General features: G+C 42.7%; 1 pseudogene; it reads left to right on the forward strand.

The window, feature by feature from the left end:
• Nucleotides 1-28164: 28164 nt before the first annotated feature.
• LOC100398083 (solute carrier family 2, facilitated glucose transporter member 3 pseudogene) lies at nucleotides 28165-44250 on the forward strand (annotated as a pseudogene).
• The last annotated feature ends 16698 nt before the right edge of the window (nucleotides 44251-60948 follow it).

Consider the following 60948-nt stretch of genomic DNA (forward strand, 5'->3'; position numbering starts at 1 on the left):
TCTTAATGAATATTTTCTATTTCAAGGATCTTTTTTTGTTGTTGTTCTCTGAATTTCCTTTCTCACGGTGTCCTTAATTCCTGTGAAAATACTAATTAGAATTTATTTGGTGTTTCTTTCTTTTTTCTCCCATTTTTCAGAATTCTTTATTTTTTAAAACTTTTCTGTGTGCCGATTAAACAATCACTCCCCACTCCCCTCTCCCTTCAGTCCTTGGCAATCAGCTTTCTAATTCTTTTTCTATGAGTTTCACTATTCCAAGTACTTCATATAAGTGAAACCATACAGAATTTGTCACTTTGTGACTGGCTTATTTCATTTCGCATGATATCCTCAGGGTTTCTCCATGTTGTAAGTTGTGTCAGAATCTCCCTCCTTTTTTAAAGCTGAATAATATTCTATTATGATATCTGTGTGTTTCGTGCACTTTTAAAAAGTATTCATCCATTGATGCACACATAGATTACTTCCATCTTTTGGCTGATTTGAATAATGCTGCTATCATTGGGTGCAAAAAGATCTCTTCAAGACCACGCTTTCAATTATTTTCGCTATATACCCAGAGGTGGAATTGCTGAACCATAATATTAATTCTATCTTTCACTTTTGAAGAACAGCTTTGCTGTTCTCTACATGACGTCGCCGTTTTATGTCCCCTACAACAGTGCACAGCACTTTTCATTCTACCACGTCTCCCCAATGCTTGCTAGTTTTTGCTTTTTAATAGCCGTCACAGTTGGTATTAGGTAGTATCTCATTGCAGTTTCCATTTGCATTTTACTAATGATCGGTGATGTTGAGCATCTTCGACTTGCCATTTGGAAATCCGAGCTTGTCATTTGTGTATCTTCTTTGGTGAAATCACTATACAAGTCCTTTGTCGTTTTCTATCAACAGGTTTTTTTGGTACTGGTGATTTTTAGTTATATGAGTAAGTTCTTTGTATTTCCAGGATTTCAGTGCACCCATTAGGCATACTACTCGGGTGATCGGTGCACTACTTGGTTTTTAGTTATATGAGTAAGCTCTTTCTGTCTCTAGGATTTCATAACACTACACACAATAGGTAGTCTTTTATTCCTCACCTCCCTCCCAAGCTCCCCTTCGAGCTCCCAAGGTCCATTACATCACTCTTACAACTTTACTTCCTGATAGCATAGCTCCCACTTGTAAGTGAGAACGTATGGTATTTGGTTTTCCATTCCTGAGCTATTTCATTTACAATGATGGCCTCCAGCTCCGTCCAGTTTGCTACGTGTTGCTTCTCTTTTGTTCTCTGCACAGTATGCATTCCCTCGGGGACCTTTGTTATTGTGTTTCCCACTTGGGTTCATGTTATCTCAAATGTCTGGCGATCCCTTAGTCTTTGTTCATAGCTAAGGTTCTGCTAACATGAATGAAGTGTTTGAACTGGATGATTTGCTCTAGGGAAATGACTCAGTAAACAAGTTATTATACCAGGATTCTTAAATGATACCATTTAGAGGTCATTTGTTGAGGGGGACACTGTCTGATTTACTTAGAGAAGAAACTTCTGATCTTCGAACTGGGAATTAGAGGAAATTATGCCAGAATTATGAACATTGTAGTGATTGGCAATTCCATGTATGGACTTCCGTCTCCTTGTTTTGGACTTTTCTCTGCTGAACCTAACATCTAAAAATATCTTCTGACCCTCTCTCTGTTCCGCAAGAAAATCATTTTTCTTCTTACTCATGTGTTTTCTGAGACCCTCTTGGCTGCAGCCTCCCTGCGGCATCTGTGAAAATGCCATTCACTGTCCATCTTCTAGAATTTGGCTGAACTCCCTCTGCTTCCTATGACACCCCTTTCATACGCATCTGAGAATCTGTGTGAATTTATTCTGTTGTAATCACTTTGTTACACCATCAAGAGGAGTGTTCAGTGCTGACTTCAACAGGAAATCATATCACCGGCAGTCAGGATCCCACCCCACTTATCGCTGTGGGACTTCACCCATGTCAGGACACCCCCACTCTCCTGTATCCCTGACTGTTCTCTCTCTGATTGGCTTTTCCTATATTCATCACATGCTAAGATCTTTATCAGCTAAAAATTAGAAAGAGATCTTTAAAAAAATAAAAACAGTGCTTAAACTGTACTCAACCCTTTCACGGTCGTCTCTTATCTCTCTATAGTCAAGAATCTTAATGAATTGTCTGCATTTATTTCTCCACCTCCTTATTTTTCAGTGATTGTTTAGAACTATGCTGACCATGTGACCTTTGTCATTAAAGTTAGTGCATACTTTTCCGTATCTGCTTGATCTCTCTGTATGTAGCATTTGACATCAGTGAGCAAGCCCTTGTTCTTCCCCTGCCTCCCAGGAAAGATGACATTTAAGGTTTTTTTCTGGCTCTCTATTAGTTTCTTCTCAGGATTTTCCATGAATTCCATTTCCTCTGTCTATCCCTTAAATGTTATTAGTTTTAAGATTCTGTACTAAGTTTTCTCTAGTCTCATTCTAAAAATTGTTTACAAATTATCTCTTCTAATTCTATACCCTATAGTTATCCGCTCAGTCTTAATGACCTGAAAGTGGTATCTTTAGTCCAAAGGTTTTTCTTTTATTCTAAATTTCTAAACCCAGTTACTGTGCGACCCCCTTGTAGACCCCTGCCCGGTACCCGACCCCAAATAACAGCTCGAGCGAGAGTTGGAAGCCGAGTTCAGGTTTATTGGGACCAGCGGGCAGGCCAGGAAAGGAAGGAGATCGGGGGCTGGCTGCGACTGTGCAGCTGGGGTAGGAGGGTTTTATAGGGGGGTGGACGGGGCGTGGACACAGGGCTGGCGGAGTGTCGTAGGAGCTTAGGATAGGCTGTCCGTCTCTGGGCAGACTGCTGAGGTGGCTCAGAGGGTTACGTGTCGGTTCAGGATAGGCCGAGGCTTGGCGGGCTTTCCTGCTGCGATGATTGGCTGCTTGTTGTTGCTGGGCAGAACAGAGCAGGCTTGGCGGGCTTTTCTCAGGGCAGCAGGAAGCCTGGGGGGAGGGTGGGGGCAAGAAACCTGGGGGAAATATGGCGGGACTTTCTACCGAACAGTTACTTTCTGGGGGTATGAACAAACATGGCCTATGAACACTCCAAAATCAGCATCTTCCCTCACCTCCCAACCATCATCCACTCACTTGTCTAAGCCAAATACTTTTGTATCTTCCTAGAGTTCTGGTTTCCCCACACACAATCATCAACTTTTGGGGGGATCTATTTTATTCTATGTGATATATCCCCGGTGATTCAATTTCACTACTCTAGTTAGGCAACAGACATAATTTGTCTCTGCACCTCGAGTCTTATTCTCTAGAAGGCTTCCCTGAACCTCCACAGAACTAGTGTATATTCTTTTTTTTCTTTTTCTTTTTCTGACAGAGTCTCGCTCTGTGGTCACCCAGGCTGGAGTGCTGTGCCTGATCTTGGCTCACTGCAATCTCTGCCTCTCAGGTTCAAGGTATTCTCCTGCCTCAGCCTCCGAAGTAGTTGGGATTACAGATGCCTGCCACCACACCTGGCTAATTTTTGTTTTAGTAGAGATGGGGTTTCGCCATGTTGGCCAGGCTGATCTCCAGTTCCCGGCTTCCAGTGATCAGCCAACGCAGGCCTCCCAAAATGCTGAGATTATAGAGATGAGCCACCACACCTGACTTCCTCATGATACATTCTTATTCAGTGCTACACTCATTCATAGCCCTCCTCCCAAGTATAAATAAATTACTTATTATTTGTCTCCCTCAAAAAATTTAAGCTCCCTGAGGGAAGAGAAGGTTCATAATATTTAATATTGTTGGATGAACAAACAGATGAATGCTTCTTAAATGTATTTTCCACACTGTCACTAACCTAATCTTCCTAAAACAAAAACAGTCATTTCACTCTACTGTAAAAAAACCTTCAATGGAAAAACTAAAAAATCTAAAAGTCTACAGTGGATTCCCACTGCCTTCAGCAACTGACTTTATGTCTAAACTTTTTAGCATGAGAGACAAGGTTTTCTAAGACCTAATCTACTTTTCTCTACAGCTTTGTTTCTTTTTTTTTTGAGACGGAGTTTCGCTCTTGTTACCCAGGCCGGAGTGCAATGGCGCCATCTCGGCTCACCGCAACCTCCGCCTCCTGGGTTCAGGCAATTCTCCTGCCTCAGCCTCCCGAGTAGCTGGGACTCCAGGCACGCGCCACCATGCCCAGCTAATTTTTGTATTTTTAGTAGAGACGGGGTTTCACCTCTTTGACCAGGATGGTCTCGATCTCTTGACCTCGTGATCCACCCGCCTCGGCCTCCCAAAGTGCTGGGATTATAGGTGTGAGCCACTGTGCCCGGCCAGCTTTGTTTCTTAAGCTGACTGCTCAGTATCTCTGCTCTCCCTCAACTTGACTGCAAATAAATTCAATACTTCAGAAATAACAAAGGAGGAAAAAACACTCTTTTAATATTTTATTATGCTCAAATTAAAAAATATATAAATAAAATGATTAAATAAAGCCCCAGGCCTTTTTTCAAATAAGCACCCTAAATTACCTACGATGCTCGTAGGTAATTTAAGAACCGAGGAATATTTCAGGTGATTTAGCATTAAGTATAGCATGCCCAGACAAGATCCCGTAACGGGAGTTACCTGGTGCCTGCTGCTTCGGATATCAGAATCTTAAAGGCAACCAGGTCCATCTGGTTTAGGGATCCATGTATATCAATATGTGGAGGACTAAATGAGGGCATAAAAGGATTTGTTGAATACAACTGAGCCAACTCTAAAATGAAAAATATGTGAAATGGAATGCTGATTAAACGGAAATGCTTCGCTCAGTAAATGATCAGTTTCTTACTTCTAACAGACCCGAGTCTGCACAATTCGAAGCTGGGGAGAGGCAGACAGTATTACACGAAATACTCTTGTGTATTATATCAGTTACACCTCAAGAGAAGAATTCGACTTTGCAAATTACAGAACTAGTAAGAAAACATGTTTTTCTTTCATACAGGTTTAGTCTGTCCTTAACAGGGGGTTGGGGGTAGATATTGGATTTAACTGTTATTTGTCAGACAAGTGAAAGAATAAAGAGAAGTGTGTGACACACTGGTGGGGAAGCCTTACCTGGGACCAATCTGAAGCGCCTGAGGTGTTCTGTGGCATCATAAGTCGCCAGGGTCTCTCGGGCTGGTATAGCCATTCTCATTCCCAAAGTGCTTCGGGGATTTGAATCAAATCCAGAGACTATTCTGCTGTTCATTCTGAACAGATTAATTCAGATTTGGCTAAAGATACTGCTGAGAAGAGAAGGGTGAATCCTGATGGAAGCTCAACTTTCATGACTAAAAATAGAATTACCTTAAAAGTACATGGGGAGCTATGGGCAGATTTACAAGGTAATACTCTTACAAACAAAGAGATCCAAACTTGAAGGAAAAAGGACTGATGAGAGCTATAACTGCCCATGACAGTTTCTTACATGTTTTTATTTTAAATTATGCAGAAAAATCACACAGAAATAGCTCTTTCAGCCAGTCCCGGTGGCTCATGCCTGTAATCTTGGCACTTTGGCTGGCTGAGGTGGGCGGATCACTTGAACTCAGGAGTTCGAGAGCAGCCTGGGCAACATGGTAAAACCTTGTCTCTACAAAAAATACAAAAATTAACCAGGTGTGGTGCACCTATGGTTCCAGCTACTTAGGAAGCTGAGGTAAGAGGATCTCTTAAGCCTGGGAGTTTGAGGCTGCTGTGAGCTGAGATACTGCCACTGCACCGCAGCCTGGGCAACAGACACCCTGTCTCAAAAGAAAAAGGAAGAAATATCTTTTTTTCTCACCCTAGATTATAATTTTCATCAGCCACCTCCAACCAATCAGTAAAATCTAATATTTCTGTGCAGTCTTCTGTGCAGTTAACATGATAAACAAAGGAGCAGAGCAGTAAAGAGAGATGAGAACTGTCCCACATTTTCCCATTTTGGGTACTCACGAGAACAGAGATGCCACCTCTCGAGGGTCTAGGACTAGCAAGGAGGAAGATATTTTGCCCGTTCGTGGAGCTACTGATGATGAAAAGAACTTGATTTGGAGAATGACTGCTGGATGGACAACCTGAGACTGGATTGATACCCTCCTATTTCACCCTAAAATGCCAGCATAAAAACAAGGAGAAGCAGAAATGGACACCTGAGTTATGACAGATGTGTTGAACAAACTGTAGTGTGATATTCATTCCGGCTCTAACTCACCAAGGTGCTGGTGATCACGGTTAAACAGTTTGGATGAGGGCACCGACTTTGGGCGGAGAGAATCGTCTCTTTTTTGCCTCAGCTGTTTTGTTTCTGTTAAGATAATATCTGGGGTGAGATCCTTAAATCTGGTTTCACAGCCGAGTGTCATGGCTCATGCCTGTGATGCCAACATTTTGGAAGGCTGAGGTGGGCAGCTTGCCTGAGTCCAGAGGTTTAAGACTTGCATGGGCAATGGGGGCAAAACCTAAGAAATACAAAAAAATTCTATCACAAAAAACTAGCCAGGCATGGTGGCATGTGCCTGTAGTCCCAGCTGCTTGGGAGGCTGAGGGGAGAACCAGCTGAGCCCAAGAAGTGGAGGCTGCAGTGAACCATGATCGCACCACTGCCCTCTAGCCAGGGCAACAGAGCAAGACCCTGTCTCAAAAAAGAAAAATCTTGCTTGAGGGTTCTATGCAGATGAATCTTTGCTTGTTAACCCTAGGAGTGACTATGTAATGCTCTGTGTTCCTCTCACTGGAATTGCCTCATTCCTTATCTCTGTTCTCTTCAGTAACTGTCTCCTCTAAGCAGTATTAGCATTCTTTGCTCTGACCCCTTTGTTCTCTTGCCGGTTGTGACAATGGGAAATGCTTAAATTTTCTCTGGCCGAAAGAGACTGTTTCTGTCTGGAGATCAAAATGAAACTGGACCTGACATTTGCATAGTGTAACGGGATGTCTTCCGAGCAGCAGGCCCCATAGTGGATGCTGTGATGTGCTACTTAGGTTCTTGTGCAGCTCTGAGGCACTCACTCCCCCAGCTCCCAGCAATGTTGTCGGCTTAAAGCTCACAGCCGAGTCCCTGCCTAGGAACTGCCCTCGGCTGAGGGAGCTTCCTGGCCCACGGTTATGTCTCTCTCTCCACCCTGGGTCAGCCTGCATTAAATGGTTGGTCAGTGTGGAAGAGCAAAGGCCTGGCCCCCTTGCCTCAATTTAGGAACTTTAAAGGGTCACACCACCTCCAGCCCGCCTGTGGGTGGGCTGAGATTTCAGTCGCAATTGCATGGCAGATCAGCTTTGCCTCTGCTTAATCCTGCTTTCCTCCCTTTCTTATAAATCTGCATGTCATTCATCTCAGTCTGTTCCACGGAACCCACTCTAATGATTAATTCCATTAAGGTTAATGAAAACTTCATTTCCAGTATCTTCTGGGTTACATTAGATTTACTCAAGTGTGGGACCAAATTAATAATTGAGGAGATGGATTGTGCCATTATGGAAGCACTAATTCATAATTATTTCAATTTTCTTGTAAATTATCAGTCATTTTACATTTAGCAATTTGTATTTCTTGGTGCACAGTTCTTTTAATAACAAGTTTATAGGAAAAATAGGAGTTAGATGAGCATACTACCTACTTTACATTTTATTCTGTTCTAATTATTTTATTTATTTTAGTTCTAAGGCAAAGCATTTTGGGATAATTTGAAAAAGCTTGTCCGTGACTCACTTTTTTTTTTTTAGTTCTTTAGCTTTAGGTTTAGTGTTAAATATGAAAACTTTATAGGAAATTTCAAGAGAACCTTCAAGTAGTAGACCTATGATTTTATCCGTCCCAAATCCCTTATGTTGGGCAAACTCCGTACCCCTACAACGTAAGTTCCCAGTGGAATGTCTGTCATAATGCTCCCTAACCCCAGGCATCAGCGGTGACCCAGGCTGGCCAATAAGAGTAGCCCATCTCCTTGGCACAGTGACAGACCCAGGGTATTTTTATAAACTAAACAGGGCTAGTGAGATGGTTTCCTAGAATTTACACACACTTTCCTGGGGAGGAAAAGGATAGAGCCATGAGCTTCCTGTAGCCACCATTTCCAGTGTGTGTCAAGAACGTATCCACAGAAGGAAGCCAGTGTCCAGTGAGAAGCGAAGCTGAGAGCTGAAATCATTTGGTGCCTGCTACAGTCAGGAGTCCAGCCTACTCTTTGGACCTCCCGTATGAGCCAATAGATTCTATTTTACTTGACTAGTGTAAGTTAGGTCACTCAGAAAAAGACTTAACACAAAGTTTTATATCATCACCTTTGCACCTGAATCATTGTGAGGACTCAATTTCCAGCATCTTTTATCTAAGAATAAAGGCAGAAACCACTATATTTCATACTCAGCCAGACTTTCTCCAATCTTTTCCCCAAACTCCTTTAGTTATTTTCCTTGTGTAGCCATAATCCCCGATACTTGTAGTCAGCCAGTGCTTAACTGTCTTCATAAAGCGCTACTTTACAATTTCTCTAATAGTTATCAGTTCGTGCTTTCTAACATGGACGAGTTTCGACTTCGGAGATTGAAGTCCCGCTGTGCCACGTTTTCCTTGACTTAGTGATTTGTCTGTGTGAAGACGAGCTTTTGGACTGTGAGACTGCAGCCAACGTACATGGTTTCCCTAATAGCAATTTTCTCAAACTGCTGACAAATTGCTCAGGAGAAAATAGCCTCTCTAGTGCTAAATTTGCAAACCTATACCTATTGAGATAGCAAATATCACTTGCTTCGTGAAAACCGTGACGGGAAATCAGTCATAGACAATCAATGTGGAAACCTGCCATCAAGTGCATAATAAATCAGCATCTTGAAGACTCTGTAGGACTGCCTTTTTATGCCCATTTAAACGTGTTCTAAGAATCACGGTGACAAAATTAGCTCATTGACAAGTGATTTTTGCAGCTCTAGAGTAAAATTTATTCTGCAAATGAGAAGCCCATGACTTGGGTTATGAAGCTAGCTTAAGTTGATGTTCAACCCATCTGTTAACTGCTGACGTTTTCACAGGTGTTCATGTGGCATGAATGTGGAAGCTCAAACAGAAGCCCGGCAGAACATACGCAGTGGGTTTCTACCATACTCACCGGGGAAGCCTCATGGTTTACATAAAGCATGATGTGTACCTTATTTGCATCAGCAATTCTCAGTTACAGAGCCACAGGACGTTAGAGAATAGGGAAGCACCTAATTGTCTAGTGTAGTTCCGTGAAATTGTAGCTCAGAGAAATAAAAATGACTCACCTAGGTTTTCACAGCTAGGGATGACACAGCCCGGAGCAGATCCCAGTTTCCTTGCACGTGGTCTGGAGCTGCATTCCTGCTTCTCTTTTGCAAACGTTTCCTTCATGATAACTCCTAGGTTTGCTCTAATCTGTAGCTGTGATTTGATGGAAACAGCACTAGCTTTGAGGGCTTAGATTTAAGACATTTTCGAGATTCCTGGTGTTGGTCAAAATACTGTAATCTTTCTGGGCTCCATTTTTTCACATCTTCTTTTCCTCTATCTCACGGGGCTGCTATTTGAACTAAATGAAATGACGCAAAGCAATTTACACACTTTAAATTATTTTGCAGTCACAAGTTATAATAATCAAATTGAAATAGTGATTAAAAGAACAAAAGCAGAGCATAGCAATCATTGGTAACTATTTAGTACATTTCTCAGTGCAGCACTGGGCTAAGTTCTCAGCAGGGATTTTTTTTTTTTTTTTCCCAGAAAAGAATTCTGGGAAGTGTTTTACACCAAAGGACAAAAAAGCAACAAAGGGATTTCTGGAGGGTTAGGAAAGTCAGGGTATTTCGCCTCTTATACAACACTGGGTGAGTTTAGATGCCTTTGACTGTAAGTGCCCGAAAGCCCCGACTCGAAGTGCCTGCAGCGGAGGTGGCGCAACCCCAGCACAGTTTGCCAGGGTCCAGCTCAGCTTCCCCACACTTCTCTGGATTCTCTCCTTCACGTTTTGGCTTCTTCCGCAGCTGGTAGCATTTCCAGCCATCACATCCAGACAGAATGAATGGAGAAGTTGAAAAGGTCTGATTTTTCAGTGTTACCTACTTAAAAGTGGAGACATTTTTCCAGAACCTTCATCCAACTCCTCCTCATATCTCCTTGGCCTGAAAAGGATACCACGGAACTGCTTTAAATGGCTTAAAATAATCAGAATATATTTGCCTGAGTTGGGGATGGAGCCACCATTTCCTTAAACGTAGGTGGTGTGGTAGAGGGATGCCTGCTTGAGCAAAATGAGTAAGGAGAGATTCGTGGAGTTCTTTTTTTTTTTTTTTTTGAGACAGAGTTTCGCTCTTGTTACCCAGGCTGGAGTGCAATGGCACAATCTCGGCTCACTGCAACCTCCGCCTCCTGGGTTCAGGCAATTCTCCTGCCTCAGCCTCCCGAGTAGCTGGGATTACAGGCACGCGCCACCATGCCCAGCTAATTTTTGTCTTTTTAGTAGAGACGGGGTTTCACCATGTTGACCAGGATGGTCTCGATCTCTTGACCTCGTGATCCACCCGCCTGGGCCTCCCAACGTGCTGGGATTACAGTCTTGAGCCACCGTGCCCGGCCCGACATTAGTAGAGTTCTGATGCACTGCTTCTCTCACTGCTCTGTCTTTGTCACCAGGCTTCTGTCTACAGCAGCAATTAATAATCAAGGCGACGACCCTGGTGGAGACTGAGGGAAAACCGTTTCTTAATACCAGTCCTGTGCCCAGCCAGTTTACCAATTCTAGAGCAATGGGGAGTACCCAGAAACTAAACCAATTTGAGTGTTGTCAGCATTCTGTTTCTTTGGACTATATTATCCTGCTGTGGTGTTATTAAATAGGCACGTTGGAAAACAGAAAAGCAAGTTATAAATTATTACGACAAATTTAATGGAGAAAGCAGCTTTTCAGGAATCTAGAAAGAAGCGTAGCAGCAGTTTGGAACACTGAAGAACAGTTATCTGAGATGGGAAAAAATGGCATCAGGCGGACACTAGAGGGACATGGAAAATGCAGCCGAACACATTAGAAGGTCAAGAAAGAAGGACATTCACATAGAAAACAACTTTAAAGAAACTGTAAATGTCAAAAGAAACAGATTTGAAAGCCGTATGTGACCTTTGGGGTGTCAATCTGTGGCTATTAGTAGAAGAATGGAGGAGAATATTTGAAGATACCTAATTTCTAATATACAAATGTAGAGGCATCTGCAGAAATCTGAAGTGTAATCACTACTCTAAAACATTTATGGCTGGGGGCGGTGGCTCACACCTGTGATCCCAGCACCTTGGGAGGCCAAGGAAGGTGAATCACAAGGTCAGGAGTTTGAGACCAGCCTGATCAACATGGTAAAAAACTGTCTCTACTAAAAATACAATAAAAGTAGCCAGGCATGGTGGCACACACCTGTCAGGAGGCTGAGGCAGGAGATTTGCTTGAACCTTGGAGGTGGAGGTTGCAGTGAGACGAGATTGCACCACTGCACTCCAGCCTGGCGCCAGAGCAAGACTTTGTCTCAAACAAACAAACAAAACCATGTATGTCCTTTGTATTTAAAAATAAATATTTAATTTTCAATATATTCAAAACTAATTCTGTTGGGCTACATTTCATTTGTATGAATTTTTTTCATATGTAATACCAAACAGAAGAAGTTTTCCAAAATTATTACACCCAAAAGTTTTATGTTTTCGAGACTAATTCTCAACAGAAATAAAACAGCTTATGCTCCTTAGCGGTAAAGTTTTTTTTTTTGGAGACAGAGTTTCGCTCTTGTTACCCAGGCTGGAGTGCAATGGCGCGATCTCGGCTCACCGCAACCTCCACCTCCTGGGTTCAGGCAATTCTCCTGCCTCAGCCTCCCGAGTAGCTGGGACTACAGGCACACACCACCATGCCCAGCTAATTTTTTGTATTTTTAGTAGAGACGGGGTTTCACCATGTTGACCAGGATGGTCTCGATCTCTTGACCTTGTGATCCACCCACCTCAGCCTCCAAAGTGCTGAGATTATAGGCTTGAGCCACCACGCCCAGCCAGTGGTAAAGTTTTTTAAATGCCCAGTGTATTCAATTATCTTTCTCATTTCTACCCAAGTAGAACTGCATCTAATAGGGTTCAATATTCTTATTTTCTTGACTAATGTCTCAACGGTGGCTGCTTTCCATCTCTCTTTTTAGTGCTCTAAACCGGATAAGCCATCCATGTGCCAACAAAGGCCTGAGTGCCTTCCTATGCCATTTTACAGTGGATTTTGTTTTACAGCTACAGTGCTAATGGTCGTTTTACCGTTTAGCTTTGAAATCTTACTTCTTCTCAACCTATTCTCACCCCCAGCTTGGATTATCATAAAAAACAATGGAAGTCATTTTTTCAACCATGTCAGGAGACCAGAAAGATGATTGCATAACTGTCAACCTTATTAAGTGCTCACAGATGCATTGAGACAGGACAAACGTACCTGAGTCTATTTTTGGCTGGTGAAATACTTACCACTTTTGGCAGTGTGAACAGGTCACGCGCCTGCAATCTCAGCTCAGTGCAAACACGGGCCGTGGCTTTCATTTGTTTCTATGGTTTCAAATCACTGCAAATTATACCCGTGATGCAGCTGACTGTAATGTGATGCCTCCTGCTAAAACTCCGGTTGCAACACCCTCCTAGTCCATCGTCCTTTAAGAAATGCTATCACAAAACTAGCAATTCTGAGTTTTTCACATCACAGTTAAAAAAAAAAAACCCTGTTTAAGTATTTGATGTGTTTTTTATTATGGTGGAGAGAAACAGAATGTACATTGGGTTGATGGAATCTCTAAATGTTATAGAGGAGAAAGATGAGTTTTGAGTTTTAAGGATAGAGCCCTGGGCCTCCTCTTGTATTATCTGGGTGATGCTTTTGACTCAATATGCTCTCTCCACTGATAGATAACGAGTGCTCAGTGAGCTACGTCAACCTCCTGGTAAGACGGTATTCTGCCACGTAAACATTTACTTTGGTCAGCTGAAAAAAATTAAATAGGATGCCTCATATGTTAAATAAATTAGGCTGTACCTACAAAATTTAAAGAGCCACAGCCAAGGTTACATGTATTTGTTACAATGAGGACAGCCAGAAAAAAGGCATTTCTACATTCTGGATCCGCCACTTCACGCCATGGTAAATTCATGAGACCTTTGCAGAGTAGAGACTCTGCAAAAAATACACACTTCACCTACAGGGCTTTGACTAGAAACTCTTTAGGACACTCTCAGGCCTATGTGGATTAAATGGTCTCCCCCAACACTCACGTCCACCCAGGGCCTCGTTCATGACCTTATTTGGAAATAAAGTCTTTGCAGATATAACTAGTTATGATGATGTCATACTGGGGTATGGAATGAGTAGAATAGGAGGGCTAAATTCAGTCACTTAATGTTTTTGTAAGAAAAAGACAGACAGAGACACACAAGGAAGAAGGCCGTATGATGACGGAGGCAGATTGGCGTGATGAAGCTACAAGCTATTCATGCCAATCATTGCCAGCAACCTGCAGAAGCAGGGAGAGAGGCACAGAACAGATCCTCCCTCAGACTCTGGAAGGAACCCGTCTTCCTGATGTCCTGACTTCAGACTTATGGCCTCCAGAACAGTGAAAGGATAAGTTCCCGTTGTATAAACCACCCAGCCTGTGGTATGTTTTTGCGATGGTTCTAGGAAACTGATATACTTGGTGAGGCCTGAGCAGTGTATATGCCATAAGGACTCCCCTGCCTGTATTTTTAAGGCCTATACTAGAAATTGGCCCCCTTCCTCTTAGCCTGTGTTCCTTTCTCCCAGCCTACAACCTATCTTTGGACATCAAGGTCTTCCACTCCAACACAGGAATGACCAATCCAAAGAAGAGTGTTTTCTTAGAGACTGGAGAACAGCCAGGCTAATAGCCCCTCCCATGCCATCCTTCCTGCTGGATTCCACCTTGTCCCTAGTAAAGAAATAGAGAATCCCGGCCAAGTCAGATGCTCTGCCTCTCCCAAGGCCTTCTGGTGATAGCAGCTATTTGGGGATTCAGAGAAAGGATCAATTCAAAAAACAGTCCACGTAAAAGAAAGAGTTTTAGGCTGGGCGCGGTGGCTCACACCTGTAATCCCAGCACTTTGGGAGGCCGAGGAGGGTGGATCACAAGGTCAGGAGATCAAGACCATCCTGGCCAACATGGTAAAACCCCATCTCCACTAAAAATACCAAAGTTAGCCAGGCATGGCAGCACATGCCTGTAGTCCCAGCTACTCAGGAAGCTGAGGCAGGAGAACTGCTTGAACCTGGGAGGTGGAGGCTGCAGTGAGCCAAGATAGTGCTACTGCACTTCAGCCTGGGTGACAGAGTGAGACTCCATCTCAAAAAGAAAAAGTTTTAAATTTGTTTTCCCCTCACTCCAAAATCTGATTCCTAACTATTGTCCATGAGCCTCTTGTTCTCAAGTGGTATAATAAGAAGAGCTGAGTGAGATCTGCCAAGGGATTGGAGTAAGCCCAGAGGGGGCTTCTCAGAACTGATGATACACATGCTTATTTGCAATGCAATTCAAAAAATGCTAATAATGACCTTCATTGTGCCAGGTCCTGTGCTAAGTAATGAGGAGTCAACAATCAATAAGATACGAACTCTGCCCTCACTCAGCGGTGAGACAAACAGGCCAATAAAACGCACTACAACAATTGGTATGTTGGGGTAAGAAAAGATCACTTAAACCTAAGAGAAGGCTTTCCAAAACATGTGATATTCTGGAACTGGATTTCTTTTTTTTTTTTTAATTTTTTATTGCATTTTAGGTTTTGGGGTACATGTGCAGAACATGCAAGACAGTTGCATAGGTACACACATGGCAGTGTGTTTTGCTTCCTTTCTCCCCTTCACCCACATTTGGCATTTCTCCCCAGGCTATCCCTCCCCAGCTCCCCCCGCACTGGTCCTCCCCTTTTCCCCCCAATAGACCCCAGTGTGTAGTACTCCCCTCCCTGTGTCCATGTGTTCTCATTTTTCATCACCCACCTATGAGTGAGAATATGCGGTATTTCATTTTCTGTTCTTGTGTCAGTTTGCTGAGGATGATGTTCTCCAGATTCATCCATGTCCCTACAAAGGACACGAACTCATCATTTCTGATTGCTGCATAATATTCCATGGTGTATATGTGCCACATTTTCCCAATCCAGTCTATCATCGATAGGCATTTGGGTTGGTTCCAGGTCTTTGCTATTGTAAACAGTGCTGCAGTGCACATTCGTGTGCATGTGTCCTTATAGTAGCCCTTAGCTCTACTGACATTTTGGACTGGATAACTCTTGGTTGTTGGGGGCTGAACTGTGCACTGTAGTATACTTAGCAGCATCCCTGGCAAAATGAGATTTGCATTTTAGAATAACTTTTGCTGCAGTATTGAGGATGTCCCAAAGTAGAGCAAGACTAAATACACGAAGATCAATTTTAAATGTTTGCTACAGACCAGGTGCAGTGGCTCACACCTGCAATCCCAACACTTGGGGAGGTCAAGGCCGGTGGATCACCTGAGGTCGGGAGTTCAAGACCAGCCTGACCAATGTGGAGAAACTCCGTCTCTACTAAAAATACAAAATTGGCCTGGCATGGTGGCTCATGCCTGTAATCCCAGCTACTCAAAAGGCCGAGCCAGGAGATTGATTGAACCTGGGAGGCGGACGTTGCAGTGGGCCGAGATCGTGCCATTACACTCCAGCCTGGGCAACGAGAGCGAAACTGTGTCTCATAAAAAAGAAAAATGTTTGCTACAATAATCTTTACAAATCCTGTGCTAATATATGGCAGCAGGGTAAGAAGTAAATGCAATGTTAAAGAAATGTTATTCAGGAGGACAGGGTCATGAGGGAGATGGGAGAATTGAGTTTCTGTAATTCTGGTTTGAGATCCTGAGCTAACAGTAGCACCACTCACAGTTATGAGAAACGCTGAGAAGTTAAGAAGAAAGGTGACAGACATAGGACAATATAAGTCAGAGATATTTCGAGTGTAGCTGTTAGGATTGCATTCAAGTGAACGCAAGACAATCTAATGTAGTGGTTAATTCTTACTTCCTCACTCCTATAAACCTGGGAGCATGCAATCCAGGCCGAATTCTGTATCTAAATAATGCCATCAGGTACCCAGTTCCTTTAGTTGTCCTGCTCTTCATCCCAATAGTATATTATCTCCATGGTCTCAAAACAACTACCGTACCTCTATAGTTCTAGGATGAAAAAGAATAAGGAGAAGAGGATACTCCCACATACGTTACATTTGCAAAACTTTGAGCGTGGCCACCCTTAACAATAAATGTGTAATGGTTACGTTTATGTGTCAACTTGACTAGGCTAAGGAGTCCCAAGACAGCTGGTAAAACATTATTTCTGGGTGTGTCTGTGAGGGTGTGTCTGGAAGAAATTAGAGTTTGAATTGGTAGGCTGAGTAAAGGAAATCTGCTGCACAGATGAAACATCTAATCTGTTGAGAGCCTGAATGTTATAAAAAAGGTGAAGGAAAGGCTGGTTGGTCTCCTGATCAGCACATCTGGATTAGCCCTAAATCACATCCTGTGCATTCTGAACTACGCTTCATTTCTGTTACTCAAATTCTGAATTAGTAAAATATTGTAGAAGACATAAACATTTTTAACTAAAAAATAGCAAAAACCAGAGAATAAGTCTAAGGGAATATGTAATCGAGTCAAAGGCACAGGTTATCCTTAGACTGGCTAATTGGTGCCTGAACACGTACTTGGCTAATTGGTGCCTGAACACGTACTTGACTAATTCAGTCTTAGTGGTAGCAGTTACTGAGCCTTCAGAATACAATCAAATAACTCAGAATAATAATGGTGAACGCTGTTGTTACAGATTCTACTACAAATCATCTTCAATGCACTTTTCAATTATGTTACCACGGAACCGCATATCCCTAGGGGTGGCAAAAACGAAGCTAAACCAAATGTTGAAGACATTATTGTAGTGAGTCAGGAGAAAGCTGAACCTGGCCTGTGATGTCATTTGTTCTGCTCAACTACAGTCATTTAAATCGTAAGGCTTATTTTATATTTATTATTATTAATCAAATACATGGGGAAAATCAAGATAAGTTATTTGGCTTTAGTCAATAAAAAAGCCATCAAATTTACAAAAAGTAAAGCTCTGCTTTCTAAACATTACCAAGAAAATATAAACCTGAAATAGCACATTGCATTACACTTCTCTAAATGCAAGTGCCGTAATTAATTGTCCATTTCAAAATGTTTCAAGCTACCTCGTGTTAGGAGAAGCAGCATTATTAAAAGAGTAAATTAAGTGTTGTTTAAAATCTCTCCTGAGTTTTGAAAACAAGGTTTCAAATTATTCCTAATTACCTAGAATTAGTTGGAGTCATCCTATTTAACTCAATTTAACAAAATTTCTTGGTATATCCTACACACAAAACACTGCAAAAAATATCTGAGAAGTCACGAAGATGAGTAAGACATCAATTCTGGCTTTATCCATTTATGCTTGACTGAGACATAATAATTGTACATGTTTATGGAGTACATGTAATTCAATGTGTAATCACCAAAAAAAACTTATTCAGTATACCCAAAGCCTCAAACTTTTATCATTCCTTTGTATCGAGAACATTCCAAATCTTTTCTAGATATTTTGAAATTACATAGTAAATTACTGATAACCATTGTCACCCTACTTATTCCTTTATGAAAATGTACTTTTTATACCCGTTGCCTAAGCTCTTCAGGAAATCAGTGTTAAGTGAAATAATACTTGCTGAATGCCTTCTGTGTATCTTTCACGCACTAGAGTAAAACTTCATAACGTTGTTTTTTGATCTGTTTGACAGAGGAAGGAAATGAAACCCAGAGAGATGAAAGTGCTACCCAAAGGCATAGCGGTGGTGGTGGCAGGACTGAGATTGAAACTAGCCTAGCTTTTCCTAAGTCCAGTCATTGGTTACTATACCACATTTAGCTGTAAGGAAAAATAAAACACAGAAGTAGAATCTGCACTGGAGACTGGAAAGAAGAGAAAAATACTAGCTCCAGGAAGCTAAACGCTAACCAGAACTTCCATTTGGCAAAGCCCTACAGAAAACAAGCCAAAAGGGAGGAGAGCATGGAACAGAACACACACCAACCTCAAGAATTCGGGGTGAGCGTTTAAGAGTGAGGCTTACAGGAGCAGGGAGAAAACATTCTCTGTGGAACTTTATTTGCAGAGAGTGTGGTTTGTGGACTAGACTCCAAGGTTTGGATAATTTTAGTAGGTGAAAAAGGGAGGATAGAAAATTGGAGATGGGCCCCAGGAATCTACATTTTTAACAAACTCTTCCCAGTACTTCTAGTTGATGCTAAAATTTGAGAACTGCTTAGTCAGATGTTTGGCAAGTATATCACTGTAATAAATAACTAAATCAAATGTAATGGAAAACATTATTGAAAGGGAAAGAGCTCATTAATTTTAGCCATAAGATCAAATATTAAAAATTTCAGAGGTGCCCGTGCCCCTACCCAAATCTCATCCTGAATTGTTGTCCCCATAATCCCGGCATGTCATTGAGGGACCCAGTGGGAGGTAAGTGAAGCGTGGAGGCGTTACCCCCATGCTGTTGTTCCCATGAGACTGAGTGAGTTCTCACAGAATCTGGTGGTGTTGCAAGGAGCTTTTCCCCCTTTGCTGGGCACTTGTCTTTGCTGCCACCGTGTGAAGAAAACATGTTTGCGTCCCTTTCCACTATGATTGTAAGTTTTCTGAGGCCTCTCCAGCCATGCTGAATGAGTCAATTAAACCTCTTTTCTTTATAAATTACCCAGTCTCAGATATGTCTTCATTAGCAGCATGACAACAGACTAAATACACTCTTATCTACAAATAATGTGCATTTTATGTACAACTGGGATTTTGATGTAAGTACCTTCAACAGGCACTGATGTCAGCAAGATGGCAGAATAAGAGTTTTCATTTATCCCTTCATAAAAACATCCATTTGAAAAATTATTCAAGGCCGGTGTGGTGGCTCAGGCCTGTAATCCCAGCACTTCGGGAGGCCAAGGCAGGAGGATTACTTGAGGTCAGGAGTTCAAGACCAGCCTGGCCAACATGGTGAAACCCCATTTCCACTAAAACTACAAAAATTAGCTAGGCATGGTGGCACACACCTGTAATCCTAGCTACTCTGTTGGCTGAGGCAGGAGAATCACTTGAATCTGAGAGGCGGAGGTTGCAGGAAGCTGAGATTGTCCCACTGCACTCCAACCTAGGTGACAGAGCAAGACTTTGTCAAAGAGAAAGAGAGAGAGAAAAAGAAAGAAACCATTCAAAATATATATACCTACTGTGTACTCACAAAAATTAAAAATTAAAAAAAGAAAAACCATCCATGTACAAAAATATCTCCATAAGAGGTAAGAATTTCAGGAGAGATTTTATAGCACTTGAGTGGAGCAGAGAAATAAGAAAAGATGTATTGAGTAGAATGGAAAAGATGATTTCACATTAGCCATGTCACCCTCCCACAAGCCCACACGGCACAACTTGGAGAAAGTCACCCTTCACATAGGGGAAGGAGAGTCAAGTCACTGTTTGATTTTGCCACAGATCCCATTACTTGGCCCACCCCAATGCTATGATCTCAAATACAAGCTTAAGATTACACCACAAGGAACTAAGCCCAAAGGTAGCAGAGAAAGGAAATAAAGATCAGAGCACAAATAAATGAAATAGAAGTTAGAAAAACAATGCAAAAGAACAGTGAAACTAGTTTGTTTTTGGAAAAGATAACATTGACCAATCTATGAAAAATTATATGCCAAAAACTTGGTTAACCTAAAAGAAATGCATATATTCTTACAAACGTACAACTGCCAAGGCTGAATCATGAAGAAATAGAAAATCTACAGAGACGAATATTAAGTAAGGAGGTTAAATAAGTAATACAAAACCTCCCAGCAAAGAAAAGTTCAAGACCCAATGGCTTTACTGGTAAATTCTAAATGAATCAGTGCCAACATTTCTCAAATTGCTCCAAAAACTGGAGAAGGGGAACATTTCCAAACTATTTTATAAGCCCAGCATTATCTTGATACCAAGGGCAAATGAGGGTACTATAAGAAAAAAAAATTACAGGCCAATATCCTGGATAAACTGGTGCAAAAATCCTCAAGAAAATGCTAACAAACTGAATTTAATAGCACATATAGCATGATCAAGAGGGATTCATCCCTGGGATAATCTCATAAGCATTTCTCACATTTGTCAATAAATGTGATAAAACCATATTAATGAAATGAAGGGAGAAATTATATGATCATCTCAATAGGGGCAGAAAAAATGATATTGGATTTAAAAATAAAATCTAACATCATTTCATGATAAAACACTTAAAAATTAGATATAGAAGAAACGTACCTCAACATAATAAAGGCCATATATGACAAGCCCACAGATAGTATCATGAGTAATGATGAAAAGCTAAAAGCTTTTCTCTAAGATCAGATACAAGATAAGGATGCCCACTTTCACCACATCTATCCAATGTAGCGCTGGAGTTCCTAGACAGAGCAATAAGGCAAGAGATGGAAATAAAAGGCATTTTAAAAAGAAAATATAAAGTAGAACTGTCTCTGTTTGCGGATGACATGTGTCAAAGCACAATAAGCAGGAAGCTGTTCGCCTGGAATTGTTTCTGTACCTGGGACCATTAAGCAAGCAAACCTAAATTTAACTTAGAGGCATTTCTTGTAACTGATTAATTTTGAATCAATTTCAGTCAATCATAAATGGCAAGTAGCTGATTGGTTATATAACTTGGAGCCTCCAGTTAAACCATATCCAAATAAGGTAAATACCTAGCTGTGGCCAATCAAGTTGTTTCTTTGTTCTCATGTTCAGCCAGTTAAAGTTCACTGCTCACACTGCTAGACCAAGGCCCACAACCTCCTGTCAATTCTGGTGCTTCCCATTTCATGAATTGTTCTTTGCTAAATAAATATTGTTAAACTTTATTATGTTTCAAGTTTGTCTTTTTATATCTTTTTTTTTTTTTTTTTTTTTTTGAGACAGAGTCTCACTCTGTTGCCAGGCTGGTACAATCTCAGCTCACTGCAACCTCTGTCTCCCAGGTTCAAGCAATTCTCCCGCTATAGCCTCCTCAGTAGCTGGGAATACAGACACACATCACCATGCCTAGCTAATTTTTGGATTTTTAGTACAGATGAGGGAGGTTTCACCAGGTTGGCTATGCTGGTCTCTAACTCCAGACCTCAAGTGATCCACTTGCCTCAGCCTCAAAAATGTAGCAGAATTACAAGTATGAGCTACCACACCTGGCCTCAAGTTTTTCTTTTAACACATACTTTTACATATAGAAGACCCTAAAGACTGCATGAAACCATTAGAACTAATAAGTGAATTCAGTAAAGTTAGGTGAAATTTCTGTACACTGAAAACCAAAACACCAATAAAAGAAACTGAAGAGGACATAAACAAATGGAAAGCTATCCTGTGGTTATGAATTAAAAGGATTAATATTGTTAAAATGACCGTATGACCCAGAGTAATGTACAGATTCAATGCAATCCCTATCAAAATTTCAATGGCATTTTTCATGAAATGGAAAATTAGATTGGGCACTTATCTCTCATCACATGTAAATCAACTCACAATGGATTGAAGACTGCAAGGTAACACCTGAAATTGTACAATTACCAGACAAAATCAGGGGAAAATCTTCTTGTCATTGATCTAGGCCATGAATTTTTGGATATGACCCCAAAATCACAGACAGCAAAAGCAAAAATAAACAAATGGGATTGCACAAAACCGAAAACCTCTATACATTAAAGGAAACAGTAAACAGACTGAAGAGACACCTGTGGAACAGGAGAAAATATTTGCAAACTATTCATATAAGCAGGGATTAATATCCAAAATAATATAAGGAACTAAAACATAGCAAGAAAACAAATAACCTAGTTTTTTAAATGAATTGAAGAACATAACAGATATTTCTCAAAAGAAGACAAATGGCCAACAGGCATATTTTTTTAAATGCTCAATATTGCTAGTCAAGGCAATGCAAATTAAAACCACAATGAAATATCACGTCATACTTGTTAGAATGGCTATCAAAATGACAAGCAATAAGTATTGACAAAGGCATGGAGAAAAAGGGACGCTCGCCGCTGTCGATGGTAATGTAAGTTGGCACAGTCATTATGTAAAACAAAATGAAATTTACCCCAAAATGAAAAACGGGACTGGGTGTGGTGGCTTAAATTTGTAATCCTAGCACTTTGGAAGGCTGAGGCAGGAAGATCATTTGAGGCCAAGAGTTTGACACCAGCCTGGGCAACATGGCAAGACCCCATCTTTTTGTTTGTTTGTTTTGTTTTGTTTTGAGACGGAGTTTCGCTCTTGTTACCCAGGCTGGAGTGCAATGGCACGATCTCGGCTCACTGCAACCTCCGCCTCCTGGGTTCAGGCAATTCTCCTGCCTCAGCCTCCTGAGTAGCTGGGATTACAGGCACGCGCCACCATGCCCAGCTAATTTTTTGTATCTTTAGTAGAGACGGGGTTTCACCATGTTGACCAGGATGGTCTCGATCTCATGACCTTGTGATCTACCCACCTCGGCCTCCCAAAGAAGACCCCATCTTTAAAAAAATTTTTTTAGGCCAGGTACGGTGGCTCACACCTATACTACCAGCACTTTGGGAGACTAAGGCAGGGGCATCATCTGAGGTCAGGAGTTCAAGATCAGCCTGGCCAACATGATGAAACCCTGTCTTTACTAAAAATACAAAGATTAGCTGGGCGTGATGGCCCATGCCCATAACCCCAGCTACTTGGGAGGCTGAGGCAGGAGAATCACTTGAAGCTGGGAGGCAGAGGTTGTAGCGAGCTGAGATTGTGCCACTGCACTCCAGCTGGGTGACAGAGTGAGACTGTCTCTCAAAATAATAATAGTAATAATAATAATAATAATAATAATTTCTTTTAAAACATTAAAATAAAACTACCATATGATATGGCAATTCTACCTCTCGGTACACATTCGCAGGAAATGAAATCAGTATGTTGAAGAGATGTCTATACTACCATATTCATCATAGCGTTATTCACAGTAGCCAAAATGTGGAATCAATCTAAGTGTGTATCAATTGATGAATGAAGAAAAAACACGTGATGCGTGTCTGTGTGTGTGTATTTTATATGTGTGTGTATATACACCATGTACATATATTAGATATAAAATATTATAATATAATAATAAAATATTATTCATTCCTAAAAAATAAGGAAATTCTGTCATTCACAACAACATAGATGAGCCTGGAGGACACCGTGCTAAGTGAAATACACCAAGCACAGAAAGGCAAACATGGCCTGATCTCACTCATATGTGGAATCTGGAAACACTGAATTCGTAGAAGCAGAGAGTACAATGGTAATTGGCAGGAACTGGGAAGATGTTGGTAAAAAGGCACAAAGTTTCAATTATGCAAGATGAATAAGTCCTGGGGATAAATGACTATGTGGCATACTTTTAAATTTGCTAGGATCTTAAAGGTTCTCACTTGAAAACAATGTAACTCTGAGCTGGCAGATACCTTAATCATTCCACAATGTAGGTGTGTATCAAAACATCAACTTGGGAACCTTTAATATAGACATTTCTTTTTCATTTGTGCCTCAGTAAAGATTTTTTTTAAAGTACTCAGCTGTTTATTAACAAACATTTATTGAACGCCTTATCCTAAAAAGACTGTATTAAGACTGACAAAAATGAATTAGAAGTTTTGTCTGTTATTAAATATGTCTCCACCTAATAAAAGAAAAAGATGTGTACGTAGCATTTGCCTCGCAGGGTAATAAGTGCTGTAGATGTGGTTTACAGAAGGTACCCTATGGAGCAATGGAACTGGTGAACAGCTCTGCTTGGTTAGTAAAGGGGAAGGGACAGGATTTGGAGGACAGACACAGGTAATGCCTTTAATGATGAGAAGGCATTCACCGAGCAAATAAATGCAGGAATAAACTTCAAACCGACAGAGGGACGAATAATACACGATAATGTTTAGAAATCAAAAACCAACTGTTTTAGTCCTTTAGGGCTGCTACAACAAAATACTATAAACTGGGTAGCTTATAAACAAACAAACAAAATATATATATATATATTTCTCACAGTTCTGGAGGCTAGAAAATCCAAGATCCAGGCCGCAGCAAATCCAGTGTTTATATATATGTTTATATATGGTTATATTCAAACCATAGCACCAGTTTAAACCAAGAGAAGGCAGGAAAAGAAAAACAAGTCTCAAACAAATGAAATAAATAGAAAATGCAAAGTAAAACAGTAAATTTAAAATCAGACATATCAGCAATTACATTAAATATAAATGTACTAAATACTCTAGGTAAGAGTCAAATATTCAGAGCCTCTATTTAACTTGGGCTATGCATTGTTTATAAGAGACATCCAAAATATAAGAACAAAAGAGTGGGGAAAAGATCTGCTTTCAATAGTAACAGAAATAGTGTAATAACTTTGTTAAAAGTAAAATAAACACATTATCAAAGATAAAGAGGATTCCTTTATAGCAAAAAAAGTTTTAACATACTGAAGATTAAATATAAATATGTTTACCAATAATACAGCTTTAAAAGAATAAATATAGCATAATTTCATTTATGTAGAGTTTTAACACAGGCAATATTATATTGCATTTTTAGAGATGCATACTTAGGTTGTAAAACTTTATTTTTAAAAGTAAAAGACGTATTATTGTCACACACACTATAATAATGGTTACTTTTAGGGGCAGGAGGCGGTGGTATAGTCAGTAAGCAATAGCCTGGAGTCCTCAGCAGGTCTGACAACACTCTAATCCTTTGGATGCTTTTCCACAGAGGCTTCCTTTTTGCTATTCATTACACTGTACACTTAGGCTTTGTGCACTTTTCTGGCATTTTTATATTTCACGATTTTTACGTTTTAAAAAGTTAACGACAAAGAACTCTTCAGCAGATATCTGCAGATTGGCATAACAGCTTCAGAAGGAACGCTTGTGATGGAGAGGTAGATCTGGGAGCTGTCTTCTGCGGGTAGCAGCAGGAGCCATGGGAGTAGGTGAGACTGTGCGTGGAAAACACGGAGGGGAAGTGAGCCCTCCTGAAAGGTTCAGAAACACAAGCAGAAGCAGAAGGGGTGCAATAGCTAAGAAGGAGCAACTCAGAGGTTGGAGAAAAGCAAATTGAGTGTTAATGTTTTAGAAACCAGAGGAGGAGAACGTTTCCAGAGGAGGGAATAATCAATATTGACAAATTCACCCGGAAGGTGAAGTAAGATAAGAAATGACAAGTAATTATGGACATGGCAATTAAAATGTCAATTAACTTAGAACGAGTAGTTTTAGTTTCTATCCAAACCATAATATAGAAATCAATTTGTTTTCAGGTATTATTGACAGATTTTCACTGTAATAAAGAGTTATGAGTTTTATCACGTGAGTCATTTTACCTTGGATATGAATAACTGATTATAGTGATTCATGGTTTGAAACACCCAGCCCTCAACTACTTGAGATCCTGGTAAACACAGTGTTAGTATCCAGCTGTTTAACCACATAATGTGACAGACATTGCCCGTTTCCTCTCAGTATTCACTGTCCCCAAAGTACTCCAATAGTTTAGTTACTTTGCCACCCAACCAACAGACAACATTTCCTGCAGTCGGGAGAAGCTAAATGACTAAATTCTGCCCACTGATACGTGGAGTGGAGATTGCTAACTACACGACTATATATGTTATTGCTAATATATGATTCTGTTGATAGATCAGCCTCGTAAACATTTTGCTCTGCTCCTACTCCTTCCTTTTCTTTTTACTGACTGAAAGCAGCAACTGGCAACAGCAGCTGCAACCCTCATCATGCTGCCAGCGCCACTGACCAGTGTGGGTCTTTGGATTGCTTCATGGATCAGAGTCCTAGCTAGGTGGCACTGTATTCTGAGCTCTTTTTATTTATTTATTTATTTTATTTATTTATTTTTTGAGACGGAGTTTTGCTCTCATTACCCAGGCTGGAGTGCAATGGCGCGATCTCAGCTCACCACAACCTTCGCCTCCTGGGTTCAGGCAATTCTCCTGCCTCAGCCTCCTGAGAAGCTGGGATTACAGGCACACGCCACCATGCCCAGCTAATTTTTTATATCTTTAGTAGAGACGGGGTTTCACCATGTTGGCCAGGATGGTCTCAATCCCTTGACCTCGTGATCCACCCGCCTCGGCCTCCCAAAGTGCCTGAGCTCTTTTTATTAACCATATTAACCAGCTTCCTAAATATTACATCTAAGTAACCATGTTGTGTGGCATTTCCAGGAAACCCCCTTAAAAGGGAGAGGACACCTTTTTTTAATCTTCACTCCCTTTCCTCCTTCCTGGAACATGGTTTTTTATGAGCGGAGCTCCAGGAATCCACGTAGAACGCCCAGGGAAGTGACCCTGGGAACTGAAGCCATGTTTGGTGGAACAAGACAGAAGGAACTTCAGCCTTTCACTCCATGGAACCAGCATACCTGCCTTAACCAACTCACCTCTGGAACCATTTTCCCTTCTTAACCTACTACTCTCCATGTTTTCTTACCTTTGGCCTAACCTAATCATTACCGGCATGTACCGTGATATGAAATGAATGGGAAGATGGACAGAATGACATAGCATTGCTTCCCATGGGCAAGACACACAACAAAACTGATGTTATTAGATCCATTTAAGAGGAAAAGGAGACATGAGAACAAACATTTGTGAAGATTTTATATTTATCGTTTAAACAGAGACTGTAACCTTCACAGAAATCCTACCAGGTAGGCAACACGATCCCTATTTTAGAGAAATTGAGACCTAGCAAGGAAGAGCGAGTTGTGTGGCGTGACTCAGTGTGTAAATAACAGAATGTGAACTCACGTTCTCATTAACAAAATCCATGCTCCATCCTATGCTGCACCTTTTTCCATAGTGAAAAAAGAGGAACAGAAGGCAAATTAACAAGAACAAAAACTGCTTTCACATAGATACAAAGAACTCTGATTCAATCAAAATAAAAGATTTCCTGATTCACTCTAGATTTATAGGGCCTTGTTTTTCTTTTAAGACCTGAAGTTACCACACTTTCAAGAAATAAATTATTGGCCCGGCGCGGTGGCTCACACCTGTAATCCCAGCACTTTGAAAGGCCGAGGCGGGTGGATCATGAGGTCAAGAGATCGAGACCATCCTGGTCAACATGGTGAAACCCCATCTCTACTAAAAATACAAAAAATTAGCTGGGCGTGGTGGCGCGTGCCTGTAATCCCAGCTACTTGGGAGGCTGAGGCAGGAGAATTGCCTGAACCCAGGAGGTGGAGGTTGCAGTGAGCCGAGATCGCGCCATTGCACTCCAGCCTGGGTAACAAGAGCGAAACTCCATCTCAAAAAAAAAAAAAAAAAAGAAAAGAAAAAAGAAATAAATTATTTTGTAAGTTTCTAAAATAGAACTGAATTGTATAGTTCCCAGAAGAATTTCTTAGAGCAGTTTGCTCCCCTGAATCAAAGTGAACAACAGACACTGTTATGGGTAACATACTGCTTCTTATTTTCATCCTGGAACAAAAGTGTTGAAGGTTGGAACTAAAACACAACCATCTGAGCCACCAAAGTAGACCCTGCTGCCACAGTTTCTGTTATTTTAGATTCTACTTGGAATTTCTTGTATTTCAATATTCTTAGAAGATCCTAACTACTTTTATTACTTACAAAGGAAAACACTAGGGAGTGTTCTCTGTAAGTTTCATACCTTGTCTGAATATTAAAACAGGGCAATAAATTTATTTGGCAATAAATTGCTTCCTAATCTTTGCAATAAAGTCATGTAAATTAGCACATGAGTGTTTACTTGTGTGATAAAAAGTCATGGCTAGAGATGCTGGAATGGTGAGATGTCAGAGCGTTCCTGAGGACCTGGAGGAGATTTGCTGATAAGAATGACATTTTGAAGGGTTTCGTTTTTGGCTGAAAAAGGTGTCTCTGGAATCACAGTCCTAGATCTTTCTTGAAGACTTGAAAAGAATTAGGTTAGGGCCATGGGGACACAGAAGGTCACCCCAGTTCTGATCGTTGCTACAATCAGCTCTTTCCAATTTGGCTACAACACTGGGGTCATTAATGCTCCTGAGATGATCATAAAGGAATTTGTCAACAACACTTTGAAGAACAAGAAAAATGCCCCTCCCTCTGAGATGTTGCTCACGACCCTCTGGTCCTTGTCTGTGGCCACATTCTCCGTTGGTGGTACGATTGGCTCCTTTTCCATCAGACACTTTGTCAGCCACTTTGGCGGCTGCAATTCGATGCTGATCGTCAACCTGTTGGCTGTTACTGGTGGCTGGCTGCCTTCTGGGCCTGTGTGAAGTAGCTGAGTCGGCTGAAACGCTGATGCTGGGCTGCCTGGTTATTGGCCTCGGCTGTGGACTGTGCACAGGTTTTGTGCCCATGTACATTGGAGAGATCTCGCCCACTGCCCTGTGGGGTGCCTTTGGCACTCTCAACCAGCTGAGCATTGTTGTCGGAATTCTGGTGGCCCAGGTCCTTGGTCTGGAATTCATCATTGGGTCTGAAGCTCTATGGCTGGTGTTACTGACCTTTACCATCCTTCCTGGCATCCTGCAAAGTGCAGCCCTTCCATTTTGCCCTGAAAGTCCCAGATTTTTGCTCATTGCCAGAAAAGAAGAGGAGCATGCTAAGCAGATCCTCCAATGGTTGTGGGGCACCCAGGATGTATCCCAAGACATCCAGGAGATGAATGATGAGAGTGCAAGGATGTCACAAGAAAAGCAAGTCGCCGTGCTGGAGCTCCTTAGAGCATCCAGCTGCCAACAGCCCATCATCATTCCCATTGTGCTCCAGCTCTCTCAGCACCGATGGAACCAATGCTGTGTTCTGTCACTCAACAGGCATCTTCAAGGATGCAGGTGTTCAAGAACCCATCTATGCCACCATCGGCGCGGGTGTGGTTAACACCATCTTCACTGTAGCTTCCCTATTGCAGGTGGAAAGGGCAGGAAGAAGGACTCCGCATGTGACAGGCCTTGGAGGGATGACTTTTTGTTCATACTCGTGACAGTTTCTTTGCTATTAAAGGATGACTAATGGGATGAGCCTTGTCTGTACTGGGCTGTCTTGCTCTTTGTGGCCTTCTTTGAAACCGAACCAGGCCCCATTCCCTGGTTTCTTGTGGCCAAACTCTTCAGCCAGGGCCCCCGCCAGCTGCGATGGCAGAGAGGCAGAGGCAGAGGCAGAGGCAGAGAGGCAGAGACAGAGGCAGAGAGGCAGAGACAGAGGCAGAGAGGCAGAGACAGAGACAGAGACAGAGAGGCAGAGGCAGAGACAGAGACAGAGGCAGAGACAGAGACAGAGGCAGAGGCAGAGGCAGAGGCAGAGAGGCAGAGACAGAGGCAGAGAGGCAGAGACAGAGGCAGAGAGGCAGAGACAGAGGCAGAGAGGCAGAGACAGAGGCAGAGAGGCAGAGACAGAGGCAGAGGCAGAGAGGCAGAGGCAGAGAGGCAGAGACAGAGACAGAGGCAGAGACAGAGAGGCAGAGGCAGAGACAGAGAGGCAGAGGCAGAGACAGAGAGGCAGAGACAGAGGCAGAGAGGCAGAGACAGAGCCAGAGAGGCAGAGACAGAGGCAGAGGCAGAGGCAGAGAGGCAGAGACAGAGCCAGAGAGGCAGAGACAGAGACAGAGGCAGAGACAGAGGCAGAGACAGAGGCAGAGGCACAGAGGCAGAGGCAGAGGCAGAGGCAGAGACAGAGGCAGAGAGGCAGAGGCAGAGACAGAGGCAGAGGCAGAGACAGAGGCAGAGGCAGAGGCAGAGAGGCAGAGGCAGAGGCAGAGACAGAGACAGAGACAGAGGCAGAGACAGAGACAGAGGCAGAGGCAGAGAGGCAGAGGCAGAGACAGAGACAGAGGCAGAGGCAGAGAGGCAGAGACAGAGGCAGAGACAGAGGCACAGAGGCAGAGGCACAGAGGCAGAGGCAGAGGCAGAGACAGAGGCAGAGACAGAGGCAGAGACAGAGGCAGAGGCAGAGGCAGAGACAGAGGCAGAGACAGAGGCAGAGACAGAGGCAGAGGCAGAGACAGAGACAGAGGCAGAGACAGAGGCAGAGAGGCAGAGAGGCAGAGGCAGAGGCAGAGGCAGAGGCAGAGACAGAGGCAGAGACAGAGGCACAGAGGCAGAGGCACAGAGGCAGAGGCAGAGGCAGAGACAGAGGCAGAGACAGAGGCAGAGACAGAGGCAGAGACAGAGGCAGAGGCACAGAGGCAGAGGCAGAGGCAGAGGCAGAGGCAGAGACAGAGGCAGAGACAGAGGCAGAGGCACAGAGGCAGAGGCAGAGGCAGAGACAGAGGCAGAGACAGAGACAGAGACAGAGGCAGAGACAGAGGCAGAGAGGCAGAGAGGCAGAGGCAGAGGCAGAGACAGAGGCAGAGGCAGAGACAGAGGCAGAGACAGAGGCACAGAGGCAGAGGCACAGAGGCAGAGACAGAGACAGAGGCAGAGACAGAGGCAGAGACAGAGGCAGAGGCAGAGAGGCAGAGGCAGAGGCAGAGACAGAGGCAGAGACAGAGGCAGAGGCAGAGGCAGAGGCAGAGAGGCAGAGGCAGAGGCAGAGACAGAGGCAGAGACAGAGGCAGAGACAGAGGCAGAGGCAGAGAGGCAGAGGCAGAGGCAGAGACAGAGGCAGAGACAGAGGCAGAGACAGAGGCAGAGACAGAGGCAGAGGCAGAGAGGCAGAGGCAGAGGCAGAGACAGAGGCAGAGACAGAGGCAGAGGCAGAGACAGAGGCAGAGGCAGAGACAGAGGCAGAGACAGAGGCAGAGGCACAGAGGCAGAGGCAGAGGCAGAGACAGAGGCAGAGACAGAGGCAGAGACAGAGGCAGAGACAGAGGCAGAGGCACAGAGGCAGAGGCAGAGGCAGAGACAGAGGCAGAGACAGAGGCAGAGACAGAGGCAGAGGCACAGAGGCAGAGGCAGAGGCAGAGGCAGAGACAGAGGCAGAGAGGCAGAGGCAGAGACAGAGGCAGAGACAGAGAGGCAGAGGCAGAGGCAGAGACAGAGGCAGAGACAGAGGCAGAGACAGAGGCAGAGGCACAGAGGCAGAGGCAGAGGCAGAGACAGAGGCAGAGACAGAGGCAGAGACAGAGGCAGAGGCACAGAGGCAGAGGCAGAGGCAGAGGCAGAGACAGAGGCAGAGAGGCAGAGGCAGAGACAGAGGCAGAGGCAGAGACAGAGGCAGAGGCAGAGGCAGAGAGGCAGAGGCAGAGGCAGAGACAGAGACAGAGACAGAGGCAGAGGCACAGAGGCAGAGGCAGAGGCAGAGACAGAGGCAGAGACAGAGGCAGAGAGGCAGAGGCAGAGACAGAGACAGAGACAGAGGCAGAGACAGAGACAGAGACAGAGGCAGAGACAGAGACAGAGGCAGAGGCAGAGAGGCAGAGGCAGAGACAGAGACAGAGACAGAGGCAGAGGCAGAGGCAGAGGCAGAGACAGAGACAGAGGCAGAGGCAGAGACAGAGACAGAGACAGAGGCAGAGGCACAGAGGCAGAGGCAGAGGCAGAGACAGAGGCAGAGACAGAGGCAGAGACAGAGGCAGAGACAGAGGCAGAGGCACAGAGGCAGAGGCAGAGGCAGAGACAGAGGCAGAGACAGAGGCAGAGACAGAGGCAGAGGCACAGAGGCAGAGGCAGAGGCAGAGGCAGAGACAGAGGCAGAGAGGCAGAGGCAGAGACAGAGGCAGAGACAGAGAGGCAGAGGCAGAGGCAGAGACAGAGGCAGAGACAGAGGCAGAGACAGAGGCAGAGGCACAGAGGCAGAGGCAGAGGCAGAGACAGAGGCAGAGACAGAGGCAGAGACAGAGGCAGAGGCACAGAGGCAGAGGCAGAGGCAGAGGCAGAGACAGAGGCAGAGAGGCAGAGGCAGAGACAGAGGCAGAGGCAGAGACAGAGGCAGAGGCAGAGGCAGAGAGGCAGAGGCAGAGGCAGAGACAGAGACAGAGACAGAGGCAGAGACAGAGACAGAGGCAGAGGCAGAGAGGCAGAGGCAGAGACAGAGACAGAGACAGAGGCAGAGGCAGAGGCAGAGGCAGAGACAGAGACAGAGGCAGAGACAGAGGCAGAGACAGAGACAGAGACAGAGACAGAGACAGAGGCAGAGGCAGAGGCAGAGAGGCAGAGGCAGAGGCAGAGACAGAGACAGAGGCAGAGGCAGAGAGGCAGAGAAACGGAGGCAGAGGCAGAGACAGAGACAGAGACAGAGACAGAGACAGAGGCAGAGAGGCAGAGGCAGAGGCAGAGACAGAGGCAGAGGCAGAGAGGCAGAGACAGAGGCAGAGACAGAGACAGAGGCAGAGGCAGAGACAGAGACAGAGGCAGAGGCAGAGACAGAGGCAGAGACAGAGACAGAGACAGAGGCAGAGAGGCAGAGGCAGAGACAGAGACAGAGGCAGAGGCAGAGAGGCAGAGGCAGAGACAGAGGCAGAGGCAGAGAGGCAGAGACAGAGGCAGAGACAGAGACAGAGGCAGAGGCAGAGACAGAGACAGAGACAGAGGCAGAGGCAGAGACAGAGGCAGAGACAGAGACAGAGACAGAGGCAGAGAGGCAGAGGCAGAGACAGAGACAGAGGCAGAGGCAGAGAGGCAGAGGCAGAGACAGAGGCAGAGACAGAGGCAGAGACAGAGACAGAGGCAGAGGCAGAGACAGAGACAGAGGCAGAGAGGCAGAGGCAGAGGCAGAGACAGAGGCAGAGACAGAGGCAGAGACAGAGACAGAGGCAGAGGCAGAGACAGAGGCAGAGACAGAGACAGAGACAGAGGCAGAGACAGAGACAGAGGCAGAGGCAGAGACAGAGGCAGAGACAGAGGCAGAGACAGAGGCAGAGACAGAGACAGAGGCAGAGGCAGAGACAGAGACAGAGGCAGAGGCAGAGAGGCAGAGGCAGAGACAGAGACAGAGGCAGAGGCAGAGAGGCAGAGGCAGAGACAGAGACAGAGGCAGAGGCAGAGAGGCAGAGAAACGGAGGCAGAGGCAGAGACAGAGACAGAGGCAGAGACAGAGGCAGAGACAGAGACAGAGGCAGAGGCAGAGACAGAGACAGAGGCAGAGGCAGAGAGGCAGAGGCAGAGACAGAGACAGAGGCAGAGGCAGAGAGGCAGAGGCAGAGACAGAGACAGAGGCAGAGGCAGAGAGGCAGAGAAACGGAGGCAGAGGCAGAGACAGAGACAGAGACAGAGGCAGAGGCAGAGACAGAGACAGAGGCAGAGGCAGAGACAGAGGCAGAGGCAGAGGCAGAGGCAGAGAGGCAGAGGCAGAGGCAGAGGCCGCCACAGCTGGACCTCCAAATTCCCTGTTGGCTTGCTCTTCCCTCTGCTGCTTATTATCTGGGAGCCCACTTTTCTATTAACTTCACCCGCTTCCTCATTACCTTCTTCAAAGTCCCTGAGACTCGGGGCAGGACTTCTGAGGATATCACATGGGTCTTTGAAGGGCAGGCACATGGTGCAGTCGGATCCGGGAAGGAAGGCGTCGTGGAGAGGAACAGCATCCAGCCTGCTAAGGAGGCCACTACGAATGTCTTAGGCGAGCCTCCTTCTACTCCCTCCCGGCATGGGAAAGCCACCTCTCTCTGAACGACGGAGAGACCTCATCAGGATGCACCCAGGACTGCTTCTGAATGCTGCTACGTGATTCCTTTCTTATCCCATGCACTCCATGAGCACGCCAAGGCTGGGATTTGTTGGATTTTCAATGACTTTTAAAATATTTTATTTCCTGGACATTCTCTTCTGCTTAGGAGAGAGCAAGTGAACCGACCTTCATTTCAGGAGGGACTGGCTGCTTGGTATATGACAACTTTGCCAGCTTTCCCTCCCCGGGGTTCTAATATTGCCCCACTAGGGGAGATGGGAAAGGAACAGCAAGGTGCGGTTCCCCCAGCCTCAGACTCATCAGGAAGCAGATACGCATCCGAGTGTGGAAGGCAGAGGGGGTCATGTAGGGGCACCTGTCTCACTTCCATTCAAACTAATTTCAGGGATTTTTTGTTTTATCCTCTGGTTTAATTACATAATTTGGCTTTTTTAGTTGAAGTTTCGGGATACACGTGCAGAATGTGCAGGTTTGTTACACAGGTATATATGTGCCATGGTGGAAATATTTTTTAAGTGTAATTTTGCCAAATAGTAAAAACAGAAGGAAATTGAGATTAGAGGGAGGTGTTTAAAGAGAGGTTATAGAGTAGAAGACTTGATGCTGGAAAGGTTAAGAAGTGAGGGAGAAATGCAGTTCATTGTTGGAGGGTAAATGATGTGGTGCCTGAGGTCTGCACATTACCTCTCAACAATTTCTGTCCTTCAGGTGGAAACTCTTAAGTTTATCGCATCAAAGTCATATGCCTATGTAATAAAGCTACTGATTTCCTTTGGGGAAAAAAAGTCATGGCTTTAAATGAGGACCCGGACTTTAAAGACATCTAATAAACTATGCCTTTTTCACTGTCATTTAAATCCTTCCTACAGCGAGAAGCAGCACCGTGTAATCGTCAAGAGCGCAGACTGCATTTCAAGTCCTGGCTCCTCCTTCAGGTGGCTGTCTGACCTGGGTCAGGTCCCTCAGTCTTGTTGACCCTCCGTTTTCTCACTTGTAAATCAAGATAATGTAGTATTATATCTCCAAGGGCTATTGTGAGCACAGAATGAGTTAATGTGAGGATTAAATGTACACAGTAAGTACATAATAAATGTTTATGAAAAACACATACTGGCATACATGTATACATACAGTATACCAGGCTTTAAAGAGCTGGGATACAGCAGTGATCTAAACATGGATATTTGTTCCCATGTAATATCTATTCCGGGCAGACAGAGGCAGACAATAAGCAAATAATTAGATAATATGCCATGTGTGATCCACGTTCTAAGGAAGAATAAAGCAGGTAAAAGTAGACAGAGAATGGTGGTGGGGGCACTGTTTTTTACAGAGTGGTTCAGAAAGGGTGCTGTAAGATCGGAAAGCGTGAGGAAGCCAGCCATGCTGATGAAGGATTGGGCTTCGAGGTAACGAGACAAATGCAGAGGTCCCAAGGCAGGACTGTGCTTGAAGCATCTGAAGAAGGACAACGAAGCCAATGTGTCTGGAGAAAAGTAAGCAAAATGGAGACTGGGAGGAGAGAAAGAGACAGGAATAGCAGGGTCTTAGGTTACAAACAGCTAATGTAGCCAAATGGTAAAGGTATTGGCTTTTACCCAAATTTGACTGAAAGATACAGCAGGGTTTACAGCCACAGCACCCTGAGCACAGCCAATCCCGTCTGAAAGATCCTGCAGGACTTTGAGCAGAAGAAGGATATTATTGGATACAGATTTGTAAAGGTTCCTTCTGGCTGCTTTGTGGGAAATCAATGATAACAGAGGGGCAAAGTTTGCTGAAAGGAAACCAAAGTGGTATATATTGCAATATCCAGGTGGACGGACCCTAGAGAAATATTTGCATATATGCACAAAAAGATATGAACTTAGCTCTTCATTCTAGTATTCTAACAACAAAAAAATTTAGAAACAACCCAGATATCTGTCTGTGAGGAAGTAGCTAAATAAATTGTGATATACTAAATATCACATAGTATCTATTCGTAGCATGTTTATAAATCAAATAGCATGCCTTCAGTAAGAGTAGGCAGTGGAGGTGATAAAAATTTCCAAAACGTAGCCACAGAGTTTGTCATCAGAGTGGTTGTGAGAAGTAAGAGAAATAAAGGGGTGAAGAGGACCCCGGGGTTTCTGTCCTGAGCCAGCAAGGGTGGAGCTGTTCAACACTAGGGAAGAAGCAGAGGATTCCTGGGGGAGGAGGAGGGGTGTGGTTCAAGGATTCAGCTTTGGATATCATAATTTGACATCGGAGAGTGTGGCCCTAGGAGACTGGAGTTCAGAAGAGCAATGTGGGCAAGAGGTGCATGTTTGAGACTCATGGTGTGTTGATGGTATTGAAGGCCATGTGTTTGCATAAGATGAGCCAGTGCAGTGGCTCTCAGACCCAGCTGTGCACTGCAATCATAGGAGTGGGACCTAGACATTGTATCCTTGTAAATCCTTTGGGTTGAGAACCAGTGACTTAAAGAAACAGTATGAAAAGAAACAGAAAAAATGTGAAGAGAAATAAAATAAAAAATACTATGTGTTGGCAGGGTGCGGTGGCTCACGCCTGTACTCCCAACACTTTGGAAGGCTGAAGCGGGTGGAAAACTTGAGATCAGGACTGCCCAACATGATCTGGAGTTATCAAGATCAGACTGGCCAACATGATGAAACCCTGTCTCTACTAAAAAATACAAAGATTAGCCAAGCATGGTGACACACACCTGTAATCCCAGCTACCAGAAAGGCTGAAGCAGGAGAATCACCTGAACCCAGGAGGTGGAGGTTGCAGTGAGCCAAGATCACACCACTGCACTCCAGCCTGGGCAACAGAGTGAGACTTCATCTTACACACAAAAGAAGAAAATACTTACTATGGGTCAACAAATTTGAACAGTAATTGAACAGTAAGTTGCCAATACTGAAGTTGAAGGTTCACATACTTTTGGCTCAAGGATTTACTTTTAGGCTTATAACCTTAGAGAAATGCTTGCATATATGCACAAAAAGATACAAATTTGGCTGTTCACTGTGGTATTGTAATGGGAAAATTTAGGTACAGTTCAAATATCTGTCTATAAAGGTGTAGCTAAATCAATTGTGGTAATTTAAATACTACACATCATATATTAATAGCATATAAATGCAATAAAATACCATATAACAATTTAAAATGAATGAATTTGATTTAATGTATCAATATAGATTAAATCCTGAAATCATAGAATGAAGAAATCTAGCTAAAAAGAAAACATATAGATATATTAATATATGTTATATAGTTTGAATATAAAATATATATAGATTTTCATATATTTAATATATATTAAATGATATTTATATAATTTACATAATTATATTTATTATATAAATATATTCAATATTTAATATATTTTAAATCTATATATTTTATATATTTATATATATTTTATATTTTAAAAATAAAATACATTTCTACATAAGGATATAACCACTCAGCATTTTTTTCATTTGCTTTAGTTGGGTTCTTTAATTTGGTTTTTTAGTCAGATTTACTGAGATATAATTTACAAACAGTAAAATTCACATCTTTAATTATACAGTACAATGAGGTTCAAGAAATGTGTACAGTCACATAACTACCACCATAAACAAATGGAATGATCTGATCATTCCCAAAGTTTCCCTTGGGCTTCTGTGTAGGGAGTCCCCGTACCCAACCCCAGCTCCTGAGAGCCTCTAATCTGATTACTCCTCCATTGTCTTTATTCCAGCATGTTATATAAATGGAATTACATAGTACGTAAGATTTTGTGTTTGCGTCTTTTTTTAATTTTTATTTTAGTAGCCTTTGGGATACAGGTGGTGGATGAGTCATGTAGTGGTGAATTCTGAGATTTTAGTGCACCTGTCACCTGAGTAGTGTACATCGTACCCAGTGTGTAGCTTTCTTATTCCTACCCTCCCCGCTGCCCTGCTCTGAAACCCCAGAGTGGATTCTATCACTCTACACCTTTGCATGCTCACAGCTCGGCTCCCTCTTATAAGTGTGAACACACCGTGTTTGCTTTTCCCACTCCCGCGTTACTTCACTTAGGATGATGGCCTTGTGCTTCATCCAGGTTGCTGCAAAAGACATTATTTCGTTCCTTTTTATGGCCTGTGTTTACTTCTTTTACTTAGTAAATGTCTTTGAGATCTATCTGTATTGTCTCAATTTTTATTTCTTTTTATCGCTGAGTATTATCCATTAAATGCTTGTAGCACAATTTGCTTATCTGTTCACTAGTTAATGGACATTTGTGTTCTTTCAAATCTGGGGCCCTTATGAACAAAGGTGCTGTAAACATTCGGGTCCTGGTTTCTCCGGGGACATATGTTTTCCTTCCTCTTGGGTAAACATCTATTAACTTTACACCAAATATATATATTGCAAAGCATCTGTCATGTTCCACACAATTTTTTGGGAAGGAAGTAGTCTGACTTCCGACCTGGCAGATACAGGGCCCAAAAGGAATCTTTTAATATGTTACTAAAATAAATTTTGAATACCAAATGGACATTGTCTTTGGGCTAAATACGCAATATCCATGACATACACCTACTACTATTTTCAAACGTAACTATTCTGCTGAACTGAAAGATTCAAGCTTATTTCAAAGCATTAATCAATTCAGAGCATCTTTGACATTATGTGTTTTCTGAATCACTGGCTATGAAAAGTATAACCATGATCATATTTGAGTCTATGAATCTTGTTTTGCTTTATTAAAATTTAAAAGATAGGGAATAATGCCTAGAGCAGAAATGGGTTGCTTCAGAATCACCCAAGGTACTGGTTCTCAGCCTCCACCCCTGACCTACTGAATCAGAATCTAATATAAAGCAATTATAATAATAGCTACCTTCTGTTGAGCACTTCCTACTTTTAGCAAGGTGCTAATTGCTTTACCTAATGCCCTTCATTCCATCCCCACAACAATCCAGTGAGTCAGGTGCAATTATTACTCCTGTGATTCAGGTGAGAGCATTGATCCTCTTGACTCAATCTTAAGTCATTTATCAATGGTTGCACAGTTTGTAAAAATCCTTATTTTTATTCATCTATCTCTGCCTTTAAAAAAAATCAGTAAAACCTTTACAGCGATACAAGATTATGAGTAGAGCTTAGGACATTGCTTTTTAATCCTTAGATAAGGGATCCAATAATTATGAGTAAAAAATATCAGCTATAAAATGGAATTGGAAACAAAGAGCAATGTCTTTTTCCAATCTTAGTTTCCAAAATAAACTCAAAAGTGAGATTAGGAGGATGCTGCTGACATTGGGTCCACGGGCAAAAAGAAGCTATACAACTGTGTCCAGTGCAAGACGTCAGCAATCAATGGGGAATATGTTTCAGCCTGACAACGCTGCAGCGGTTATTTCTGTGTTCTTGAACTTCCAAAAAAAGACAGTGAGAAACGTGGAAGAAGTTGATCAGGGAAGGCGAGCAACACAAATGAGCTCCCAGGCACCATCTGCTCAGATTCCAGTCCAAAAGATCCTTGGGCATTGATGGAAGTGCCTGCCTCAGCACCCAGGGCTAAGTAAACCACGTTTCCCCTGGTACCAAGGCAATCACCTTGTATTCTTTGATAAGCTTACTTCCACCCCAAAACCTGATCTTGCCGAGCCAAACCCACTTACTCCAGTTACTCAGAGTTCCATAAATAGAAAGGACTCACATTAGACTTTGCTTAATGTAGTCCTTTTCTTATGAGTCACGGCACTAATTAGAACTTAACTAAGAATTTTTAAAATATGAATTCATGTAGCGTGAAGCAAGCCAGTTCAAGTGCTATTCCCTGGGATAATCATCTGCATGTGAAGTCTACAGATGAAACAGATGACTTGAGTCTTCCAGAGGGAGTAATTGCAACGAAAGTGCCTCATCGTGATCACAGTGAATACCTGTTTTTAGTCCTCAGTGTCCCTTGGTGAGGCACGTAAGCATTCTCAACCTTCAGTTTTCTCATCTTAAAAATGAGTCCAGTTAATCTCCAAATAATTATTTAATTTTAAAATTTATAGAATAACCAAAATATATGAACAGTACTCTTTAGGAACTGGGACGGTGGAAAAACATTTTTTATATTTTCTACAATTTTTAACTTTTTCTAATGGACAAGTATTACCTTTATTACAGGGACCTCTACCTTTATTTGAATCCATGGTAGTAATTCCATGTCCAGAAAAATTTCCCCCATTCCAAGAATGCATCTTGACTTGATTGACTATTTTCCTAAAGCTTCAAAAATTCTAAATGTATTTATACTTAAAAAAAAAAAAAACCTACAAAAATCAAATGCTTGGTACTGGCCCGATACTTCATTCTTTGGTTTATTTCATTGAGGCTTATTCGATCATTAGGATTCTGCGTCCAATTCCAGAGCCTCTTCCTGGGTACCAAAGCCTTCCACAGACGTAGCCAGTGTGACCTGTCTAGTTACACTCACTGCCCTAATCCTCATGCATATAGGCTTGTGGAGTTTCAGAAAGTCACATATTACATACAGACGATCATTGATCTTAAAAACTAAAAACTGTAATTGTTCTGGGGATAGATTGGCATGGGTAAAATTCTATCCAGGCCAATCTTTTTTGCCACTTTCTTGCTGTGTGACTTGCATAATCCACTGATCAAGTTTCGCTTCTTTTCCTCATATGTAAAATGAGAATCCTAATACCTCATATACTGTTGTAAGGAATAAAATGAGATAAAACATAAAATATTCACACAATACCTGGGGCATACACACTCAATGATCCCCCTACACAATTCTTTTTTTTTTTTTGAGAGAGTCTGGCTCTGTCACCAGGCTGGAGTGCAATGGCAGCATCTTGCTCACTGCAACCCCCGACTCCCAGGTTCAAGCGATTCTCCTGCCTCAGCCCCCTGAGTAGCTGGGATTACAGGCACGTGCCACTAAGCCCAGCTAATTTTTGTATTTTAGTAGAGACAGGGTTTCACCATGTTGGTCAGGCCAGGTGGGGCTCAAACTCCTGACCTTGTGATCCACCCACCTCGGCCTCCCAAAGTGCTGGGATGACAGGCTTGAGCCACCACACCCCCCCCCTCCACACACACACACAAGTCTTATGAAATTTTTTAACTTCCCATCAGAAAACAGAAGAGCTATTTGGATTGTGCCTATAGGATGCCAAACACAGATGAAAATGAATACCGAAGTTTCTGAACATTACGTTACACAAAATGGTTATTCAATTCTGTCGGGTTGAGAGGGGTAGTCAGGGTGTTTTCTTCTGCAGTAGCAAGTGGAAGTAATTGACTCCACTGAGATGATATAAAATCCAAGAATATTTAAGAAATGTTAGAATAAACTTAACATTTATCTACATAACTTTGGGAAACTGATATAAATGCGCCTTCCTCCGTGTTCTCCATTCATACAGTATGCTTAAAAAACTATGTTTCTCCTATCTTACAAGTCAAGACTTTACAAATATTTAAAATGATAAAAATGAGGAACGATCCAAGATGGCCGATCGCTAACATCCCGGGATTGCAGCTCTCAGGGAAGGCGCGGAGAACTAGAGGACGCCACACTTTCAGACAAAGTCTGGTCGCTCACGAAGCAGAAGATCCCCCAGTGGTGGAAACACACGAGTCGCCAGCGCGACTCTGGTGGTCGGCGCAGCGGTTCCACCAGCACCTCGATGCGGCAGCTCGGCGCAGAGTAAACAGGACCGGTTCCCCTTCTGACCGAGGTTTGGAGCCCGGGGAAGGCAGAGTCGCCTACTACGGAAACAAGAAGGAAGCCCGACAGGAGAATCGTGGGCAGAAAAGCACCATCAGTTTTAACGCCGCTGCTCTGGCCCTGGGAACTAACAACCTGGACGTCCACTCAAGAGACCTAATTTGAAAGTTGGTAATTTCAAAGACAACAGGAGGATAAATTTACAATGACGGGAAGAAACCAGCGTAAAAAAGCTGAGAATACTCAAAGTCAGAAAGCCTCTCCCTCTAATGATCACAGTTCCACATCAACAATGGAACAAGGCTTGATGGAGAACGAGCGCCTCCTGATGACAGAATCACTCTTCAAGGAATGGATAATAACAAACTTCGGTGAGTTAAAAGAACATGTTGTAGCCCAACTTAAAGAAACTAGGAACTTTGAAAAAAGATTTGATGAAATCCTATTGAGAATAGACAACTTAGAGAGGAGTATGAGTGAATTAATGGAACTGAAGAATACAATACAGGAACTCCGAGAAGTATGCACAGGTTTAAACACTCGAATTGTTCAAGCAGAAGAAGGGATATCAGAGGTCAAAGTCCAACTTAATGAAATAAAACGTGAAGAAAAGATTAGAGAAAAAAGGATAAAAAGGAATGAGCAAAGTCTCCAAGAAATGTGGGACTATGTGAAAAGACCAAATTTACGTTTGATAGGTGTACCTGAATGCGACAGAGAGAATGAATCCAAGCTGGAAAATACCCTTCAGGATATTATTCAGGAAAATTTTCCTAAACTAGCAAAGCAGGTCAACATTCAACCCCAGGTAATACAGAGAACACCACAAAGATATTCCTCAAGAAGACCAACCCCAAGGCACATAATCGTTAGATTCACCAGGGTTGAAACGAAGGAGAAGATACTAAGGGCAGCCAGAGAGAAAGGTCAGATTACCCACAAAGGCAAGCCTATCAGACTTACAGCAGATCTCTCGGCAGAAACTCTACAGGCCAGAAGAGAGTGGGGGCCAATATTCAACATCCTCAAAGAACAGAACCTTCAGCCCAGAATTTCATATCCAGCCAAACTAAGATTCACAACTGAAGGAAAAATAAAATCTTTTATGAACAAGCAAGAACTCAGAGATTTTATTACCACCAGGCCTGCTTTACAAGAGCTTCTGAAAGAAGCATTACACACAGAAAGAAACAACCAGTATTAGCCTTTCTAAAAATACACCAAAAAGTAAAGAGCACCAACATAAAGAAGAATTTACACCAACAAATGGATAAAACAGCCAGTCAACATCAAATGGCAGTAACCCTAAATTTCAATTGACTGAATTCCCAATCAAAAGACACAGCCAAAACCCAACGGCATGTTACATCCAGACCTGTTTCACGTGCAAGGATACACAAAGACTCAAAACAAAGGGATGGAGAAAGATTTACCAACCAAATGGAGAGCAAAAATAAATAATAAATAAATAAAAAGCAGGAGTTGCAATTCTTGTATCGGATAAAATAGATTTTAAAGCAACAAAGATATAGTGGTAAAAGGATCAATGCAACAACAAGAGCTAACGATCCTAACACCCAGATAGGAGACTTAGATTCAATGAGACAGAAAATTAATAAGGATATCAAGGACTCGAACTCAGATCCAGAACAAGTAAACTTAATAAATATTTATAGAGCTCTCCACTTCAAATACACAAAATATACATTCTTGTCAATACCACATCACACCTACCCATAAGTTTAAATGAAACATTGATTGGCCATTAATAATACCCAATTTTTTTCAAAATAAAGCAATATTTCCATTTACTCTCCCTCTTTCTCTTCCTCTTTCTTCCGCTCCTTTACTTATTTTTTTTTTTCTTTCCTTCTCTCAAAAAAAAAAGAAATCAACTTGTAAACCTCTAGATCCAGTTCGGCAATGTCTCTTTCATTGCTTGATTTCCTTTCTTCCCTTCCCTCCCTCCCTCCCTCCCTCCCCACTTCCTCCCTTCCTTCCCTCCTTCATCCCTTCCTTCCTCCCTACCGTCCTTATTCCCTTCCTTCCTGCCTTCCTCCCCACCCCCCCCAAAAAAAAAAAAAAAAAAAAAAAGATAAAAATGAGATAATTTTGAAACACTAGTGAATTCCTCAAGAAAGGCACAATATGCCTAAAACCACACATGCTGTGAACAACACTGATAACTACTGGGAGACTTTGGCTGACACTTAGCAGCTGGTGCGCTGCAAAAATACTCTTATTCTTTAAAAAGTCTGTTTTTTCTCTCTCCAGTAAGAAAAGAAGCGCTGATGCATCCAACAGAGATGGGTTCCAAAACTCCGTTTGGCTTTGACGTTCCCCTCCCCACCGTTTCACCAATTCTCACTCCGAGCTCCGGGGAATGCGTTTGGGCCTGGGGACTGGGGCAAGCTCTGGAGTTGCCGGCAGAGATAAGAACTGCTGAAACGAAGGCAAGTGCGGGAAGAAGGGGAAGAAAAAGAGGAAAATGCATCCCGTAAGACAGATGAAGAAATGCTTTCCACTTATCAATTTAACTTAATTTAAGAAAGGAAAACCAAAAAACAGGTTCTGAGCTGCTTAGTATGATACAAATTCATTCGCACCCCCTACTGTGCCGGGCACTTCCAAGCTTCTCCTGAAAGAGAAATTCAATATTTTTATAAGTGTTTATGAATAAGTGGCCCGTTAATTTTATCTGACAGCATGTAAGAAGAGAAGACTCTGGTTAGCAGAATTTAAAACAAAGAATCAAAAGCCTAGGTCAGAGTAGTAGCCTTCAACTGTAGACAAAGTTAGTTTCCAGCTTCATTTACATTTCAATGAATACCTGGGATGCCTTTTATGATGAATTTACAGAAGTCCCCAACCCCCTGGGCCACAGAACCAGGCAGCACAGCAAGAGGTGAGCAAGCATTACTCGCTGAATTCTACCTCCTGTCAGGTCAGCAGCAGGCATCAGATTCTCGTGAGAGCATGAACCCTACTGTGAACTGCTTACCCCAGAGATCTAGGCTGCATGCTCCTGATGAGCATCTAATGCCTGATGATCTGAGGTGGAGGGCAGTGCTGATGCTACCGCTGAGGGGCACCTGCAAACAGATTAACATTAGCAGAGAGGTCTGACTGCGCAGAGGCCATAATAATATCAATTGCTCACAGACTTTTTTTTTTTTTGAAGGCTGAGGTGGGAGGATTGTTTGAGCCCAGTTCAAGACCAGCCTGGGCAACACAGGGAGATCCTGTCTCTACAAAAGAATTTTAAAAAATTAGCTGAGCATGGTGACACACATCTGTGGTTCCAGCTACTTGGGAGGCTGAAGTGAGTGGATCAGTTGATCCTGGGAGGTGAAGGCTGCAGTGAGCTATGATCATATCAAGGCACTCCAGACTGGGCAACAGAACAAGACCCTGCACCAGGTGATCAAGGTTAGCCTCACTAGTCATAAGTCATATCGATAGTAGGTCTTGGTACAATGTGGTGAAAATGACAAGATCATTAAAAGCAGAACAGATGAGGAACTGTCACAGCCACAAGGAGCCAAAAGAGACATGATAACTAAAGGTAATGTTTCCGGATGGGACCCTGCTTTGACTCCAGGCATGGGTGGTCTGGGCTGCGGCTGTCATCTGTGGACATCCCACCCCGGGGGCTAAAAGTGTCGGCCACCTTCACTGGTAACAACACAGCGATCCAAGAGCTCTTCAAACGCGTCTCCGAACAGTTTGCCGCTATGTTCAGGCGCAAGGCCTTCCTGTACTGGTACACGGGCGAGGGCATGGATGAGATGGAGTTCACCGAGGCCGAGAGCAACGTTAATGACCTGGTGTCAGAATACCAGCAATAGCAAGATGCCACAGCTGAGGAGGAGGAGTTTGAGGAGGGTGCTGAGGAGGAGGAGGTAGCCTAGAAGCTTCTCTTCTAGGTAAAGGGGGAAGCAGTGTGGATTCTGTAGTGTGTTCTGATAGCCATTGTCACTATGCACCTTTTTGAGTCTTTACATCTCCTCCTGCTGCATTTTAAAGCATTTTCATAGTAAATAGTTTGCCTTAATAAAGCACTTTCATAGCAAAAAAAAAAAAAAAAAAAAACCATATCAGTGAGTGGCACGTGACAATTAAGCTGCATCTGGTGGCTTTAAGTCAGAATCAGACACATTTGAGATTGCGCATGACACATCCATGATTTCATTTACCGCTTCCATCCATGTCTGTTTCCACACTGTGCATTTGTCTCAGTCACAGTTTTAGTAAGTCCAGAAGCTAACCCTAGCCACAGTGAGTAATAAATAAACTGTAGAGCTCCTTCGAAAAGGGGGAAGAACCAATGATGAGACAGCAGAAGACTCTGAAACTGCCAACAAAAAAAAAGCTACATTTAAAAGAAGGTACCAAGGGTCCTACTTAAATTCCAGGTTTATTCCAGCAGGTGATTCACATTCTCCAAGCCCGCTTAGTGTAATATGTGGTGACCAGCTACCCAGTGAAGCCATGAAACTTTCAAAACCTCTTCACCACATGCAGACCAAGCACCTTGCATTAAAAGGCAAAACTGTGGAGTTTTTCAAAAGAAAAATAATGTGAACATGAAGAACAGGAGCGATCACTGAAGACCACCACTTTGTCAAATGTGTCTGCACTCACAGCATCATTCTTAGTAGCTGACTGCATGGCTAAGGCTAAGAAATCCTTTCACTGTTGGTGAAGAGCTGCTAAAGACCTTTGTCCTGAACTTTTAGGAGAGGCTGTGTTCAAAGGGTGGCATGTGCTTCTCTTTCAGCCAGCACCATATCTAGAATTGATGAAATAGCAGAGGATATTGAGGCACAACAGTTAGAGAGGATTAATGAGTCACTGTGGTGTGCAATCCAAGTTGAGGGGACTATCAATGTTGACGACGAGGCAGTACTGCTTATTTTTGTGCAATACCGTTTTTCAGGAGCATGTGAATGAAGATATGTGGTGTCTACTTCTGTTGCCAACCATCACCACTAGAGCCATTCAAGTCTTTCACTTTACATATCAGGAAAAGTGAATTGGTCACTTTGTGTTGGAATATGCATGGACAGAGGGCTGCCATGACTGGATGGCCTTCTGGTTTCACTACTCAGATCTAAGAGGTGGCTTCTGAATGTGATTCTGCGCACTGCGTCTTCCCATAGAGAAATGCCGGCCAGCCAGAACAGTGTCACCCGAACTTAACCATGCTTTGCAGGATGTGATTAAAATGATCATGTCACATCTACTCACGCGGCTCTGTGAGATGGATGCGGAACACAAGCATCTCTTCTTATGCACGGAAGTGACGTGGCTTTCTAAAGGTCAACTACTGGACAGAGTTTCTGGGTTACGAGAGCCACTCCAGAGATTTCTTTTAGAAAAACGATCTCCGCTGGCAGCACATTTCAGTGACACAGAATAGATCACAAAACTTGCTTACTTGTGTGACACATTTGACCTGCTTACTGAACTCAATCTGCCACTGCAGGGGAGAACAGCCACTGTGTTCACGTCAGCAGATGAAGGGGCTGCATTCAAAGTCAAATGGGAATTATGGGGGCAACGAGTGAACGTTGAGATTTTTGACATGTTTCAAACATCAGCAGAGATTTCGAAAGAGATGGAGCCAGGACCTTGTTTCTCCCAGCTGGCGCATTGTCACCTATCAGCTTTCAGAAGAGCTTGAGCATTACTTCCCAAACACGAAAAAACCCCGAATGGGAAGGAATGGATCCGCGTTCCATTTCTGAATAAGCCAGGTGAATCAGCGCAAGAAGAGGATCAACTACTTGAGATTGCAAATGACAGTGGCCTTAAACGTATGTTTAAGACATTAATCTCCATATGTTCTAGATTAAAGTCCAGATGGAATATCCTGGGATTGCCACAAAAGCACTGAAAAGCCTGCTTCCATTTCCAACCCTGCTTTGTGAAGCAGGGCTTTTTGCAATGACAGCAACCAAAATGAGATTCTGGTGTAGACTGGACATAGCAACACACTTCGTGTATTTTACAGTCTCCTGGCAGTGTCCCATCTGTCACCCCCAAATGGGGCCATCCAGTTGCAGGAAAATAAGCTCAGGGCTCCCACTGATTCTTTTTTTTTTTTTTTTTTTGAGACGGAGTTTCGCTCTTGTTACCCAGGCTGGAATACAATGGCGCCCCGCCTCCTGGGTTCAGGCAATTCTCCTGCCTCAGCCTCCTGAGTAGCTGGGATTACAGGCACGCGCCACCATGCCCAGCTAATATTTTGTATTTTTAGTAGAGACGGGGTTTCACCATGTTGACCAGGATGGTCTCGATCTCTTGACCTCGTGATCCACCTGCCTCGGCCTCCCAAACTGCTGGGATTATAGGCTTGAGCCACTGCTCCCGGCCTGGCTCCCACTGATTCTACATTATGGTGAGTTTTATAATTATTTAATTATGTATTACAATATAATAATCATAGAAATAAAGTTCACAGTGAATGCAATGGCTTGAATCATCCCCGTGCCCCAACTGTCAAAAAGTTGTCTTGGATGAAACTGGTCCCTGGTGCCCACAAGGTTGGAGACCGTTGAATTAGAACTTTCCCAAGTCCTTTTTACCACCATGAAATTCTCCGCTAGTTGCTAGCAGGGTGCAGGATTTTTTTAAAAGTCCTTTTGTTTGTTTGATCCAAGAACTACAGTTCTCATCACCTCACTTTTTATAAAGGGTAAGGTGCCAGAATCCTATAGAATCTTGGAAGGCAGAGCAGATATTGAATGGGAAATGCTGTAATCTACATTTGTGATTAGTGGTATCGTTAGCACCAGTCTGCAAATAGAGACCAGTCCAGGTCTTTAACATCAGAATTAGCAGCCTGTAAACTGCAATAAAAAATAAAATATAGAAAGAAAAAGATAAATATTGATTGTCTTATTCTTTTTATTTATTTATTTATTTTGAGGCAGAGTTTCCCACTTGTTGCCCAGGCTCCAGTGCAATAGCAAGACGTCAGCTGACTGTAACCTCTGCCTCCTGGGTTCAAGTGATTCTCCTGCCTCAGCCTCCCGAGTAACTGGGATTACAGACATGCACCACCACGCCCAGCTAATTTTGTATTTTTAGTAGAGACAGAGTTTCTCTGTGTTGGTCAGGCTGATCTCAAACTCCTGACCTCAGGTGATCTGCCTGCCTCGGCCTCCGAAAGTGCTGGGATTACAGGCATGAGCTACCGCACCTGACCCGATTATAATGTTAAAAGATAAAGAAGCAGACATCTAATCAAATATAGATTACAAACAGCTGCACAAAAGAAAAGCTCATACTTGTGGGAAAGAAGGAACATGATCCTCTCTGGAGTGAAAGATGAGAATAGCCTCAGATGTGTCAATGTGGGAGCTCACAATGGGTCACTCGGGCTTAACAGGGATCAGGGCCAGATCCTGGAGCAATGAAGTTTATGGCTCCTCCCCCGACTTCAAAAGTATCCTATCCCACCATAATCCAATTTTCCACATAAATATTGCTTTCAAGGTTTTTCTTTTTTTATGATGCTGTTTTGACAGCTTCTTTGCTTACCTAATAGACAGCTGTACTGTAAGGAAGACTAGGTCACATGCCCACAGTCAGGAAGCACTGTTAGAGCCTGTGATTCTGAAGAAAGTGAATACCATGTGTTCTCATCCATAGTAGGATCTAATTAGAAATCGAAGAGGAATTGAAGATTAGAGCTACAACTCTGTGGCACTCACTCCCAAGTCTACTGGACCTTTTTGTTCAGTTTTCAAACTGAAAATGGAGGCATGAGATGGTCATGGGGATCTCATCTGACAGTTTTACACAGTCATGAATCTAAGAGCACATCTACAAAGGGTCATGAAGGGAGGGGCAAAGAACAAGACAGAGGAGAAAGAAAAGGGGTTCGAAATATGCCTTGCCTTGCCCTTCCCCTTCCCCTCAAAGTACCATTCTGGCCACAAACTCACAGTTCTTCTTATCCTAGGTCACTCTCTGCCCCTTCACTCTTCCAGAGTTCTTGCCCCAGGGCAGAGGCATCCACACTCGTTTATTTCAAATGACAGTTTTACTCATTTAAACACTTCTTCTAGATATGGTCTGTGGGGCAGAGAATGAAAAGAGTCCCATATTGGAAGTCTGAATTCATATCCCTATAGAATTATTGTTATGCCCCTGGGTTGAGCCTTCTATTATTTAATTGTGTTAAGGATTAAATAAGCATCTGAGAACATAATTTCTATGTAGAAGATTAGTTCCAAAGGAAGCTGCATCCTGAGTTCCAAATGACTAATCCAGAAAATAAACATTAGGACATCGGCTATATAGGAACTGTCTTTATATAAATAGAATTGCATCTATGAAAATGGCATGTGTATCTATTAGTACAGCCAAGTAAAATGAGTTGAAAATCTGCTCTATTTATCTGAAAAAAAAGTCATATGTAAACTCTGGTATAATGTAAAATATACCAAATACCAGAAGAGAGATCTAAAGTACTATGTGGCATTTAAGGAGAGCGTTAACTTCTCCCATTCTCTTTGTTTGCTGGTTTGTGAGGTCAAATGGGATTGACAAAGAAGAAAATCTGTTAAATGAATGCTGAATGTTATAAGAAAAAACAGAGGAAAGTGGAGAAGGGATTCTGATCAGAGGGAATTCATCATGAGCAAAGCTGAGAGAGATAATAAGGGGTACATCTGGGAATAAATAAGCCCAGCTTGACCAGAACGTGAGCGATGCAGTTAGGATACTTGCCCCCTCCAAATTTCATGTTAAAATCTGACCCCCAGTGTTGATGGAGGGACTTGGAGGAAGGTGTTTGAATCATGGGGGCAGATCAAGATTCGAACACCTCCCACCGAGGTGCTATTCTCATGGGAATGAGTGAGTTCTCACTTTTAGTTCCCAAAAGAACAGCCTGTTGAAAGAGCCTGGCACCTCTCCTTCTCTCTTCCTTTCTATCTCACCATATGATCTGTACTCGAAGGCTCCCCATCACCTTCCACTGTGACTGGAAGCTTCCTGAAGCCCTCATCAGAAGCAGATGTAGGTGTCATGCTTCTTGTACAGTGTGGGGAACCACGGACCATATAAATCTCCTAAATAAATTACCCAGGCTCAGGCATTTTTTATAACACAAGCAGACATGGACAGTGAAGCACAAAAAGTAGAGAGAAACGGCTTAAAAGGTGGGTTGTGGCCAAACTGTTAAGATGCTGTTGCCATAATGCATAGTTTACTTGGTAGGTTAATGAGAACATTTCAAATTGCTAGGGAGAAAAGAGTTATAACTGGGGAAAATTAATTTACAGAGAGAAGAAATCAAATCAAAGGGAAAAACACAGTAATAGAATTAAAAAGCAACATGTCTGTATTTGTTTCAGGGACGTTTGAGTAGCTGAAGTATTTTCACTAATATGAACTGTTGGAAACAGATACTCAGTGCCGCAAAGAAAAATGAGCACTGAGACAACGGAACTCTCAGCAAAGCAATTTTTACTGTTTCAGCAACCTCTAGCCATCTTGCCAGGAGAGTACAACGAACACAGGAGAAGCAGACATACTGCCGCGTTTGATCTTCATTGCCTGGGGCCAGACCTTAACACTTTAAACCAAAACCTGATTGGCTAACAACTTAAAACTTTTCTGAACAGGTAAGGGTCATAGGTTGCGAGCTGGGACACGCCTGTAAGCATGTCCAGCACAGATATCTTGGTTAAAGTACAAGGACATAGAACATACTACGTGCCTGCAAGCATGGCATGTCTAACAGCTACAAAGGCTAAGGCTTAACAAAGAGTTATTAGCACACTTACGATTTGTTTTTTAACAAGAAAGGAAACTTTGAAGAGGAATTTTCACTTCCCACTTGAACTTAGGGAAACAGTGAAGCTGAGTCACAAAGAAAATTAAAAAGTTCACTTTCAGTGAATACATACAGAACAGTTTTAAATTTGAATAATGTATAGGAGAGGAGGGAACCGTAAAATTTTAATACGGCCCTGCCAGGGTCAGGGTGGTGGCCCTGGAAATGCAAAGAAGTTGGTGATGAGTCATCATAAAGGGATACGAACTCCCCAAGACAGCCACAGAGCGTAGGAGGAGAAGGCAGAGGACGACTCTAAGATGACTAAACATTTAGTGTTTGGCGACTATTACCAGAAAGGGAACAGGTGAGTCAGGAGGAAAGGTGTGAGCGTATTAGGGGCCACAGTAGATTTAAGAATACCTAGATCGAAAAGTTCAGTAGGTGGTTGGACAGGAGCCTGGGAGAGAAACCAGACCTTGAGAGTCATCTATATAGATGTGTTAGTTAAACCTGTGCGAGAACGCAGGGTTCTAACAGAGAAAATGGAACATCACTGGAGAGGAAGCAATGTTATGCTCCTTAAATATCACATAATGTTCCTCCATTTTCATCCCCACAGGATTAAAGCCTTGCGGTCTCTCATTATGTGTGCGGGAGAGGACTGGATGTAGATAATTTAGTGAGGATGTGTGGATGAGAGCCAGAAAAGACAGTACAAGCGAAGAAAAGCATTTCATTCATCATTTGCCCAGTGGCTTATATGAGAACATGGACTCTTCCTGAATGCAATTACGGACAGTCTGTACTGATAAGGAACTTGCTTCCAGTGTCCACGGAAAATAGGTTAACATGTTCCTGAAGATGCCTCACTCTCCTGCGTGGGCAGAATGTGAGAGGATAACAGAATGACCCCAAGGACGCTGTGGGAAGAACAGGTAGGCTGAAAGCCATGATTCAGAAGACAGCTAAGTCAGCACTAAACTATGCCAGAAAGATGTCATCAAAAAGCCACAGATGAAGACATAAGTGGACCAGGGGCACCTTCAGTTGGGGGAAAACCCAGGGGGAGGAAAAAAATGGGGAAAACATATGGTGGTGTTACAATAGCCATGTTACCTTTTTCACAATTTTGTTGTGTCATTTTACGTGACAACATTTTGGAAACATGTTTGATGAGACTGCTTTAGAGGCTGTTAATCTGATGGCCACGTGAAGCCTGTCCTAATTTCTTTCTAAAATGCACAATAAGTGAAACATGGCATGAGAATAAAAGGAAGCTGATGTCAGAATCTTAGAGGGTTTGATTCCGATTATAAGTCTGACGAAGCTGAGCTGAGTGAAGTATTCTGTCCTTAGCTCTCAGTACACCCTGGCCACTTCCTGAAAAAGAGATGACCTGAAGAAAAAAATAAGAAGGACTCATATTTCTATATATTCTTTGTCTGTGATCTGCTACCCAGGTTCAGTACCAACAGAAAGGCTGAGCTTTTTCTCTACCATTCGAGAATGAATCTGGATCCAATGAGCCCAAACACTCATCTTCCCATGCGCCTTCCTCTTCTCCCTCCCTACACCCATCAACGAATCATGTTTCTTCTCTCCATCTTTCTACAGTCAGGAAATCCAGAAATTAGCTTGACAGAAAGTAGTGGGGAGTAAGCAGTGACAGCGTACGTTCTGAGAAGTGAAGCTCCATGAAACGAATGCCACTGTGAACGTAAAATAAATACCCTAGTTGAAGGAGATCATGGAAATGACACTCTTTCTATCACATTGTATCTCAAAATACCAAAGACACAGACAATACAAGTAGAAGAATACCAAAACAATGGTGTTCTTGAAAAAAATTTACACCAAGATTTATTCAAATCTCTCTTCCAACCCTAACCTCCACTTTAATGGTTCTTCATGAGGCTATCTTATGTGTAATTGATATGTAAAGAAATTCATTTTATATAAGTAGGAATCTAACTTTTTCCCTCCTCCAAATATATAACCAACCACCATTTGTTGAATGATCCACCTTCCTATTAAATGGGATGCTTCTTTATCATTCATTTCACATTTATGTTGGTCAGGTTCTGAGTTCTTCACTCCGTTTTTCTTTCTCTCAACAAACAGTAATTGAGTTCCTACTATGTGCCTCATGCTACCTCGGCTGCTTGGATACATCAGTGAACAGAAAGATCCCTGTCCTCATTCAAGCTTACAGCAAGGGAAGACAAATAATAAACAATAAGCATAACAGCTAAGGAGTTCACCTAACATGTTAGAAAGCGGTCATTGCTATGAAAGGAAAAGAAGAAAGATAATGAGAGCAAAGGAAAATTGGAGGTGCTGGGAGGTGGGGAACTTGCCATCTGAAATAGGGTGCTAAGCCTAGGCCTTATTAGCAAAGACTTGAAAGAGAGGAGAGAATTAATGAAGAAAATACCTAGAAAAATAATATTCCAAGGCCGGGCGCGGTGGCTCAAGCCTGTAATCCCAGCACTTTGGGAGGCCGAGGCGGGTGGATCACAAGGTCAAGAGATCAAGACCATTCTGGTCAACATGGTGAAATCCCGTCTCTACTAAAAACACAAAAAATCAGCTGGGCGTGGTGGTGCGTGCCTGTAATCCCAGCTACTCAGGAGGCTGAGGCAGGAGAATTGCCTGAACCCAGGAGGCGGAGGTTGCAGTGAGCTGAGATCGCGCCATTGCACTCCAGCCTGGGTAACAAGAGCGAAACTCCGTCTCAAAAAAAAAAAAAAAGAAAAAGAATATTCCAGGGAGCAAGCATATCAAGAGCAAATTTCTTAATTCTGAGTTATGTGTGGTGGGTTTAAGTAATAGCAAGGAGGCCAGAGTGGCTGCAGTTCAGTGAGAGGGTAAAGAGAAAGAAAGAAAGATAATGATAGGTAAAGCAGACTATGTGGGGTATTGTAGGCCGTTGAGAGGACTTGGCTTTATTCCGAATGAAATGGGCAATTGCTACAGTGTCTTAAGCTGTAGGAATATATAATAGGACTTACTTTTTCAAATTATCTCTGTGGCTACTTATCTGAAAATAATTTTGTATGGGTACCAGGAGAGAACTAGGGAAACCTATTAGAAAAAAATTGAGGTAATCAGGAAAGAGATGATGGTGGTAGCTATCAGTCAGCAAAGTAGGCAGTGAGAAGGAATTCAGGTCCCAGGTGTATCTGGAAAGCAGGGCTACGAGACTGACTTGATGGATTGGATGTGGAGTATGAATAAGGAACCGTCTGAAATGACACATGGTTTCTTGGCTTGAGCAACTGGGATGAGCTGATACCCTGTAACTGCTATCAACTGCAGTGGAAAAGGCTGCTGATACAGCAGGTCTCTCTCTCTCTCTCTCTCTCTCTCTCTCTCTCTCTCTCTCTCTCTCTCTCTGTGTGTGTGTGTGTGTGTGTGTGTGTGTGAAAGAGAGAGAGAGAGAGAGAGAAGAAGCAGGAGTTGGTTTAGGCCATGTTGAGTTTGAGATGTCTATAAAACATTCAGTTGGAATAATAAATTGACAGTTGATATATGAGTTAGAGTTGTAGAAAGAAATCTGAGCCAGAGATATAAATGTGGAGGTCGCTGGCAAATAAATATTTAAAGCCATGGTGAACACAAGATCACTACGGTAGATAACGTAGATACAGCTGAGAAGAGGAATAAGGACACAACTGTGGAGCATGCTACACTAAAAGTATGGGAAAAGGAAAACCCTGCAAAGGAGTGAGTGGCCAGTGGAGCAAAAGAAAATTCTGGAAGCCAAGTGAAAAAAACTTACCAAAGCAGTGGAGTGATCATATGGTAAATACCGATGATAGAGTTGAGTAAGATGAAAACAAAGATTGACCACCAAGGGTAGCATCATGAAGTTACCGGTGATCTTGAAGAGGGCACTTTCCACGCAGTGATGTCAAATACCTGTTGGCATGGTTTTAAGAGAAAAGGGAAGGAGAGAATTTGAAACAGTACAGACAATGCTGTTAAGGAGGTATGTTGCAGAGGGGAGCAAAAAACTTGATTTGTTGAGGGAAGTGGAGTCAAGATACCTTTGAGTAAGGTCAATGGAATGATGCAGTAGAAAGTGAAAAAATGATATAGGAAAAGAGGATAGAATGGCTAGAGTGCACTCTTTGAGTAGACAAGTAGAGATAGCAAATGAAGAACAAGTAGAGACTGGCTTTACATAGGAAGATGGTTAGTTCATCGGAGGTAACAGGTAGGAAGGTGGAAGGAGGTGCTAGTGCTTTTAAGTAAGCAGATGGTGTAGAAGGCAACTGTGCACGTTTTCTCCTCAGTGCTTCCATTTTCTCAGTGAAAGAGAAAGCGTGGTCATCAGTTGAGCATAAGAGACATGTTGGAGTTTCAGTAAAATGGAAAAAGTCTGAAATAATCATCCTGAAGGCAAGAGACAGATGGCCTAAGGATGTATAGAAGGCTTACCTGATAGCATTAACGGCCTACTTGAGATTCGTAATCATGAATTTCCAACGTGACGGAGCAACCTGGTTGAGTGTTTTCCTCCAGTCTCCACTTTAGGTGATGAGTTACGGGTTCAGAAGAATAGAGAGTTGGACTTCACCAGAAAGAACTGATCGTTTTGCCCAAAGAATAGTAAAAAGTGAGAGAAAGGCAAAAGAATTAAGGGTGTATGAAAAAGAAGGCTTCCAATAACTGACTATGAAATTTAGGGTAGGAAAAGAGGAAAGAAAACTCTCAGAGAGGAACAGTGGAAAAGTGGTGTGATCAGTGGAAATGAGAGTTCCAGAGAGGTCAAAAGATTGCTGGAAAGAGTGGGGTTGGGGAGGAGAAGAGACGGTGTTCAGAGTAAAAGACTGGAAATTCCGATTGTACAGAAGACGTAGTTATTGATGGGATAAAAGTCATACAAGGAGCGTCACTGACTGAAGGAGAAGAGGTTAAAAAGAACTGAGCGGCCAGTTCTGTGTTACTGGAGTCATCAAGACCCAATGACAAGAGTTGTGCTAGAATAAGTTATATGGTTTGAAGTTAAAAGTGCAAAGAAACGAGGAATGTTAACAATAATTGAGTCATATAATTTGATTACATGAGACTCAAAATGAGCGCGTTTTTAAAAAATCTTATGTTTTTATTTTTTTAATGGACAAACAATAATTATGTATATTCACCTAGGCTGATTCCGTATCTTGCCTATTGTGAATGGGGCTGCAGATGTCTCTTCGATACACTGATTTCCTTTCCTGTGGATAGACTCTCAGTAGTGGGGTTGCTGGATCATATGGTAGTTCGAGTTGTGTTTTTTTTTTAGAAACCTCCATACTGTTCTCCATAGTAGTTGTACTAGTTTTCATCCCCACCAACAGTGTATGAGTTTTCTTTTCTTCACATTCTCACCAGCACAAAATCAGTAAGTTTTAAAAATGAAAGCGGGAGAATGAAAGAAGCCACAGTGAGCAAGGAGGACAAGACCTGTCCAATTCCCAATCTCAGTGGGAGGAAAAAATAGCCACCACTTCAGATAACAGGGCAGTGTTGTCAGGGAAGTCATATTTTTATCAGAGCGAGGAGAAAGAAACATTTAAAATCTGGGTTGCAGACATAGGAGACTTTACTGATAATGGGTCATAAATTACACTGTGGATGCTGTGCAGGAGCTGCCAGAGTAGAAGAGAGGTGGGGAGGGATGCAAGGAGTCTAAGAGTCATTAGAATGAGGGGGGTAAGAGATGAGCTGGGAGTCTGTGGTGTTTCATGGTACGTAACTAGGTGTAAACAGCATAACGAGCTTAATTCTTCATCTGTCCCTTCCACCTCATATCTGCATCCACCCTCCACCCATGATGCCTCCATTTCAGAAAGTGTGGTCTTATAGAAAGACAAGTCTGACCACATCATTTTTCTGCTTAAACCCCATTAACGGCTTCTAATGATCTTAGTACAAAGACTAAAATCCTTGGAATAATTCACAAAAATCCGCATAGTGCGGGTACCTCTCCAACTCCACACACGCCCCTGCTTTGCGCTCCCAGGTCATGCTGGCCTTTTCAGCGTCTCTAAAGCACTCAGCTTTCCTCTCTCACAGCCCTCCTGCTTCCTCCTGCCTAGAGCGCCTCCTCGACACACAACCCCCAGGTTTTGTCTACTTAACTCCCGCTTGTCTTCTAGATCTCAACTCAAACTGTCCCCAAATCGGTCATGATCTCTTGTGTATGATATCACAGAGCCCTACTTCCATAGACTTACACTGGCTTGTAACTAAGTATTTGTGACTGTGACTCGTGCCTCTCAATCTCACCTAGTTTACTGAATAGTCAGCTCCATGAAGACAAAGAACATGGCTGTTGTTTTCACCGATATATGTCCAGAAACTCACTAAGTACCCGACACTTAGTATAAAGAGTAATAAATATTTATTAAATGACCTGATCCACAGGATATTGTCTTTAGCACTACAACCAGATAAATACCTTATTCTTTTTTTTTTTTTCATCAAGAGAGGTTTTATTATTTGACTTAAGGAGGCCATGGGGAGTATTCTCCAAAGCAGTGTCTTTCTGAGGGAAAGTGACAGGAGGGTTTTCTGGGGCCATGGAGAGGGGAGAGGGTGCATCTTCACATGTAGAGGAGGGGGTTTCAGTGGCGCACACATACGGAGCCATTCTGCCAGCACAAGGTCCCATGAGACAGTCATGAGCTATAGCTCCTTTCTGGGTGGAGATTTTAGCATGGTCATCTCAGAGGCCTTTAAACCAGTGTGACTCCCATCTTGAATAGAGGCTCAGCAAAATGAGGCTGAGACCTACTGGGCTGCATTTCCAGAAGGTTAGACATTCTAAGTCATGGGAGGTCAGCACAGATACAGGTCATAGAGACCTTGCTGATAAAACAGGTTGTGATAAAGAAGCCACCCACATCCCACCAAAACCAAAATGGTTTTGACAAGTGACATCTGGTCATCCTCACTGCTGAGTATACACTAATTATAATACATTAGCATGCTAAGGACACTCCCAGCAGCACCAACACACTTTACAGATGCCATGGCAACATCAGGAAGTTACCGTATATAATCTAAAACAGGGGAGGAACCCTCAGTTCCGGGAATTGCCCACTCCTCCCCTGGAAAACTCATGAATAATCTTCCCCTTGTTTACCATATAAACAAAAAATGACTATACATATCCAGCCTGGGTGCAGTGGCTCACACCTGTAATCCTAGAACTTTGGGAGGTGGAGGCAGGCAGACCACATGAGGCCGGGAGTTCAAGACCAGCCTAGGCAACATGGTGAAAGTCTGTCTCTACTAAAAACACAAAAATTTAGCTGGGCATGGTGGCACACTTGTAGTTTCAGCTACTTAAGAGGCTGAGGCAGGAGGATCACTTGAACCTGGGAGGTGGAGGTTGCAGTTACCTGAGATCGTTTCACTGCACCCCAGCCTAGGCGACAAAGTAAGACTCTGTCTTAAAAACAAAACAAGTCCAGCATGGTGGCTCACTCCTATAATCCCAGAATTTGAGCACTTTGCGAGGCTGAGGCAGGCAGATCACTTGAGGTCAGGAGTTCAAGACCAGCTTGGCTATCATGATAAAACCCCATTTCTACTAAAAATACAAAAAAAATTAGTTAGGCGGGGTGGCACACACCTGTAATCCCAGTTACTCAGGAGGCTGTGGCAGGAGAATCACTTGAACCCGGGAGGTGGAGGTTGCAGTGAGCCAAGGTTGCTCCATTGTGCTCCAGCTTGGGCAACAAGAGCGAAACTCTGTCTCAAAAAAAAAAAAAAAAAAAAAAAAAAAGGCAAAATAACCCCATTAAAACACTAAAAACTGGGCAAATGATATGAACAGACATTTTCCAAAAAAAGACATACAAATGTTCAACAAGCATATGAAAAGATACACATCTCTAATCATCAGAGAAATGCAAATCAAACCACAATGAGATGCCACCTTGCACCAGTCGGATGGCTGTTACTAAAAATGCAAAAAATAACAGATGTTGGTAAGGATGCAGAGGAAAGGGAACACTTATACACTGTTGGTGAACATGTAAATTAGTACAACCTCTATGAAAAACAGTGAGGATATTTCTCAAAAAACTAAAAACAGAACTACCATTCAATCCAGCAATACTGTTACTGGATATCTACCCCAAAGAAATCATTACATCAAAAACACCTGCATTCGTATGTTTACGGCAGCACTATTCAAAACAGCAAAGATGTGAAACTACCCTAAGCGTCCATCAGTGGAGATGACTGGTTGAAGAAAACGTGCCATATATATATTATGGAATACTACTTAGCTGTGAAGTAGAAGTAAATGCTCCATCCTTTTGCAGCAACATGGATGAAACTGGAGGCTGTTATCTTAAGAGAAATAACTCAGAAAGTAAAATACCACATGTTCTGAATTATAAGTGAGAGCTAAATAATGTGTACACATGGACGTAGACGGTAGAATAATAGACACTGGAGAATAGGAAAGTGGCAGGGATGAGAAATTACCCAAGAAAGACAATGTACTCTATTCGGGTGCTGGTTACACTAGAAGAGCAGACTTTGCCACTAAGCGAAATATTCATGTAGCAAAACCGCACTTGTATTCCCCCATCTATTTTTTTAAAAGTTGAACCTAAACTGAAATACAGGTAATACCTTTGTTCTTTTTCTCTTCCCTTGTCCCGTTCCCTAAAATAAGCTGTTACTGAGTTTGAAATAAGAAAAAATATAGACAGAAATTGTTATATTGTGTTCACAACATCTAATAGTAAGTTGGGGTCTCAAGTGGAAGTGGATCTTCATAAACACTTGTTCAAACTACAGGCATACCTCAGAGATACTGCAAGTTCAGCTGCAGACTACTACAGCAAAGTGAATATCAGAATAAGGTAAATCATACAAAAGTTTTGGCTTTCCAGAACATATACAATTATGTTCACACTATACTGCAGTCTATTAAGTGTGCAATACAATTATGTCTAAAAAATATACATACCTTAATTAACACACATTTTATTGCTTAAAAAATGTTAACAATCATCTGAGCCTTCAGTGAGTCCGAATCTTTTTGCTGGTGTAGGGTTTTGCATCAATGTTGGCAGCTGCTGACTCATCAATGTGATGGTCAATGAAGACAAGAGTGGCTGTGGCAATTTCTTAAAATAAGACAACAATTAAGTCTGTCACATCAATTGACTCTTCTCTTCATAAAAGATTTCACTGTAGCATGCAATGCAGTTTGCTAGCATTTTATCCACAGTAGAGCTTCTTTCAAAACTGCAGTCCTCCTAAACCCTGCTTCTGCTTTATCAACTAAGTTTATGTAATATTCTAAATACTTTCTTGTCATTTCAACCATGTTCACAGTCTCTTTGCCAGGAATAGATTCTATCTCAAGAAATTGCTTTCTCTGCTCATTCATAAGAAGCAACTCCTCATCCATTCAAGTTCTATCCTAGGTGTGCAGTAAGTCACATCTTCAGGCTCCGCTTTTCATTTTAGCTTTCTTGCCATTTCTACCACATCTGCAGTTACTTTGGCCTCAGAAGTCTTGAATCCCTCAATGTTCTTCATGAGGCTTGGAATCAGCTTCTTCCAAACTCCTGTTGACATTTTGGCCTTCTCCAGTGAATCATGAATGTTCTTAATA

This window comes from Callithrix jacchus, chromosome 18, assembly GCF_049354715.1.
Source record: "Callithrix jacchus isolate 240 chromosome 18, calJac240_pri, whole genome shotgun sequence".
NCBI lineage: Eukaryota > Metazoa > Chordata > Mammalia > Primates > Cebidae > Callithrix > Callithrix jacchus.